This window comes from Pongo pygmaeus, chromosome 4 (genome assembly GCF_028885625.2).
Source record: "Pongo pygmaeus isolate AG05252 chromosome 4, NHGRI_mPonPyg2-v2.0_pri, whole genome shotgun sequence".
NCBI lineage: Eukaryota > Metazoa > Chordata > Mammalia > Primates > Hominidae > Pongo > Pongo pygmaeus.
In genome coordinates this window covers 13116006-13188094 of record NC_072377.2, presented here as the reverse complement: position 1 = coordinate 13188094, position 72089 = coordinate 13116006, and positions in this window count along the sequence as shown.

The following is a 72089-nucleotide window of genomic DNA, read 5'->3' as shown; positions in this document are numbered from 1 at the left end:
AAACTGTCCCCATGATTCAGTAACCTCCACGTGGACCTGCCCTTAACACATGGGGATTATTACAGTTCAAGATGAGATTTGGGTGAGGACTCAGCCAGACCATATGAAGGGGGCAGCTTTGAGGTGTGACATTCATGTTAGCTAGAGAATGAGTATCCCAGACTCACTAATAGGATGTGGCAAGGCAAAGACAGTACTCACCACAAACAACAAATACATTCTAAAAATAATTCAAGCACACTAAACTATTAAGTGAACTCTTTAAATAATGTAATAATAATTATTACCAAAATGTTATTCACCACTGATTGTTCTAGAAGGCATGGATTGTTTACTTTGTCATTTTTTATGCCAACATTCAATTAACTTGCATAAAGTTGGGCAGGCTGGGTATTTCATAACCCTAAAAGAAGTCATTCAAATTTTAAATGTTGCATATAGTCTATTTGTTTTGACATTTTCTCCCCAGTTGGAAATACAGTGGCTTGAGGCTACAGCACCTTTTCCCAATACCAATAAAAATGCCATATAGGTCAGTAGGGCCTCTACTTGTTAATATTTATTAAATGTCTCCTGGGCTATTGAATATATTTATTCTCTGATAGCCAGCAAGGTTATAGAGATTATGCTAGGGTTCCCAGAGAGGAACTCATCATAAAATGAGCTGTTTTCTTAAGGGAAAATCATTTAACTTTAATCTTATACGGTTTTAGAGTCTATCAGAACACTGTATAATTTTTATTTGCTATGCAATGAATTATCACAAATTTAGCAGATTAAAACACCCATTATTTATTATCGTACTATATTTCAGGTCGACAACCTAGGCTGGACTCAGGAGGGGTTTTTGAGGTTTTACGGGCTGCAGTCAAGATGGAAGCTAGGCTGGGAGTCTCATCTGATTCTTGCAGTCTTCTTCCATTACATTCAAGCTATGGGTAGAATTCAGTTCCTACAGCTTTAGGACCTCAACTCTTTGAACATGCTCTTCTCCCTAGGCAGCTCAATACATGATTGTATGTTTCACCTTTCTTAGAGGGCAGGAGGTCAGTCTGTCTGACACTGCACCCTTTTTCAAAGACCTCTCCTAATTAGGTCAAGCCTACCCAGGATAACCTCCATATTAGTTCATACCAAGTCAACTGGTTAGTAACCTAACCGTAGGAGTAATAACACATCATATTTACATGCCATACTCACACTCAAGGGGAGGGTGTATAAAAGAAGGCAGAAATCCTGGGGACCATCTCAGAATTCTGCCTACCACAAACAGCAAGCTCACAGACCTGGATGATTGTATTTATTATTGAAGTGAGAAGATGTGAGGTGACTGTCTTTTGAAGGTCCTTTGGAGAGAATAAATACCCTCTCACCAGTTGGTCAGCTCCAACAGCTGTTTATTTTATATTCCAAAGTTAAAAAGCGTATAATTTTAGGGTATTTATATCAACCTAATCAAATGGAGAAGGGGTGAGGCTCAAATTCTAGCTTGTGGTAATAACTCTGGGCAGCAGAATTCAGGATTCTGGTATTGAAATGGGAGGTTTTTTTTCTTTAACATGCAGTCATAAAATAAACCATATTTTCATAAATAGCAATATTCTAAGATGATCACAAAATTTAATCAGAACAAAAGCTGATATTTATTAATCTTATTTTAATGATGTAGTAAGTATGGATTTATGCTCTTCTTTTAAATTATTTTCATTTTTACTTGACATATAATAATTGCACATATTTATGGGGTACAATATGATGTTTCAATACATGTTTCAAATCAGAGTACTAAATATATTCATCACTTTGAACATTCATCAGTTTTGTGTGGTAAGAACATTCAAAATTGTCTCTTCTAGCTATTCTGAGATATACAATACCTTATTATTGACTACAGTCATCCTACTGTGCAATAGAACATCAGAATTTATTTTTACTTTCTAATTGTAGCTTTGTACTCACTGACAAGCCTCTTTCCATCCTTCTATTACCCTCTCCTCCCCAGTCTCTCATAACCACTATTCTATTGACTACTTCAATGAGATCAACATTTTTAGATTCCATATATGAGTGAGATAGTGCAGTATTTGTCTTTCCGCTCCTGACATATTTCACTTAACATCTTCCAGGTTCATCTATTTTGTCACAAATGACAGGATTCTCTTCTTTTTATGACTAAATAGTATCCCATTATACATGACATTTTCTTTATCAATTCAATCTTTGTTGAACATGTAGGCTGATTCATACCTTGGCTATTGTGAAGAGTGCTTCAATAAGCAAGTGCAGATATCTGTTTAGCATACTGATTTTATTTCCTTTGGATATATACCCATTTCCTTTGGATATATACCCATGAAATTGCTGAATCATGTAGTAGATGTATTTTAATTTTTGAGGAACTTCTATACTGTTTCTATAATGGCTGTATGAATTTACATTTCCACCAACAGCATGTGAGAGTTAATCTTTCTTTACATCTTCACCGACACTTGTTATCGTTTGTCTTTTTGATAATAGCTATTCCACCTGGAGTGAGATTGTGGCTATAACTGCATTTCCCTGATGTTTAGTGATAATATTGAGCATTTTTGAAATTCTTTTTTGGTCTTTTGTGTGTTTTCTTTTGAGAAATGTTTATTAAGGTTATTTTCCCATTTTTAATTGCATCATTTGTGGGGGTTTTGGTTATTTAGTTGTTTGTGTTCGTTATGTATTCTGAATATTCAGTCCACATCAGATGTATAATTTACTAATATTTTTCTCATTCTGGAGGTTCTCTCTTCGCTCTGTTGATTGTTTCCTTTGTTGTGAGTAAGCTTTCTAGTTTCATGTAATCTCATTTGTTTATTTATGCTTTTGTTCTCTGTGCTTTTGAGTATTTATACAAAAAGTTCTTACCCAGTTCAGTGTCATGAAGCATTTCCCCTGTTTTCTTCTAGCAGTTTCATAGTTACGGGTCTTAAATATAATATTTAATCAATTTAGAGTTGAACTTTGTATATGGTTAAAAATAGGGGTTAACTTTTATTCTTCTGCATACAGATACCTAATTTTCTGAACACCATTTATTGAAGATACTGTCCTTTTGCCAATGTGTGTTATTGATATTTTTGTTGAAAATCTGTTGGCTGTAGATGCATAGATTTATTTCTGAGCCCTCTATTGTGTCCTGTTGGTCTGTTTCCGTTTTGACACTAATACCATGCTGTTTTGGTAGCATGATGTCTCCAGCTTTTGTTGGCCAGGTAAAGTGGTATCTCCAGCTTTGCCTTCTCTCTCTCTCTCTTTTTTTTTTTTTTTTTCAAAATTGCTTTGGCTATTCAGTCTTTTGTGATTCCATAAAAATTTTTAAGATTTTGCTTTCTATTTTTAGGATTGTTTTCTCTGTGTCTGTGAAGAATATCATTGATATTTTCATGGAGATTATATTGAATTTGTAGATTGCTTTGGGTAGTATGGACATTTTAACAATATAATTCTTCTGATCCATGAATACAGAATATCTCTCCATTTATCTGTATTTTCTTCAATTACTTTTATCAACGTTTTATAGTTTTCATTGTAGTCATCTTTTACCTCCTTGGTTAAATCTACATCAAAGTTTTTTTTTTTAGTAGCTATTGTGAATTATATTGCTTATTGCTTTCTTTTTAAATATTTCACTATTAGCATGTAGAAATGTTACTAATTTTTATATCTTGTTGTTGCATTCTATAACTTTACTGAATTTGTTTATTAGTTCTGTTTTGGTGGAGTCTTTAGTGTGTTCTGTATATAAGATCATCTCATCTGCAAACAGGGGCTATTTGACTTCCTCTTTTCCAATTTGCCTTTCATTTTTTTTTTTATTGTTTAATTTCTCTGGCTACGACTTCCAGTACTGTGCTGTGTTACAATTGGTGAGAGTGGGTATCCTTGTCTTGTTCCAGTTCTTAGCAAAAACGGTTTCAGCTTTTTGTCATTTAGCATAATGCTAGCTGGCCTTTATTGTGTTGAGGTAAGTACTGTTTATACCTAATTTGTTGATAGTTTTTGTCATGAAAGGATACAGAGTTCTGTGAAATGCTTTTTCTGCCTCTATGGAAATGATGATATGGTTTCCCTCTGTCTTTCTGCTAATGTGATGTATAACATTTATTAATATGTATATTTTAAACCATCCTTTCATCCCTGTGATAAACCCCAGCTGACCATGGTGAAAGATCTTCTTAATGTGCTATTGAATTCTGTTTGGTGATATTTTGAGAATTTTTACATGTATGCTTATCAGGGATATCAACTTGTGGTTTTCTTTTTGTTGTATTTGGGTCCTTATGTGGTTTTGGTATCAGGGGGAAGATAGCCTTGTAGAATTTTTGGAACTATTACTTATTCTTCAATTTTCTGGAATAGTTTCAGAAGAATTGGTCTGAATTGTTCTTTAGAGGTTTGGTAGAGTTCAACAGTGAAGTCCTCCGTAGCTAGGCTTTTCTTTTATAGGAGAAATTTTACTATCGATTCAAATTCCTTACTTGTTATTTGGTCTGTTCAGATATTCTATTTCTTCATAATTCAATTTTGACAGATTGTATGTGTCCAGGAATTCATCTGTTTCTTCTAGGTTATTCCGTTTTTTGGGTATAACTTCACAATAGTCTCTCATGATCCTTTCTATGATATTGGTTGCAATTTCTCCTTTTATCTCTGATTTTATTTGTTTGAGTCTTATCTCTTTTTCTCCTAGTTAATATAACTACCGATTTGTCCATTTTACTTTTTTTAAACCTACTTTTAATTTCTTCAGCTGTAATCCAGGTAAGCAATGCCTGGGAGTGCCTCAGTGGTCTAAGTTGCAGGATTTTGTGTCTGCAGCAGTGCTGCCTTGCTGGAGGCAGGGTCTTCCTGCTGGTTTTTAGGCTGAATGTACATGCATGTGATGAGTTTCCAGTCCGGGGTCAACTTTCCTGCTGTGCAAGACTGCCTTCTTTGGGGAGGTAAGGTGCCATGTGGGCTCTGTTGCCAGAATCACTGCAGTTCAGCTAGGCCTAGGCTCAGAACATCTGCGTTCATGGTTCTTCAGCATGCATGAGTCTGGTAGAATAACAGTGGAGCCTTGAGGATGGAGAGCTGCAGTGGCTTTTGGCCCTCACAGCAGGCTGCATTCTATCAGTGGTTTCAGTTTCAAAATAAGGCCATGCCATAGCAGTTTGGGTCACGGTGGTGCAGAGTGCAAGATGTGGGCTCCTATCTTGTAGCAATGTAGCCCTATGAACTGCAGCCAGCTCACTAAACTGAGCTGAGGGCCTGTGGGATTCTCCTGTAGCAAAGGATGCAGATGTCTGCCACAGCAATGGGGAATTCTAGGGGCCTGATGCCTATACCTCTTCTGCAGGAGAAGCTCCTCCTGGCCCTGAGCCCAACCCAGCAGGGAAGATAAAGTGGCGGAGGCAGGATTCTTTCCCCTCCTCTCTATGCCGCCATCCTGGCTTTTCTTGCCTCACAGGGTCAACACTCCCTTGTCCTCTAGGACTTTCCTTCAGACAATCTAGTCGAAATGTAGTTGTTTATTCAATGGTGGTTTTTAAAATTTGTTTGTTTTTTGGTGGAAGGAAAAGAGCCAGATACCTCTTATCAGTCATGTTGCTGACATCACTCTTCTAATTGTATTTAAAATAAGTTCAAGTACCTAGATTATATTTAATAAAGATACATGATTCACAAATGGTCAAGTATACTAAGTAGTCAGGAAAAAATATATATGTAGAAATAGAGATACATTGATATACATATATAATATAGATATAGTGATTTATGTTTTGACTTTCTGGTACCTGTAATTTAATGCATTAAAAGTATTGACCTTTTAATATTGATGTCATTCCATTAGAGATGATTGCCTGAACAGGTTATAGTGAAGCTTTAAAAAATAATTTAGTTAAAAATTATTACAAAAATAAGTTAAATGTCTACATAGAGAAACTGCTTTCAAGGCCCACATTTGAGCTTTATTCTGAAGCATTTGCTTTAATACAAAATTAAACAAGTTCAGACCAACTAGAGCAAAAAAGTGTTGTTAGAATGATTTAATCAAATCATATATGGAATAATCTAATACAAAGTATTTTCATCTTTACATTGCAAGGTAACCAAGACATATTCTATTTAATTGCTAAATAGTTGGCATATTGTTTCTATACAATTTTTATTCATTTATAATTCATACCCCCTACAAATAGGGACAAAATTTGAGGTAGGTTTCAATGTCTTATAATCGAAGTCTGGAACACGGTCTGTAATAGCATATGATTTGTTTGTCCCACAATTGCATTGTTTTTAGGCAATTTTGTAACTAGTTAAGATCAAGTATTTTCAATTCAATATACATTTTTCTACTATATACACATACTATTTTCATACACTATATATACTATGCTATATATACACACTATATACATTCTAACATATATACATAAAACACTCTGTATATACACACATTATATACTATGCTATATATACATATACTACATTTGACTTTATATTTTTAATATACATTTTTTCTACAATATACATTTTTCTGCTATATTTTATATTTGTTTTTCCCCAGATTAAGACATATATTACTGACCCAGCAATTCCACAAGTTTTATTGAATTAATGTAATTTTAACATACTTCAAATGATACACATTTTAATAACATCTGTAATTCATTTGTTGCCTGCTGTGTTCAGATGTTTATTATATACATATTCTAATCTCAGAAAAATGTAACAGTGTCACATTTCAGAAATAAGAAAGTTGTATCTTAAAAAGATTAAATAATTTTATTTAGTTCTTTCACTTAGTAAGAAAAATGACCTGGGATGCAGATATCCTATCTCAGTAAATACCAATTAAATGCTTTGACAATTACTTAGAATATTTGTACAAATATATTGACAACCATTAAAATTATGTCTCTGAAAGAATATAGGACATATTTTACATCTAATTTTAAATTTGGATCCTATGTTGTTTCACACTACCTGTAATATCAACCAAATTGCATGTGATGTGTACGTACTCAACATTTATTCAACAAATATTTACAGGTTGTCTACTAATTCCAGATATTGTCCTAAGAGTTGGAGATACAGTTGCATATATATAGAAACACATATACACAGATGTAGAAGTAGAGACACAGGTGTTGTTCAGCAAAAGAATCTATCATCAGAATGAACAGAAAACCTATGGAATGGGAGAAAATTTTTGCAATCTATCCATCCAACAAAGGTCTAATACCCAGAACCTACAAGGAACATAAGCAAATCTCCAAAAATAAACCAAACAACCCCATCAAAAATCAGGCAAAGGACACGAACAGACACTTCTCAAAAGAAGGCATTTATGCTACCAACAAACATATGAAAAAAAGCTCAACATCACTGATCATTAGAGAAATGCAAATCAAAACCACAATGAGATATCATCTCACACCAGCCAGAATGGCAATTATTAAAAAGTCAAGAAACAGCAGATGTTGTCGAGGCTGTGGAGAAGTAGGAACAATTTTCCACTGTTAGTGGAAGTGTAAATTAGTTCAACCATTGTGGAAGACAGTGTGGTGATTCCTCAAGGATCTAGAAGCAGAAATACCATTTAATCCAGCAATCCCATTACTGGGTATACACCCAAAGGAATATAAATCATTCTATTGTAAAGATACATGCACGCGTACGTATATTGCTGCATTCTTCACAACAGCAAAGACATGGAATCAACCCAAAGGCCCATCAGTGATAGACTAGATAAAGAAAATGTGGCACATATACACCATGGAATACTCTGCAGCCATAAAAAGGAATGAGATAATCTCCTTTGCAGGGACATGGATGGAGCTGGAAACCATTATCCTCAGCGAACTAACACAGAAACAGACAACCAAATACCACATGTTCTCACTTATAAGTAGGAGCTGAACAATGGGAACACATGAACACTGGGAGGGAAACAACATGCACCAGGGCCTGTTGCGGGTGCAGGGGGAGGGAAAGCATCAGGATAAATAGCCAATGCATGCAGGGCTTAATACCTAGGTGATGGGTTGATGGGTGCAGCAAACCACCATGGCACACATTTACCTGTGTGACAAACTTGCATGTCCTGCACATGTATCTCAGAACTTAAAATAAAATAAAATATAGAAAAAAAAGAGATATAGGTGCTGTTAAGGCAGATGCAAAGGATATATACACACACTTTTATTTCTAAACTGAGCACATAACCTTACTCCTTACACTTGTTTCTTCTATAGGCGTTCCATTATTGATAAATAGTAACAGCCTTTCAGTTGCTTAGCTCAACTATATGAGTCACTTTGGCCTCATTTTTTTTCTCTTCAAACCTCACAATCTGTCTTTCATTTAAATTTCTTGGCAGCATAATACTTTCAAAATATGTTCAGAAATTCAACCACTTCTAATCAGCCAGTTGTCACTACCCTATTCAATGTTGCCACTATTTCTTACTTGAAAAATTTAAATAACTTTGTCACTGTCTTCCTGTTTTAACTCCACCACCCTTAACCTCATCCCCTGCCGATGCAGCTTGAATAATTCTATAAAATATACATCAGGTCTCTCAGTTCAGAACGTGTAGTGACCTTCCAGTTTACTCAGAGTGAAGTCCCTATTATTGTAGTAATCCCTGTCCTTCCCCTTTCTAGTGTAATCTTACCTCTCCTATCATTCCCTCATCTAATTCCAACCATTGTTGTCCCCTCATTTCTTTCCACTGACTTCTAAGCAGTACTGTTTTTCAGGGTCTTTGCACTGCAAGTCCCTTTGCCTGGAGAAGCCTTCCTCAGATATCTGTATGTAATGAATATTTCACTTCTCTCAAGTCTTTGCTCAAAAGAACCTTCTCAGTTATGCCAGTGCTCTCTGGGTTATTTAAATTTAAAATTATACTCCACACCTACTGCCCTTTCTGTTGCCTTTTTCCATTTCATCCTAGTACTTATAGCTGTGTAACATATTATATATTTTAAAGTTTTGGGTTTAGCGTATGTCTCTCCATTCCAGAATGTAAGCTACTTGAGGGCAGGGATGTTTTCTTTTTAATTCTGTTCAGTTTTCACAGCACTTCGAAGGATGCCACTCTCTAATTTAGCTATGAAAAAGTACTTATTGATTGATTGATTGATTGAAAAAACATATGGAAAGCTATAATTATAATGATATGTAATATTTTGTATTCATAAATGATTTCAAAGTTTTACATCAGTTGAAAATAAATATTGAATGTGTGAAAACTGAATAGAAAAGGAATGAAGTGAATAGTTTCTTTAAAACGCACAAATCATTCAGGAACTTTTTGTAATGTCAAACAATGTGACATTAAATGAGCTAGAAAAAAAAATCTACTCCAACAAAATTTGGGTTTACTACACCATATGGGATTTTTCATGTTAGAAATTTATTTTTAAAAAGTGTGAACATTTATTAAGCTATAAATACATCAATCTAAATCAGTGCTGATTGACATAAGTACCTCTCTTTTGAAATAAGCCAAACAATTTAAAATCTTTGCCTATGGAAAGCAAGCTACACATCTGCAGACTTTTTCCTATCTAAAATCATATTCTAAGTTAAAAAGTAATTGAATTAATTAAATCATTGCATCTTTATGAAATATATTTCCATTTACCCTAATTTTAAATATAACATGTTACCTACATGCTAATGAATCAAGCCTTTGCATTTGTATCTGTACTTGTCAGTGGATAATGAATGTGTACCCCGAGGTTGTCTGTAATAATAAATGCCCCTTATTTACAAACTATGTTGTCTCCAGAAACGTTAAACAGTCTTTAAGAATTGCATGTCACAGTGACCAGCTTTTCAATTATAAAGTCTCATTTTTACAAGATCATAACTCAAAGGAAGTACTTGCACCTGTCCGAACTGCCATACAGGTGACAGCTGATTAGCCTATTTCTAGTACAAGGTAGTTAATGTTCTTGTAAAACCCCCAATGTGACATGAGCCTACTCATGTCTATCAGGCAGTGCTTAAAGTAGACTGACAGATGATAGGCTGAGGGAGTGAGCTATTTTGAAGACGAGTGTTTGCTTAATATTTATTAGCCTTTATTCCTGAATTTAGACTGTGAAAAGGTGGACTAGAGGGTGTTTTAGCTCAGAAACAAGATATAACTTTTCAATGACAACACAAACTAGTTTAAGTAAAATGAGTGAGGATTCTGTAAAGTATCAATCCATGGACACTTCCGGAGTGGGTCAAGGGGTGGCCCCCCAAAAATATATGTCCACATCCTGGCCCTTGGAAAACTGTGAGTGTGAATTTCTATGAGAAAATGATCTTTGTAAATGCAATTAAGGGTCTTAAAATGAGATCTTTTGTATTATTTGAGTAAACCCTCAATCCAATGACAACTCTCCTTACAAGGGAAAGAAGACACAGACAATGAAGAGGAGGAGGCAGTGTGACTGCAGAGTTTTGAGGGATGCAGCCAGGGAAGTCCAGGAGTGCCGGGAGCCACCGGGAGCTGGGAGAAGTAGGCAGAATCCTCCCCTAGAGCCTTCAGAGGGAGCACAGCCCCACCAAAACCTTGATTTGGGGACTTAGGGTTTTCAGAACTCTGAGATAATAAATTTGTCATATTAAGCTACCTAGTGTGTACAATCTGTGGTGGCAGCCTTACGAAATAATACACTGTTCCAAAAACCCAGCTCTGCTTGAATTAAACAGGAAAGGGATTTTGTGATAAAAGATACAAGGAGCTCACTGAATAACTGAAATGGCTGGAGAACCACTCTGATAAATAAGCATTTATCCAGAGAGGCTAAGGAGCCACGTCTTCTGCTTGAATCACTACACAGAATGTTCCAGAGAGAAGGTGATCTAGCCAACATCCCACACACAGTCATCAACAGACACTGGACATAGCCTCTGGCACACTGACCATTGTGGCCCTCAGAAAATGCTGCAGCAGCTACTGCGTTTCTAGCTCAAATGTATAAGGTGAGGAATTCCTCCCAGGCAATATCAAACTAATAAAAAATGAGGTCACTGCTCTTAATCATAATATTGAGTCTTTTTAGAAACCATATGAATTAATCTATTTTTCCACATTATGATAAATCATAGCTAGGTAATAAGCCATTCAATTAAATCTCTGAGAATATTAACCCAGTAATTCTTGTAAGTGATGTCAGTTTGAAACCCTTTTTAGATCTGAAATTAAAACTAGTTCATTTGAAATGTGTAAATCTAGTTAAGACTGCTTTCTATATTGTCAAACATCATCATTTATTATAAAAAATGAAATGAAAAATAAACTCTGCTGAATTTGTCTATGTAGCAATCTCTAGAGAAAAATAGGAGAGTACATGCGTTGCATCATATTTTAAATTACATTACTATCCTATTAGTTATGGTTTTAGCTTATACTGGTATTTTTGAAAGAAAAGAAAAAAGACCTGAAGGCAAGACATGATTAAGACTGGGTACTTTATAATATGTCAAAAGTATATTGAGAAGACTCTCAATCACTGAAGAAATATATCAATTTTGCATTATAATTTATAAAAAATAATTTATTAAACTATGACAGGAAATTATGAAAAGTAAAGTAACATGTATAATTGGATTGATGCCATATTAACAATCAGAATATCTAAGATCTTGTCAGTTTCGTCATTACTATGTTTAGTCATAGGCCAATTGCAAAATCTTTTTGCGTATTTCAGGAAAAAGGGGAAATAATGTTCGTTTCCTAATATTCTTATAAGAATCACATACTACTCATGCATCCTTTCTTCCTATCTTCCTTCATTTTTTTCATGAACTATGTGTTGTATCACTGTAACTGCCATTGGAAATATGTGTATGAATAACTATCAATAATTATTCCAAGCTCATGGGGGCAGCCATGTAAAACATTGTAAAAACATTTGCAACAGAATGGAGATAAATTAGGATGTGCTTAGCTGGTCCAAAAAGCCAAAAGATACATAGATCCAAAGCATGAGAGGTTGAAATGTAAATTCTCTGTTTCTATAGACAATGCAGCCAAATGATTTTCAGACTTCCTATAATTGTATCAATAGAATTAATCATAGTCTTCCTTTTGAGAAAAATATAATGCAGAGTTAGGGTGGAGTTTTCATAATGCTTTATTATTGCACTCTTTCATCCTTAAAATATTAGGAGCAATGAGATAATGTTTCTCCATAAATTTTTATTCAAAACCTGTTCAGATGAATAACTAAGGCTGTCATCAGCAATGTGTGTGTTTGCCTCATGAGGAAGAGACCAAAACTTTACCAGAATAGATTTGTGCTGCTTTCCTGAGGTTAGGAGTCCAATAGCAACCACTACCTCTTCCTAGGACTATAAAACATGTCTTACTTAAAGACAATAAATGACTGAAAATAGGATAACCATTAAAGAAATTAATAAGGCCACTTTTTAGCCTAGGCCAATAATTCTATTTCTACTCTATTTCTTAGTTAAACTTTGGTGATATTATCCAATTTTTTACAGTAGATTTTGTACAATCAATTCAAATGGCAATATTAAGTATGCAAATTATATTATCAAATGCGCTTTTTGTCAGATTACTAGGAAAAAATTTAAGTTGGTAATAATAATTAAAATAATTAAAGTCCAATATTCCACCCTTTTAACTTTGGCTTTTCTTCAATCTCAGCCACAAACTTTCATGTAATGTAGGTGGAGCCATGCAATTTCGTTAGCTATATCTTCATGTTCTCCTACTGGCAGCTGTAAAATTCTTTTAGCACTTCTCAAGCTAAATTAATTCACTCTGCAGTCTGCCACATACCTGCTGTTTTTAAGAAACATTTTTCATTAGAATATGTAAGATTACCATGACACTGAACCCATTTAAGCAAAATTTTTAAAACCACCAGCAAAACATCAGCCTCTGAAGTAATTGTCTGAATGAAAATGATGTTTCTAGAACCCACTAAAGATTTCAATACAGATCTCTATTCCTAAATTGTCATGTGTATTAAAACAACTTATTTATGTTTAGAGGAAGGTGAACAAACAGAGAAAATACAGGTAAAAAGAAAAAAAAATTCTGCTTGTTATTCACTTCAGCAGTATTAGCCAAGAATCTACAAACTGGCAAAATAAATGAAGCTAAGAGTAATCTCCCACTATCTGAATAATTCTCTTTCTTCAAGTGACATTGAAGTCATGCCTATACCCAAATGATTTCTATGCACGGTAAGTGTGCCAGTGTTCAGGCATTACTTCAGTCTCTTTTCTTCCCTTGGAGAATGTCTGATGAAATATCCTGATTTCTGTTAACCACTTGAAAGCTTAGCTTCTGTCATTTCAGGACTGAATTGAGTGCAGGTCTGTCTAATGACATATCTTCCACTTGTGTCAGCATGTCACACATTTACGAGCATATTTCCAAGGAGAATGTATTCCCTTAAATTCTTTATTATTCTAACATCCTATTTCCAGGTATATCAAGCTACTTACCTTATATTGCCATAGTGAGATATACCAGGGAGTCTACTAAAAACTGTCCACTTTTCAATACCATTTCCAGTGTCTTTCTGCCCGGGATGCATGTTTCTATATGTTCAACACTTAGCCCAAAACTTGACAATGGCTTATCCTCCAATTCTTTTCCTCCCACATGTTACCCCAGATGTTAATTTAAATTCTTCCTCAGGATATATGAAAACCCTGTTTGGGGCCCACAATGCCTTTGTGTTTATTTTGTATTTGTTTCTAACTTAATCATAATGCTGTCATGATACCTAAAATGCTCAACACTGATCTTCATTTCATTCTCTCAAATCTTTCTAAAAGATTTTTTTCTTGTTTTGTTTTGTTTTGTTTTTTATAGAAACGAAGTTTTGCCACATTGGCCAGGCTGGTCTCAAACTCCTGACCTCAAGCAATCCACCCACCTCAGCCTCCCAAATTGCTGGGATTACAAGCGTGAGTCACTGCACTTGGCTCTTTCTAAAAGCTTTTAAGTGTTGTCTTTGGGGGGTAATCATTTTAAATTGCTTTAACCAATTTTCTTTTTGACTCCTTTATTGGAACTTCATAGACCCTAATCATCCCTCCAGATATATTGACACTAGTTATACCATCCAATTCTTTGTTCTGTATTTGATATCATTTAGGAACAAGTACATCAGATTTTCCTTTTATCATAGGTCTAAGTTGGCTTCCATAAGCTAGAAAATTATATTAGAAAAATGCATCTTATTTTATCCATGTAGTGTTTTTAATTTTTTTTAATTTCTTCTATTCTGAATATAGGACTAACACATTTTTAAAACCAAGCCAGTATCGCTCCATTTCTGTCAATAATATTGATTCCTAGTAAAAATATGTTTAAACATAAACATTTTCATTTCCTTTGTGACATTTGGCTATTTGTATTCCATTAATATGTTTTTCTCAACTCAATATAAATCCAAAAAGTTTGATCATTCAGGGTAAAAAAGAGTTATAGGATGACAGCAATAATGGTATGTGGGAGTAAAGAAAAGAGAGGTATCTGTGAGGAATTGATGCTTTTTGAGATTAAAGTGTGTTGAGTGTATTTAAATGTTGCAAAAGATCTGAATGATAAAGAATTGTGTGAGCCTACAGAAGTCATGATGTAATTAAAGGCCTAATATTCTCGAGAAGAAAGCATAGATGAAGGATTGGTAGCTGAGCAGTGGAACTCTTTGTAAAATGATAGAGGAGGAAATAAGAATGAGTGAAAATGAAGGATTCTTTTATGTTAACTAATTGGAATAAATTGGAATAAAGGAAGTACTTGTCCAATTATTTAGGTTTTTACCTGTGAAAGAGAGGGACAGAGAGAGTGAGGAAGAGAGAGAGAGAGGGTGTGAGGAACAGAGAGAGAGAGAGAAACAGAGGAGAGCAAAATCTACTGATGTCAGGAATGAAAAATGGAGCATCACTGCAGATAATTCCAATATTAATAGGATAATGAGAAAATATTATAAGCAACTTTGTGGCAAAACAAAAGCTGATAACATAAGAAAGTGGATAAATGTCCTAAAATCACAACTTGCCAAAACTGAGAATAGAAGAAATGAAAAATTTGAATAGCTCTCTATCTATTATTGAACTTTTATTAAGCCTTTATTTCAAAATATATTCCAGGCCCATAAAGCTTCCCTGGTGAACTCTACCAAACATTTGAGAAGGTAATAATGCCCATCTTTCAGAAATATTCTCAGTGATTCATAAAAGAAGAAAGAGTTCTAAATTCATGATGTGAGGCATTAAGTACTGCAGCACCAAAACCGTACGTATATATTTTAACAATGAAAGCCACAGCATATTGACACATAGTTTCATAACAAAATATTAGCAAACAAACTCAAAAAATACCGTGGAGAGAAATTTTTAAAATATTTAAATAAATACAAAGTATGGAATAATAATGGTAGGAAGATTCCTTATTACATAATTTGTCTTCAAATTTATATATGAACCAATACAATTCAATGGATAAGTGTTTCCAACAAATTGCTGATAAAACAAGTTTTTGGTATATATATTTATATATACAAAATAAACCTATCCTCTGACACAAACCATACACCTAGAATTAAAATTAAAAAAAAGAACTTATAGATAATGCAGGGCTAAATTTTCATGACATTAAAATGGGAAAAACTTTACTTGTAACAAAAAAGCATTAAGGATGCTAAGGAAGAGTAGTATAAGTGGGGAAGTGGAGATGGTTATCCCGTTACACCACACGTTCTCATTCATAAGTGGAAATTGAACAATGAGAACACTTGGACACAGGGCAGGGAATATCACACACTGGGGCCTGTCGTGGGGTGGGGAATGGGGGAGGGATAGCATTAGGATAAATACCTACTGTAAATGACGAGTTAATGAGTGCAGCAAACCGACATGGCACATGTATACATATGTAACAAACCTGCACATTGTGCACATGTACCCTAGAACCTAATGTATAACAAAAAAAAAGAAAGATGCAAGCATATGTTCATTGCAGCACTGTTCACAATAGCAAATACATGGAATCAACCTATATGCTGATCAATGGTAGACTGGATAAAGAAAATGTAGTACATATACACCATGGAATACTATGCAACAATAGCAAAGAATGAGATTATTTTTCTTACAGCAACATGGAAGGAGATGGAGGCCATTATCCTAAGTGAATAAAAAGGGAACAGAAAACCAAATACCACATGTTTTCACTTATAAGTGAAAGCTAAATACTGAGTACATATGTGTACTAGTTCATTCTCATGGTGCTATGAAAAAATACCTGAGACTGGGTAATTTATAAAGAAAAGAGGTTTAATTGACTCACAGTTCCCCAAGGCTTAGCAGCCCTCAGGAAATTATGGAAGAAAGCACCTATTTAGAGAGTGGCAGAAGAGAATGGCTGCAAGCAGGAGAAATGCCCGATACTTATAAAACCATCAGATCTCATTAGACTCACTCATTAACACAAGAACAGCATGGGGAAAACTATGCCCATGATTCAATTACCTCCACCTTGTCCCACCCTTGACACATGGGATTATGGGAAATACAATTCAAGGTTATATTTGGGTGGGGACACAGAGCCAAACCATATCAGTATGGACACAACAAAAGGAATAAGAGTCACTGGGGGACTATTTGACAGAGGAAGGTAGAAGAAGGGTGAGGATAGAAAAACTACCTATTGGGTAATATGCTTATTACCTGACTGATAAAATAATCTGTACAACAAGCCACTGCAACATGTAATTTATCTATCTATTTAAGAAACCTGAACATGGACCCCAAACCTAACACAGAAGTTAAAAAATAGTAAAAATAAAAATGTGTTGTTTATACTCACGTAATTGTGAATTCTCAAATTTCCTTCTGTTAATATTTTCAAACATAATTTAAATTTATAATTAAATTCAATTTGATCAAAGAACATACTTTGTATGATTTCAGTCATATTAAATGTATGATTTCTTTTATGTCAAGCCTATATTTTACTCTGAAGAATGTTCCACCTATGAATGACATGAATAAGTATTTTGCTACTGTTTGGTGATTTTTCTATGCATGCCTATCAAATCTAGTTGGTTATTAGTGTTATTTAAGTCTATTTCCCTGTTGATTATTTCTCCATCTATTGTTAAAAGTGGGGTATATTGTCTGTTCTCATGCACTATAAAGAAATACCTAAGACTGGGTAATTTATAAAGAGTAGAGATTTAATTGGATCATGATTCCACATGCCATACAGGCAGCATGATAACTTTGGGCTGCCCTCAGAAAACCTTCAATCATAGTGGAAGGTGAATGAGAAGTAGCTATGTCTTCCATGGTTGAAACAGGAGGAAGAGAGGGGGAGGTGCTACACACTTTCAATCAACCATATCTATTGAGAACTCACTTAATATCATGAGAACAGAACCAAGGAGTATGGTTTTAAACCATTCGAAACTGCCCTCATGACCTAATCACTTTCCACCAGGCCCACCTCCTGGTGGAAACCTCCAACACTGCGGATTACAATTGAACATGAAATTTGAGTAGGGACACAGATACAAACCACATTATTTCACGCCAGCCCCTCCCAAATCTCAAGTTCTTCTCACATTGCAAAATATAATCACATCTTCTCAACAGCCCCCTCAAAGTCTTAACTCATTCCAGCATTAACTCAAAAGTCCACCATCCAAAGTCTCATTTGAGACAAGGCAAGTCCCTTCCACCTAAGAGCCTGTAAAATAAAAAACAAGTTAGTTACTTCCAAGATACAATGTAAATATAGGTATTGGGTAAATACTACTATTCTGAAAGGGAAAAATTGGTGAAAAAAAAGGTGCTACAGGCTTCATGCAAGTCGGAAACCCAGCAGGGCAAGCATTAAATCTTAAAGCTACCAAATAATCTCTCTTGACTCCATGTTTCACATCCAGGGCACACTGATACAATGGATGGGCTTCCAAGCCCTTGCACAGCTTTGCCCTGAGACTTTCCAAGGTAACAGCCTCTGTGGCTACTTTCATTGGCTGGTGTTGAGTGCCTGTGGCTTTTCTAGGCTCACAGTCCAAGCTGCTGGTAGATCTATCATTCTCGGGTCTGGAGGATGGTGGCCCTCTTCCCACAGATCCATTAGGCAGTGCTCCAGTGGAAATTCTGTGTGGGGGCTCCAAATCCACATTTCCCCTCCACACTGCCCCAGTAAGAGTTCTCTATGAGAGCTCCACCCCTGTGGCAAGCTTCTGCCTTGACATCCAGGCTTTTCCATAGGCAGAGGATCCGAAGTCTCAACTCTTGCACTTTGTGTACTTGCAGGCTTAACAGCATGTGGAAGCTGTCAAGACTTATGGCTTGCATCCTCTGAAGTAGCAGCCCCAGCTGTACTTTGGATCCTGTTAGCCATGGATAGTGCTGGCATGACTGGGATGCAGGCATCAGTGTCCCAAGGCTGTGGAGGGTAGCAGAGGCCTAGGTCTGGCCCACCAAACCATATTTTCCTCCTAGGCCCTGGGCCTATGATGAGAGGGGCTGCTGTGGAGGTCTCTGAAATGCCTTAGAGGCCTCCCTGTTGTCTTGGATGTTAGCATTTGCCTTCCTTTTAGTTATGCAAATTTCTGCAGCATGCTGGAATTTCTTCCCCCATAATGGGTTTTTCTTTTGTACCACATGGCCAGGTTGCTGCAACTTTTTCAAACTTTTATGCTTTACTTCTCTTTCAAATATGAGTTTCAGTTTCAGGTCATTTACTTGTTCACATATATGAGCATAAGCTATTAGAAGCAGCCTAGTCATTTCTTGAACACATTGCTGCTTAGAAATTTCATCTGCCAGATACCTTAAATCATCATTCTCAAGTTCAAAGTTCCACAGATCCGTAGGGCAGGAGCACAATGCAGCCAATTGCTTTGCTAAGTAACAAAAGTGACTTTTGTTCCAGTTTCCAATAAGTTCCTCATTTCCACCAGAGACCTTGCTAGCCTAGTCTTTACTATCCATGTCACTACCATCATTTTGGTCATAACAAGTTAACAAGTTTCTAGGAAGTTCCAAATTTTTTCATTATCTTCCTGTCTACTTCTGAGTCCTCCACACTCTTCCATCCTCTGCCCATTATTGAGTTCCAAAGCTGCTTCCACACATTCAGGTATCTTTTAGCAATGCCCCACTCCTCGGTATTAATTTTCTGTTTTAGTTTGTTATCTCACTGCTGTTAAAAAAATATCTGAGACTGGATAATTTATAAAGAAAAGAAGAAGTTTAAATTGAGTCACAGTTCCACAGGCCATGCAGGAAGTATGACAGTTTCTGGGGAGTCCTTAGGAAACTTTCAATCATATTGGAAGGCAAAGAAGAATAAGGTATGTATGACATGGCCAGAGCAGGAGGAAGAAAGGGAGCAGGGAGGTGCTACATATTATTAAGCAACAAGATCTCTTGAGACCTCACTCAATATCCAGATAATAGCACCCAGGGGAATGGTTTTCAACCATTAGAAGCTGTCACATGATTCAGTCACCTCCCACAAGGCCCCTCCTCCAACATTTACGATTATACTTGAACATGAGATTTGGGTGAGGACACAGATCCAAACCACATTATCAGGTATTGGCATCTTCAACTTTTTTTTAATTGCATCTTTGGCACTTCAATTGTGTCAGTTGTTTATTTTATGTATTTTTGAGTTCTTTTGTTAACTGCAAACATGTCTATAGTTGGTATATCCTCCTGATATTTTTTATGTTTTATGAATATGAAATATTTATATTTTCCAATAGTAACATATTTTATATGAAAATATATTTCTTCTGATATTACTATAGCCAGTATAGCTTCTTTATGGATGTTGATTACATTGTATACTTTTCTATCTTTTTTACTTTACTAAATTAAAGACACTATGTATATGTCATTGAAACTAAAGTGTGTCTTTAGCAGACAGCAAATAGTTGAATCTTATTATTTTGCAACAAATTTGGTAATCTCTGCTTTTGTTTTGATTAACTAATTAACAATCATTGTTTCTATTCATAGGGTTAGTTTTATATCTGTTATTTTGACATATTTCTTATCTCATGCCATTTTCTTCATTTGTCCTCTATTACTTTATTTTATATTAATTTGATATATTTTAGTGTAACATTTTACTGTTCTTCATTTCTTAGTGGTTGCTCTAGGATTTACAATACATAATTTACCAGAATCCAAAATCAGATTTATACTGACTTCTTAGTAAATATGAAAATTGTATTCCTATATAGAAAATTGTATTCCTATATATACTCCACACTCTTTATGTGTTAATATTTTTATACACATTATACTATGTAGTTTTAAAAATCTGACAATGTGTTTTAATAACTGTTACTTTATGTACATATAGCATCATTAATAAGCATTATATATATTATATGCATATATATACACACACGCACTGTGTGTATATATATATATGTTTTAAAAAGCATTGAGAAGGAAAGGGAATAATTCTAAATGTATAGAGATTATCATATCAAATTTCTTATTTAACCTTGTGGTTCCCTTCATATATTTCTGTGTATTCAAGTTATCATCTGGTGTCATTTTCCAATTTCAATACAGTTTCATTCCTAGCCACCTCATGTAGCTATTGTCAAGTCTAATATATCACATTTCTATGTCACTCTCCAAACATTACAATGATGTACATATTGCTTTATCAAATGGCTTTTTAAATCATTAATAAAGGAGAATTAATATGCAATAATACTGTCTCATAAGAATACATAGGATTACACTTACTACCACTCTTTCTGAAGTGTTAGGGGTTAGGACTTCAATCTGTGAATTTGAGGGTGGGGGAAGTGACACCGAATCCCATCCATAATGCCCATATTAATCCAGGATCTCATAGAATGGAAGTCTCCTCTATGATTTGTACTGAGAGAGTGCACACATGGTTTTGCTCAGTATTTCAGATGGCCAGATGAGTGTATTTCATTTTAAGCCTGGTTTCCAAGGAGTTGACCCTTGGTTAGTATAGCTTAATTTTCAGTATTTATCTCGAGGTCCTCTTTTGTCCCTTGGGCTTCTGCCATATGTGAGTGGGTCTGTGTACAGCTTGGAGATTGGTATCACTTGTGCTCTATGCTTTCCTCTGATTACTTGAGTGTAGGTGCAGCCCAGCATATGTGCACGGTCTTCTTGATCCACACATTTGAGTTAGCTCCTAGGAGGGTTCTTAAAACTTTCCCTTTCCCAGTTCTATCTCTTAAACTTCTGGCTGATCTATTTTGTTTGTACTTTTATAAATAATATGCATTTAGGATGTTTCTAAAGTGATCTCAGCTCAAGGCTGTTGTACTGAGGTCAATTCAAGGAGGCAAACAAAAGTTTGAAATTTTCAGTAGGTCCTGCTAAAATATAGTACGTCAATTTGAATGCCCTCTTCCCCAGACCCTTCAAAGCAGTTTAAAGTAACAGCAACTTCTCAAATAAATTATCTGAAAAACAGCAAAGCACCATGTTATTCACATTGGAGTACTTACCCTTGATTTCACAGATCAGAAGTGTTGGCATCTCAAAGTCTGAACGTTTGCTGCCAGTTTCTATAGAAGACATACATTTTCTAGACCCTATTCTTGGTCTGTCTCATTGAATATCATGCATTGCATTTTAGCACCTAAGAAAACGAAAGGATATTATTTGAGAAACTGTGAAGTTTAGAGTATTTGATTTCTTACTCTAGTGAAACAACTTGGTGGGGACAAAGTCATATATTCAGAGCTCTAGAAGACCCAAGGCAGGAAAAGCCACAGTGGTATTTCTGTGGAGAAGGGTTGTTTAGTGACTATACTTTATGATATACAAAGATGAATGAAACTGTTCTTATTCCATCGAAATAAATTCTAATGTTATCTCTGGTTATAGAGCAATGAATATGCCAGTAGCCACTACTTATCACTGATCCCCAAATCTGATGACAAAATATAAAAACTTTCCAAAACTATATTATAGCTGTGAGTTTATATTAGACCAAACCAGTGCTCAGAAAGGCTTGCCAAATTACTTGTAGACGTTAATGTAAAATTCTTTCTGGTTTTTAGTTGGAGGGTCACCCCATGATTTCATGTTCTCACCCCTCAGACTTGGAGGCGATTCAATTAATTCAGCCCTTATGTGGAAGCCAAATTCTGTTAAAGAATGTCATATTTTCTCCCCTCTTCATATTAGACATTGCAATTTATATTGTGGAAAACTCTGAGTATCTTACCTGTTTTATATTTGGAGACCAAATAATTATTCTGAATGCATAGTTAATTTTTATGGCAACAAGAATAATACTGGCCATGTACTTGTTTTTAGCCAACATAATTCTTCTAATCGAATTCCGATTTATTTACCTATTAAAGGAACAAGAAACGTTTAGATCTTATTGAATGTATATATACACAGGTCCTACATGAGTCTCAATATTTGATGTTTCTGTTGCCTTGAGAAAATGGGGCTTTTCTTGCCCCCATTATTTTATTGCCAAATGTCAAATGACCAGCCACCTGCCATTTAGGTAACTGAAATGTGTGCATTGAGTTCTATGAGCACCATTTTTATTAGAAATACTGTAATATTAAATGAAGGTTGCTTTTCAACGAATAAATAAGTGTTTCCGTGCACTCTCTTCTAGACACTGATGGCTGGTTGTCTGTGGTCTAGCAATGATCAGCAGAGTGAAGCGAGAAAGCCAGCTCACTGTTAGAATGCCGTGGTGACAGCCAGATGTTTACTGTCCTCATGACTCCACTGTTTTTTGGGTTTTTTTGCTGTTTTGTTTTCTTTAAAGATAACCTTATAGGTTGCATGTAAATGGAGGACCAGCTCTCAAAGTCCCACCTGGTCATTTATGCCAAGGTCATTATAGACATTTCATTCATGTGGCAGTCCAAACTTCACTACAGGGAAAGTCTGTAATGGGCTTATGCTGTTGCTCCTTTGGCTGGCATCATAGGCAGGCAAGGGGACTATTCAAACTGAGATTCTTGAGAGCAAGTGGTGGACTATAAGTTTTGTGGTCATTACTGAACCCCATGATGCTGGAATTCAAACTCATGAATTGCTGCCTCCAACATGGACTCTGACCTTGAACTTGTAACTGACCTTGGCTAATGAAACATAAGCAAATATGTTATGAGTAAAAGCTTGGTAATACATTTCACCACTTACACATTGGAACTTTTTTTTATGCTGATGGGACTTAATTTTTTTTTTGTTTTTTTGAGACAGAATATCACTGTGCCATGCAAGCTGGAGTGCAGTGGCATGATCATGGCTCATGGCAGCCTCAACCTCCCAGTCTCAGATGATCCTCCCACCTCAGCCTGCCAAGTAAGTGGAACTATACAAGCATGCCACTATGCCTGGCTAATTTCTGCATTTTTTTTGTAGAGACAGACAGGGTTTCGCTATATTGCTCAGTCTGGTCTGGAACTCTGGGATCAAGGGACCGCCTGCCTCAGACTCCCAAAGTGCTGGGATTATAGGCATGAGCCACTGCACCAGACTAGATTTAAGTATTTTGAAAAGAAGCCCAAGGTGTCAAGATACTACAGGGAGGAACAGAGAAAGAAACAGAGAAAAAAAGAGAGAAGAGCATTGGGGGATGAGACAGAGAGAGAGAGAGAGAGAAATATCCCAGGCTTTCAGCCATCCTCATTAAGAAACAGGCTTATGAGTGAGGCCATCTTGCATGTCCGGCACAAGCCACTGTCTAACTGCACCGGCATAAAAGACACAAAGTGAGCCCAACAAAAGAATCAATCTCCTAAAAACCATAAGAAATGAGAATAGTAAAACTAATTTTATTTTTTTCCATTAAACTTTGGAGTGGTTTGTTACACAGAAACAGACAACTGTAATGAGTGTTGCTCTTGAAACTTCAAGGTGCATTTAAAGTACCTGGGTATGTTGATGAATTTTAAAATAGGACTCAGTGGTCTGGGGTCAGAGCCAGGGATTCTACATGTCCTGCTAACTCCCACTGGATGCCAGCGATAGTGCTCTGCAGCCCACACTTCGAGTCACACAGTTCTACAGAATCAACACTTTATTTTCCCTGATTTTTTTTCTCAAATCACTTCTAAGAATCTCTTTGAATTTAAACTTAAATAAATTCTCTTGTTTAAGGTTCTCTTTACCAAGGCAATGAGCATGGCAGATATGCCATTCCAGTAACATGTGCAGGCAAATATGCTATTGAGTCTGTGCATTTATGTAACCAATATTTTGAGGCCTGAAGGAATCAACTTTGGGGATATCTTTCCCTTGAATGGCTTTTTTTTTTTTTTTTTTTTGAGATGGAGTCTTGCTCTGTTGCCCATGCTGGAGCGCAGTGGTGCAATCCCAGCTCACTGCAAGCTCTGTGTCCTGAGTTCAAGCCATTCTCCTGCCTCAGCCTCTCGTGTAGCTGGGATTACAGGTGCGCACCACCACACCTGACTAATTTTTGCATTTTTAGTAGAGACGGGGCTTCACCATGTTGGCTGGTTGCAACCTCTTTACCTCAAGTGATCCACCCGCCTTGGCCTCCCAAAATGCTGGGATTACAGGTGTGATCCACTATGCCCGGCCTCCCTTGAATGTTCAAATATAATAGTTCCATCTCTAATACTTAATCACCTAGGAATGTCCTCAGAAAAGGTACATCCCTCTTATGTTATTTCTTACAATCTTTTCTGCTGTTTAATTCTGCTATGTGATTGGCTCCAACAAATTTGGAATCTTTTTATGCTACTTCACTCTACACTGGACAGTGCTTCTGCCGTTTTGCTTTCCTCCACATGCTGTTGTGCATGCAGGAAAACTCTTATTGAAGTTTCGGATGAACAGAATTCAGGGTACACTGCAATACAATCAACAACTTAAAACTGAAGGGTACACATTTGACTCACAGGTTTTGTTTGTTTGTTTTGTTGGCCCTTGCCTGCTTTAAGCCCTCAGTTACTGTCATCTTCATTCTTCTTTCCTGCATAAGACGTTCATTAGTCTCTATCCCAACATTTCTTTTACTTTTCTCAGAAGATTAATTTTACTTTCCACCGTTTGTACAAATCGGGATCTTGGTCTAAATGTGTTGATTCTAAACTTATGACTGTGTTCTCCTGAATCTGCTGTGGCTCAGCATTGAAAACAGTCCTGCATATAGTGATAATAAAGCTGTGCCAATAGAATGCTGCCTTGAAAATTTTCACTTTGTTAGAACTACTGAAAATGTGCATTTTTAGGAATACTAAGTGGACTGATTGCAGGGTTTAAGGTGCGAGAAATAGTCAAAGGAAAATATGCCTTCCTCTTCTATTTTGTTTCTAGACTCTGAATATCTTCCCAGACTATGACTTTTTCCTATGTCCAGAATTTCTGTCTCCCTTACAATAATTGATCACTTGAAATTTCTGTATTCATATCTCCCTTATTTTTCCAAATCATTATTCTGTGATAATATTGAGGAGTTTAATAAATTATCAGAGGAAGCGAGAATCATTGTATTCTAACTATTGCCTAATATTAAGCTTCATTTTTATTCCTAATAGCCAAATGAAAATTTTTAACCTGGTTTTGTTGACAGATTCTGCTACCTGTAACAGATACCTGATACATTAAAGGATGCTTTTGACAGTTCTCCTTCCAGGATGCAGCTTGCAAAGCCTCTTCTTGTTGATATGGTTGCTATTGCCATAACTGTTATCAGTCAGCCTAAACCCTATGCTTTTAGTGTGCCTGTAAAATCTATGTGCTTGTAAAACTATTCTAAGCATAATTTTTGACTTATTTTAGTTCATTATTCCAACAAAACTCTGATTTATATTATATTATTGTTCCCACTTTATGAAAGAAGAAACTGAGACACAAAGACTGTAAGTAATATTTTCAGTTAAAGTTTGGAAATATATAAGAGTGTGTACCTAAACACATGTAAACATATAGATATACATATAAAAATAGACATGGATTACACATATACACACATATAATACATATGTTATATAAATACTCTGTGTTTGAAAATCTGTATATCTAGATCTTATTCAGAATGTATAACAATTTAACTAGAAGCTTGGCTAAAAGGTACATTGCTCAAATATATAAAAATTAAATATTTAGGTATATTTATAATGTAGTTTCTGTCCCATTAACACATTAAAAATGATTTGAGGAACTGCAATTCTGCACAGTCACATATAATAATCATGTATAATCTTCATAAGAGGGGCTATGAAATGGTAAAAGTATGAAACCATGGCTTGTAAAGGCAGGCCATTTGTTTCAAATAAATTTTTTATGAAATTACTCTGAGTACAAAATTGGGGTTATTTGACATTACCTGAGGGTATATTTTTCCACCACAATTTCAGAGTTTAAATTATTTATTCTGTCATTAAAGCCAAGGCAGAAAAATAAATGGAAATTGTCATAAAAGACAGAATTTTTTATATTGGAAATGAGTAGAACTCATTCATAAACAATACTCACATAAAAGGAAATCATTCCAGGATGAAACATCATGCATCATGCAAAACCATTTTGGCAAAACAACTGGTACGTGGCATCATGACTATATGTACCCATTTTCCAATAATAGCCTCAGTTTCTAGTTCCTCTCCTTGTATTATTTTTAGAAGCATGCCTTTCCTTTCCTAGAAATGTCCAGGATTCGATGATAAAAGCAATTCTGTAAATATTGAACATTTACATCAACTTTGATCAAGTTTATAAATACATAAAATATAAATATGATCTTGATATCAGAAAATGACCATCTTAGTTATTTATCAAATGATAAAATAATAATATGGGACTCGGATAAGGAAATCATTAGAATCAGGATCAGGCAAGAAAAATAATCCTGAACTAAGAAAAAACCCAATAGCCTTTAAATATGTCTTTTTGGGAAGGTTGAGTTATTGAAACCTATGTTTGTTTTCCTGTACTAAGCATACTCTTTCATTTATTTAATTTTCTAACAGCTCTCTGATTTAGGTTATATCACTATTCTAATTTTATGGAAGAGAAAATTAAGACACAAATATTTTAGGTAATTTGCTTACATAGTCCAAATTTTTGAAATATATATGCGTGTGGCTATACATACACACATACAAACACATATATACACACTTACATATAAACATAGATATCTGTTACATATATACATACATATAATACATATAGACATAACAGATGTGTAATACATGTCTATGTTTATACATAAATGTATATATGAGTGTGTATGTGTGTATTGTGTATGTATATGTATTATATGTGTGTACACATATGCATTTAGGGCTGTATATGTGTTTTTATTGTGTATGTTTATATATGTGTGTATGTGTTTTTATTGTGTATGAAATATATATGTGTGTGGCCATACATACACACATACACACACGTATACACATTTACATATAAACATAGGTATCTGTTACATATATACATACATATAATACATATAGACATATAACAGATGTGTAATACATGTCTATGTTTATATGTAAATGTATATGAGTGTGTATGTGTGTATTGTGTATGTATATGTATTATATGTGTGTACACATATGCATTTAGGGCTGTGCAGTTTAAGGGAGGAAAGCTAGGTATTTGAAGGTGGATAGATACGAGCCTTTGATTCTGCCTTAGCTGTCTGTTCTTCAACAAAGTTTGTATTTTGCTTAGTCTTCAGCATTTAGTGCCATTTAAAACATAGTAACCTGACATATACCTGGTACATGGTAACCATTCAACAAATTTCAACTGATACTTTGTGTAATTTTCAAAGTGATACAAGGCTAATAAATAACATCCATTCAATGACCCTGACTTAATGATATTAAAAATCACATAATTTTGAAAATGTTCTGTAATAATAGAGAACTACATACGCTATCTTATTCATAGAAACTATTTAGTCATGGGCAATGGTGTGAAAAAGTAAGCTTCACTGACAAGGAGGACTGAGGGTAGAAGGAGAAGGGACAAGATATACTACCAAGAGTGAAGTGGCAAAAAATAAGACATTCAAAGGGAACTGTGAAAGCCTCAAATAAACAAACATTGTGGTATTAATTCGGCAGTTGGGTTTCATGTCTTGATTCCCCCAAAGACCATTCAGTTAATTACAATCTTATGTAATAATATAATATATGAACTTTAAAACCATTACTGCATTCTTATTTTTGCCTTAGTCTGTTTACAAACGTGTGTTCAAGATGCTGATTGGTCAAATTTTACATCAGGGTTTAATACACAAATGCTTCAGCTATTGAATGTTGAAACAAAACTTTAAAGTTATCAGACACTTGGAAAGTTTATTATTCCTTCAGAAACAATTCTTTTGGAGATATACATGTATTTCCTTTAAATATAGTTAAATTTTCATATATTACTATTTATCTTACCAATATTGGATTCCATGTATTCTAATTTATTATCCTCCAATGCAATTCACTTCTGTGTTTAAATCTAACAAGATATTTTTAAAATGTTATACCTGAGTTTACATTTGTATGTTAAAATGATCTCTTTAATATTTCAAAACTATGAGAATAAACAAATGACTAAAACAATCAGAAATAAATGAAAAAAATGATACAACTGATATCTCTGTATACTAATGTACATACTCTGAAGTGTCATTATCATTCTAGTCATCAGAGAACAATTATATATTTTAAAACAGATATATAAATCAAGTTGTGCAAATTATGTTTTTATCAGTAAAAAGAAAAATTTATTGTTATTAGAATTTACTTAGATTTTCTGAGATCAGACTATATAAGGGGAAAATTCCTAATAATGTAGTTATTTTCTTTATCACAGAATGTGCTTCATTTCCTTCATCAGTTAGAAAAAGGAGAGAGCATATAATTAAAGAGATGTTCTCACATCTTCCTTTTAAAATAATCTAAATAACATATTATCTGTGAGGCTATGTTTATGGTAAGTTTTGATCTGATTGCATTTTGTGACCCAAAATATAAAAATTAAATGTGTACTAATAGACATGTAGGACAATGAAATAAACTAATTTTACTGGTTTAATCAGTGAATCAATTGAGATAATTTAAGCTTAAAATAGAAAAGGTTAACACATTATAAATGACTTTTTGTAAAATAAGTCTTTCTTAGTCAACTATAGCATTCACGCAGGAAAATGCACAAATCATGAAATACACAATGTGTTTTCTCTCAATAAAGCCATTTGTGTAATAATCTCTGCATCCAGATGAAGACATTCTCAGTACCTTAAGAAGCCACCATAACTAAGTCTAAACTTTCCAAATGGTAATCACTCTCCTGCATCCTAAAGATATAATGTAGTTTTGTTTAATTTTGATTTTATAATACCATTTTGTGTCTAGCTTTTGTTTTTTTACTTTCTGTATGATGTTTGAAGACTCCTGCCTGTGTTTTAAGTTTCATATTTTTTCTGTGTAGTACTCCATTGTAACAATTTACCTTAAAATATTTACTTATATTAATCATTGTTTGTAGTTAGGAATTTTAATATATGACAGTACTATAAACTTGTATTTGGTACAAATGTGTACTCACTTCTTTTACTTAGATTGTAAAGGTTAGAATTTCTGGTTTGCAGTGTGTGCTTATGTTTAACTTCACTGCATATGCCAAATTATTCTCCTGTGTATCTGCACCAATTTTACTCTCAACAGTGGTTTATGAAATACCCAGTTGTTCCAAATCCTCATCAAAACTTGATTTTTATGAACATTTCTCTAAATCAACTAATTGAGGTATAATTTACTTAAAACAAAATGTACACATTTAAAGTATACCATTCAAAAAATTTTGTCAAATATATGTACCCAATTAGCCATTGGTCCAATAAATATTTATAATGTCTCCATCACCCATCAAATTCCCTCATGAGCTCTGCACTCATTCCCATCCCCAGTCCAAGTAACAAATAATTAGATTTCTAAAATCAGTTTTTGCCTGATATAAAATTTCATATAAATGAATTATACTGTATGTATTCCTTTATGTCTGCCTTATTTTGCTTAGAAGTGTTAATCTGTGTATGTAAAACATTCCTATTGATGAGTAAGATCCCATTTTATGGATGTACCATTTATCTATTCACCTATAAACACAAATTTGAGTTATTTTGAGTCCTAGACTATTATTTACAAAGAAAAAGACTCTATAAACAGTTGTATATAAATATTTGTATGTACATATGATTTCATTTGGGGGGAATATAGATAAAAGCATAATTAATTCCTGAGTTATGTTATAAATGCAGGTTTATTCAATAAACTACCAAGCTCTTTTACAAAGTGTTTGTACTTTTTGCACTTTCAGCAGGAATTTGTAAATTTCAGTTGCAGGAACTCTTTATCACCATGTGATAGAATCAGATTTCAAGTTTTAGCTACCTAGTGGATGTGAAAAGGTATTTCTTTGTGATTTTAACTTGCACTTCACTGAAGATATTGAGCATATTGAATATATTCCGTATGCATATTACTAATTCATATCTCCTTTTATAAAATTTATATTTCAACATTTTCCCCATTTTTAAATATATGTATTTTCTGGATACAAGTCTTTTGTCAGAAATTAGAATTAAATTTTTTTGGTAGTCTCTGGTTTGCATTTTCCTTTTCTTAATGTTTATATTGAGAAGTAGAATTTGCAATTTTCATACAATCCAATTCATTAGGATTTCTTTGAATTTATTGTCATAAATTCAAGACTGTCTTTCTTACCCCCTTCCGTTCCTGTGGCATTTTCAGAAAATGTACCTTATGAAAGGTCTGAAATGAAAGTTAAATAATTCAAAATATGGATTGTAAAGCAACTTAATGAGATCCAAAATAAAGTGGAAATCAACACAAAGAATGCAAAAGAAACCAGAATATAACAGAAAAGATAGATATTTTTAAAAAGAAAGAGTGTGTGGATAGTTTGTCATTTTAGTGTTCCTGTGGAGAGGATGATCGGTGAAGGCTTCTATTCAGCCATCTTTCTTTGCTTCTTTGCTCCACTTATTCAATTTTCCCCACAAGTTTGCAAAGAACCTAGAAACGCACAAACCTGTGCCATCCCAAAATGACTGAAATACTCCAGGATTTCTTTAGTATACTTTAACTTTCTAGCAATTGTAGGTTACACAGTCATCCTGCTGCTTTTGAGATATCCATTGCTTAGGATTATAGCAGTAAATGCTGGAAATTAGAGATAAGTCCTAACCCTACATGTGATGAAACACCCTGGCATGATACCAAGTAATTGAAAAAAAAAAATTTCTTTGAGATGATCATACCTCTACTTTCCAAGCACTACATATCAGAATGCATGAAAAGATAGGCCATCATTTTACACATAGAATCACAATGGCTCCATGTAGCTCAAGAAATGGATTCTAAATTAATATCAAGGATCATTCACTGTTTTCCTGCATTGGCAGCCATTATTTTTATATACATCATAGTTATTCACTGGAGCTAGGAGTAGAACCCTAATCTTCACTGTCATAATATATGTAAAATCTTTTGAATTAGAAGTAGTTAAAACTTAACTTTGGTATAATAACATTTGCAGCAATATTTTCATCCATAGTGATCCCATGGTTATTGTGAAACATTGACTTAGGTCATTTAAGAAGATCACAAAGGAACATATATCGAGGCATTTGGTGTACATGCTTACCTAGATTAGGAGCCTCTGCCACCCCCTCTCTTTTGATGTGAACAATTTGATATAGCAGCTCTCTCCTCTTCACACCTGCACAAATCTCCTGGCATTTGGAGCATCCATTCATCTAGATTAGGAATTTAGGTTGCCCCTCTTTTCCCATGCAAATAACTTGGGCAGCAGAGGTTTCTTCATTTTACACCCAGGTATATCTCTGGATCCTTGGTGGCCAACTGCTAAACCACTCCTCGGAACTCGTGTCTCTGCCTGCCATTGTTAGACATTTTAGCTGAGCCTGCAAAGTCTGGCTCTGTCCAGCTTGTTCCTCCAATCTAGGGCTGAGCATGGAGTTTAGATAATTGTGTGCTCCACAGAGCAGTCCATTGCCTGCCTGAGGTAAAAGAGAGCTCCTCATAGTAAACAAAGATCAAACATCTAACCATTGGTGTCAGCCACAGCCAGCTCTTATCCATTATTGCCACCTACTAGATGGGAGGATGAAGTGCACAATTCAGTAGAAAATCTACTGACAAAATTGCCCAGAACTAAGTAGAAGATAAGCTTCCTGAGACCTCTGCTATCTCAGTACCACAGGAGTTAGTGAGCCTGCTTACATACCCAGTAGATAGCACCTATGACCAGCATTTGAGAGCCACCATAAAAAGGGGATCTATAACCAAGAAACATGCAGAGTCTTTACCACTGAAAGCACCCAGAACCAAAGCCCAAGGATTCTACACAACATTTATTATAGTCACATTCTCAAGGTGAGGGAAATCTCATCCAAATAAAAGTAAATTTAAAAATACCAACAAGATAGTTTATCCAGATGAGAAGAAATCAGACAAACAATTCTGGAAGTATAAGCAAACATATTTTTGTGATACCCCCAAAGGCTCACTCACTCTACAATGTATCCTAACTGAAAAGAAAGTTCTGAAATGACAGTTAAATAATTCAAAGTATGAATTGTAAATCAACTCAATGAGATCCAAAATAAAGTGTAAAAGCAACACAATGCAAAAAATTCAGAATATAAAAGAAGAGACAAATATTTAAAAAAAAGAAAGAGAACTTCAGGAAATGAAAAATTTGCTAAAGAAATATCAAAATATAGTTGAAAGCTTTAACAATAGGATAGAGCAATCAGAAGAAAGAATTTAAGAGTGTGAAGAGTGGTCTTTTGAATTAACTTAGTCAGACAAAACTTAAGCTATTAGAAATATGAGATTATGTAAAGTGACAAAACTTATGAATAATAGGCATTTCTGATGGAGAAGGGCAAAAAGTAAAAAAGCTTAGAAAACATATTTGAGGAAATTTTTCAGGAAAATTTTCCTGGTCTTCCCAGATTTGTAGGCATCCAGATACAAGAAGCTCAGAGACCACCTTAAGGGTACTTTAGAACATGCACATCACCAAAACACATAGTCATCATTCTGTCCAAGCAAATGTAAAGGAAAAGATATTAAGAGCAGTTAGAGAGAAATGTCAAATCAGCTCTAAAGTAAATCCAATCAGACTAACAGAGGACAACTCAGCAGAAACATTACAAGCCAGAAGACATTGAGGTAATATTTCCAGTCTTCTTAAAGAAAAATAAAGTTCCAATGAAGAATTTTTGCTAAACTAAATTTTAGAAATGAAAGAGATATGAAGTCTTTCCTAGACAAGCAAACACTAATAGAATTTGTCAACACTAGACAGGTCCTAAAAGAAATGCTCAAAGGATTTCTAAACACGGAAATAAAAGATGATACTCATCATCATAAAAACACATGAATGTGTAAAACTTGCAGGTCTTAAGAGAAGCAGTTTCACTACATATATTGTAAAGCAACTTGATAATATTTAACATTATAACAGGAACAAAACCGCACATATCGATACTAATCTTGAACATAAATGGACTAAATGCTTCACTTTAAAGATAGAGGCTGGCAGAGTGGATAAAAGAACAAGCTCCCATTATGTAATGCATAGAAGAAACATACCTAACTGGTAAAGACATTTACAGACTCAAAATTAAGGGTTTGAAAAAGATATGCCATGCAAGTTGAAACCTAATATGAGCAGGAGTAGCTATACTTATATCAGATAATATAGAGTTAAGACAACAACAGTTAAAAAATGACAAAGGGAGTAATTGTATAATGATAAAGGGATCACCCCAACAAGAAAATACAACAGTTCTCAATATATATGCACCCAACACAAGAGCACCCAGATTCACAAAACAAATACGACTTGACCTAACAAAAGACATAGGTAGTAATACAACAATAGTGGGAAACTTCAACACCCTTCTGAGAGCACTAAACAGATCATGGAGTTCAAGAATCAATGTAGAAACTCTGCACTTAGATTGAGCCCTAGAAAAAATAAACCTAATAGAAATTTATAGAGCACTCTACAATCACATACTATACATTTCTCTCATCTGTCGTCCATGGAACATTTTTAATAATTGACCATATTGTAGGCCAGAAGGCAAGTCTCAATAAATTTTAAAAATTGAAATCATATCAAATATTTTCTCAGGCCACAGTGGAATAAACTATAAGTCAATACCAACAGGAAGCCACAAAACTACACAAATACATGTAAATTAATAACCTGCCCCTGAATGATTATTTGGATAATGATTAAATTAAGGCAGGAATTTTTAAAGATTTCAAAACAAATGAAAATGGAGACTTGTTTTTCCTGAATCTACAGGATACAGCAAAGGTAGTGCTAAGAGGGAAGTTTATAGTTTTAAATATCTACATCAAAAATAAAGGAAGATCTCAAATTAAAAACCTAATGTTGCATCTCAAGGAACTGGAGAAAGAAGAACAAAAAACACCAAAAGCTAGCAGAAGAAAAGGAATAACAAAAATCAGAGCAAAACTAAATGAAATTGAGACCAGAAAAACAATACAAAAATTAATTTAAAAATTTACTGTTTTGGAAAAATAAAATTGATAGACCAGTAGCTAGTTAACTAAGAAAACAAGGGAAATGATTCAAATACACACAACTAGAAATGAAAAGGTGTGATACCATATAATACAAAAGATCATCAGAGACCATGAGCGTCTTTACACAGAAGGACTAGAAACCTAGAGGAAATGGATGCATTCCTGGAAATATACAATCTCCTAAGTTTGAAATAGGAAAAAATAGAAAACCCCAATAGACCAACAATGAGTAGTGAAACAGAATCAGTAAGAAAAAAACTCTGCCAACGAAAAAAGTCCAGAACCAGATAGATTCACAGCCAAATTTTATGAGACATACAAGAATACAAATCCTACTAAAACTCTTCCAAAAAATCCAAGAGGAGGAAATCCTCTCTAACTCATAAAGAAGCCAGCACCACCCTGATACCAAAGCCAGGCAAGGACATAACAAAAAAAAATTACAGACCAAATTCCCTGATGAATATAGATGCAAAACTCAATAAAATATGAGCAAACTGAATCCAACATCCCATCAAGAAAGATAACACACCATTATCGAGTGAAATTTATTCCAGGCATGTAAGGATGGTTCACCATATGCAAATCAATAAATGTGATACACCACCCAAACAGAATGAAAATAAAAAATCATATGATCATATTAATAGGCATGGGAAAAGCATTTGATAAAATTCAGCATCACTTCATGATAAGAAACCCTTAAACTAGGCATAGAAGAAACAAACTTCAAAGTAGTAAATGCCATATATGACAAACCCACAGTCCAAATCATACTGAGCATAGAAAAGTTAAAAGCATTCTTCCTAAAAACAGGAACAAGACAAGAATGCCCACTTTTATCATTGCTAATCGACATATGACTGGAAGTCTTAACTAGAGCAGTGAGGGTAGGAAGAATCAATATCATGAAAATGGCCATCCTTCCCAAGGTAATTTACAGATTCAATGCCATCCCCATCAAGCTACCAATGACTTTCTTCACAGAATTGGAAAAAACTACTTTAAAGTTCATATGGAACCAAAAAAGAGCCCGCATCGCCAAGTCAATCCTAAGCCAAAAGAACAAAGCTGGAGGCATCACACTACCTGACTTCAAACTATACTACAAGGCTACAGTAACCAAAACAGCATGGTACTGGTACCAAAACAGAGATATAGATCAATGGAACAGAACAGAGCCATCAGAAATAATGCCACATATCTACAAGTATCTGATCTTTGACAAACCTGACAAAAACAAGCAATGGGGAAAGGATTCCCTATTTAATAAATGGTGCTGGGAAAACTGGCTAGCCATATGTAGAAGGCTGAAACTGGATCCCTTCCTTACACCTTATACAAAAATCAATTCAAGATGGATTAAAGACTTAAATGTTAGACCTAAAACCATAAAAACTCTAGAAGAAAACCTAGGCATTACCATTCAGGACATAGGCATGGGCAAGGACTTCATGTCTAAAACACCAAAAGCAATGGCAACAAAAGCCAAAATTGACAAATGGGATCTAATTAAACTGAAGAGCTTCTGCACAGCAAAAGAAACTACCATCAGAGTGAACAGGCAACCTACAAAATGGGAGAAAATTTTCGCAACCTACTCATCTGACAAAGGGCTAATATCCAGAATCTACAATGAACTCCAACAAATTTACAAGAAAAAAACAAACAACCCCATCAAAAAGTGGGTGAAGGACATGAACAGACACTTCTCAAAAGAAGACATTTATGCAGCCAAAAAACACATGAAAAAATGCTCACCATCACTGGCCATCAGAGAAATGCAAATCAAAACCACAATGAGATACCATCTCACACCAGTTAGAATGGCAATCATTAAAAAGTCAGGAAACAACAGGTGCTGGAGAGGATGTGGAGAAATAGGAACACTTTGACACTGTTGGTGGGACTGTAAACTAGTTCAACCCTTGTGGAAGTCGGTGTGGCGATTCCTCAGGGATCTAGAACTAGAAATTCCATTCGACCCAGCCATCCCATTACTGGGTATATACCCAAAGGACTATAAATCATGCTGCTATAAAGACACATGCACACGTATGTTTATTGCGGCATTATTCACAATAGCAAAGACTTGGAACCAACCCAAATGTCCAACAATGATAGACTGGATTAAGAAAATGTGGCACATATACACCATGGAATACTATGCAGCCATAAAAAATGATGAGTTCATGTCCTTTGTAGGGACATGGATGAAATTGGAAATCATCATTCTCAGTAAACTATCGCAAGAACAAAAAACCAAACACCGCATATTCTCACTCATAGGTGGGAATTGAACAATGAGAACACATGGACACAGGAAGGGGAACATCACACTTCGGGGACTGTTGTGGGGTGGGGGGAGGGGGGAGGGATAGCATTGGGAGATATACCTAATGCTAGATGACAAGTTGGTGGGTGCAGCGCACCAGCATGGTACATGTATACATATGTAACTTACCTGCACATTGCGCACATGTACCATAAAACCTAAAGTATAATAATAATAATAATAATAATAATAATAATAATAAAAAGAAAAAAGAAAAAAAAAAGAGAGTAACTTGTAATAGTATAATGGAGAAAATAATCATTTATAGACAATTAGTAGGTCCTATATTTTGGATAATTATTTCATTCATTCAGTAAATATTTGTAAACTTCTTCCTGCTAATAGAATAGAAAAATACACACACACACACACACACACACTTTGTAGTATGTAATTTTTTAAAATCTTGTATAGATCATACCTTTCTACTTATTAAAGTTGATAAAGTAAACCAAAAAAAAAAAAAAAAACAAAAAAAACAAAAAAAAACTAGAGCAGTGAGGGAAGAGAAAGAAATAAAGGCATCCAAATTGGAAAAGAGGAAGTCAAATTAACCCTGTTCAACTGATGATATGATCTTATACCTAGGAAACTCTGAAGACTTATTCAAAGGAATCCTAGATTTGATCCATGACTTCGTTAAAGTTTCAGGATACAAAATGAGTGTACAAAAGTTGATAGCATTTCTATAGATCAGCAATGTCCAGGCTAAGAGCGAAATGAAGAACACAGTGCCACTTAAAATAACCACAAAGAAAATAAATTATCTAGGAATACAGGTAACCGAGGGGGCAAAAGATCTCTGCACAGGGAAATACAAAATTCTGAAGAAAGAAATCATAGATGACACAAACACATGTAAAAATATATCTTGCTCATGAACTGAAAGAATCAATATCATTAAAATGACCAGACTGCCCAAAGCAACCTACAGATTCAGTGCAATTCCAATCACATTACCAGTATCATTCTTCACAGAATTAGTAAAAATAATCCTAAACTTGACTTGGAACAAAAAGCAAGCACGAATACCCAAAGCAATCTTAAGCAAAAAGAATAAAGCTGGAGGCATCACGTTACCTGGCTTCAAATCATACCACAACCGTATAGTGATCAAAACAGCATGTTACTTGTATAAAAACAGACACGTAGATTAATGGAACAGCATAGAGAAACTGAAATAAAGCCACATACCTACCACGAATTGATCTTTGACAAAGCTAACCAAGATATACACTGGAAAAAGAACACCCCGTTCAGTAAATGGTGCTGAGAAAATTGCAGAGCGATATGCAGAAGAATAAAACTGGACTCCTATCTCTCACCTTATACAAAAATTAACTCAAGATGGATTAGGGACTTAAATAGAAGACATGAAACTATAACATTTTTGAACAAAATACAAAAATTTCTTCTGGACATTGGCTGAGGTAAAGAATTTATAATTAAGTCCTCAAAAGTAAATGCAACAAAAACAAAGCATAGAGAGTTCTCAAAGAACTAAAAATAGAACTACCCTTCGACACAGCAATCCCACTACTGGGTGTCTACCCAAAGGAAGAGAAATCATTTTATCAAAAAGTCACCTTCACTTGTATGTTTATCATAGTGCTATTCACAACAGCAAAGTTATGAGATCAACCTAAGTGTCCATCAACAGATGTTTGGCTAAAAAATTGTGACATAAACATACCATTAGATACTACACATCCATAAAAAAGAATGAAATCATGTCTTTTGCAGCAATGTGCATGAAACTAGAGTACATTAACATGAGTGCAATAACCCAAACAGAAAGTTTTTTAACAGAAAGTAAAAACTGCATGTTTTGGTGGCTACACACAGACATACAGAATATGTATTATGTCTATTATTTAATAGACACTGGAGACTGTAAAGCGTGGGAGTGTAGGAGTGAGGTGAGGGATGAAGTACTACCTATTGAGTACAATGTTAATAAGGTGATGAGTACACTAAAAGCCCAGATTCCTTCACTGTGCAATATATCCATGTAACAAAACTTTGCTTGTACCCCTAAGTCCATGAAAAATTTTAAAAATTTGAAAATAATACGTCAAGTAATTAGCATTCAGGATTACCAATACTACTCACAGTAGCAACCTAGTGATGTGTTACAGTAACACTCTGATTTATCTTAATGGATATTGAATTTCCAATCACAAAGATGTTTCCAATACAATATTACAATTCTTACTAGGAATAATTGGCCGTTAATCAACTATCTATATAACCACTTTTTTCGTTTAAAAAAAATCCACTAGTTTTTATTGTTAATAAATATAAAGAGGATACACTGTTAATTTTGCCAGAGAGCATAAAATCAACTTTATATACACAAGAGTGCTTCCACAATATTTAATATTTAAATATTAATTCAGAAAAATATTTTGAGAGCCTCCACAACACTCTTCAGAATTTTTGTAAAAATAATGAAATAGAATACAAGCATGGTTTCCATTTGCTCTCTTTTTGAATTCACGAATGCAGGAAAAGTGATAATAGAAACAAAAAAAACAAACATTAAATCTCAACTACAGTCAAGAGAAGAGGTTTAGTGGCTCAAAATGCAGTAATGTTCTATCAAAATATTTTAAAGTAAAGCAGTCCAGTTTTATCAGTTATTTAATTCATTCACAACCTGATCTAAAGACATTTCAAAATGTATTATGTTTCTATTTGTTACCACTTTCTTTCAAATTACAAAGTATCTAAGCACTTTGGGAGGCCGAGGTGGGTGGGTCACCTGAGGTCAGGAGTTCGAGACCTGCCTGGCCAATATGGTGAAACCCCATCTCTACTAAAAATACAAAAATTATCTGGGCGTGGGGGCGCACGCCTGTAATTCCAGCTACTCAGGAGGCTGAGACAGGAGAATCACTTGAACCTGGGAGGTGGAGGTTGCAGTGAGCTGAGATCACGTCAGTGCTCTCTAGCCTGGGAGACAGAGTGAGACTCCATCTCAAAAAAAAAAAAAAAAAAAAAAAAAGTATCTAAGCACAACCACAAGATCATATACCTGGCTCCATTTTACATTAAAATTTATGTTTCCATGATAATTTCAAAATGAATAGATATCCAGGCTCTATTCTTGGTAGATTATCATCTACATAATAAGTTAATGTTCTTAAGAAGAGTTTAAAGAGGTAAATTAAGAACTCTCAGCATACCACAAAAAAATGCTGTGGGATTCTGATTTAAAGTTATCAATTTTATGTTTCATATGTACACATGTGGTCAGAAATCATGTAAATTATGATTGCCATTCATACACTTCAGCATCTTTTCTGTGAAATAAAGATGTTATATCCAGATATATCACTTATTGCAGGTTTACAAAAGAAATAAAACAGAAAATTCAATGTCCTTTCGCGTGCGTGTGTGTGTGTGTGTGTGTGTGTATAGAACCCTTGCATTCCCCAGGAGTAGATCAAATATATTTATTACTCTGATAGTTGTATGTAAAATTAACTTTGGCTATTACAAATTTCATTGTCCATATATATTTAGCAACATTAAAATATCTGTTGCACTCCACAATTATTCTTATAATGATATATATTATTTAATTTAATTTCCTACAGTGATACAAAACAGAGTTTAATAAGAGCACATTTCTTCGCTATAGGAAAAATTTAAATAGGGAATGGAGAAGTTAAAACTCTATTTACATTTCCTGTGACTCTGCCATTTAATTGTGTTTGTTTTTTTTTCAGACCCATGTTTTGAAATTAGTCAGAATATTGCTTTACCTAAACTACATTTTTAAAATAACATCTGACATCTTTATTTTACTATATTAAATTCTGACAATTCATGGAAATAAAACAATAAGCCAATTATTGACTGGCGTGTGGTTGAAGTACTTTCAAGGAACTAAGGACATAAAGAAAATTTTCATTTCACAAGAAGTACTCAACTGTTCTAATAACAAAATCATTTTCTCTGACATGAATTTGGCCATAAATAAGCATGTACCAAAAAGCTGACCGTAAGTATTTTCTAGAAATTTCTAGAAAAATCTTTATTTCTCTCAAGAAAGTAAGTTGTGGCAGGGTGCGGTGGCTCACACCTGTAATTCCAACATTTTTGGAGGCCGAGATGGGAGGATCACCTGAGGTCAGGAGTTTGAGAAAAGAAACCCTGTCCCTACAAAAAATACAAAATTAGCTGGTCGTGGTGGCACATGCCTGTAATCCCAGCTACTTGGGAGGCTGAGGCAGGAGAATCACTTGAACTCAGGAGGCAGAGGCTGCAGTGAGCCAGTATCACGCCATTGTACTCCGGCCTGGGCAAGAAGAGTGAAACTCCGTCTCAAAAGAAAAAAAAAGTAAGTTGGGAAATCAGACATCCGTTTCTTGCTAAATATAATGACAGAAGTTGCACTGGTTTTTATCTTAGAATGATCTTGGTACTGTGGTTGATATTCCAACAAAGGGCAGTTTGAATAATTAAATAATAGAGAAAGTAATAGATCTGGAGTAAGTTCTGACATTCTGGAACAATTAACAATGATCAAACGTAAAAATCAATTCCCAAAGTGAAAAGTGTAGCAACCACTCTCCTAGGAAGTATAGACTGACTCAACTTTAATTCTGTCAAAACAGATATATGTATCTGCAATATCCTTACACAGAGATCCTTGTATTATACTCTAAATTATTCATTTTCATTAGAAAAACATTTTCCCTAACACAAAAATGGTGGTGTTTTGCTTTTTTTTTTTTTTTTTTTTTGACGGAGTCTGGCTCTGTCGCCCGGGCTGGAGTGCAGTGGCGCGATCTCTGCTCACTGCAAGCTCGGCCTCCCGGGTTCACGCCATTCTCCCACCTCAGCCTCCCAAGTAGCTGGGACTACAGGCGCTCGCCGCCATGCTAGGCTAATTTTTTCGTATGTTTAGTAGAGACGGGGTTTCACCGTGTTAGCCAGGATAGTCTGGATCTCCTGACCTCGTGATCCGCCCACCTCGGCCTCCCGAAGTGCTGGGATTACAGGCCGCCGGTGTTTTGCTTTTTATTAAACAAATGGAGATTCAGTACGAAAGAGAGTAAAAATCCGTTGAATATTTTTACTTTCTAGGGTACTGTAGCTAACAATTGTTTTCTTGTATTATCTAGACAATAATACTTAAGTTGTTATCAACCCTGATTTTCCAATGAGGCAAATAAATTTTTCCCAAACATTTATCACAACATTAGCATTAATGCAGATGTACAGTATATTTTAATTTCAATCTGATTTGAATGAAATAGCTTCCATCAATGATCAAGATCTCACCTTCTTCTGCGCGTGGCAGTGAGGATTCCATAGTTGGTGATTCTGTGCTCTATATTCTTATATTTCAGGGTTATTTTCAAATGGATAGCTATTAGTGAATTTCTATTAAACTGTATGCAAGTCTGTAATTTCAGCTGTTTTGTTAGCATTAAAATATTTTCTAGAATAAAACAATATAATTAATACAAGAGTATTCATGATGTAAAAAATCAGAAAATGAAATTCTGCACATTATTTAGGAGACTTTTTGGTCATGACAAAAATTATCATAAATAGAAAATTATTCAACTATATACATTTTACATTGTTTATTGTATAGTTAGGGGTGTGACATTCAATACTAATTAGCTGTATTATGATAGAAACCTGCAATAGAATATTATGTAGCCATTGAAAAGATGAAGCAGGTCCATATTTATTGTCACGAATTTCTGTCCATGTCATATTATTGAATAAAAATGCAGGTTATGTTAATAAATGGTATATTAAATATGTAAACATTTAAAATATATAAAACCATTGAATATTGTTAAAGGTGGCAGCCTTAGATGATGCGATATATTGTTTTTACTTTTATCTTTATGCATATTTATATACATATATGTTTATACATATTTATAAACATATGGGATATATAATGAGAGAGAGACAGAGAGAGGATTCGTCTATTTTACATCAGGACTTCGTCTATTTCACATCTATTTTCTGTAAATAGTGATTCCTAACATTTCTTCCTCACTGATCTCTTTGAAGATTTTGAAAATGACATAGTTTACTCCTTGAGAATTTTTAAAAATAGTGTACTGCCTAAGAAATTAGACATAATTGTTGGCAACAATGACAGCTGATGTAAAAATAAATATGTCAGTCTATCTAATGGAGGGCTTTGATCATTACAGCATCAGAGTCATTAATGTGTTCATTTATCCAGCAAAAATAACTGACTGCAGAATATGTGTCAGAAACTATTAGAATTAGTAATATAGTGGCAGACAAGGTGAAGTGCATAACCTCATAAAGTATTTTACTGGTAAGTAGACAATACAAATAAATAAATGACAGCCTATTGTAATGGAGATTACTGGCAAGAGGTATCAATAAAAAATAAATGTGCTTGATAAGAGATTGAGAAAAAATAAGAGGTTGATAATAATGGAGGAATTTTTTTGTGGAGCTAGTTATAAAAGGAATCTGTGATTATGTGAAAATTGAGCAGACCTATATAAAATAACAGGATGAATTGAAATATTTACCTACTGGTTATATTGAGATATATGCCAATATGTAAGTATTTCAATTCATCCTTTTGATTTCTAACTTCAATTTTTGTGAAAAAAAAATTCCTATTTTGTGCATCCCTGAACATGGCATATGCTAATTCTTTCCTGAAGATGGCAAATATTTTATTTGCTAAAATAAAAACTTCCCCTACAGGAAAGAAAAAAAAATCTCTCTGTTCCATGAAGACATGGAATGTCTACAATGCTGAGTCACGATGTCCTACTGACCTGTCTGTACATTTGTTTTGTTTTTGTTTTTGCCTTATGCAATGTATCATGATGCTTAGAAGTGGAATAGGTGTGTTTATTTCTCATTTTTAATACTTACAAATGTTACTCCTCATATTTTTAAAGAACACCAGCTCCTTTGAAGTACCACAGTTTCAATTAGTAGTTGCTGGCTCATGTCCCAATTACTACAGATGTATTAAAAACTTTTGCTCCCTGGCCAGGTGCAGCAACTCATCCCTATAAATCTGTCACTTTGGGAGGCTGAGGTGGGAGGATGCTTGAGGACAGGAGTTAAGGCCAGCCTGGGCAACATAGTGAGATGCTGTCTCTACAATAATAATAATAACAATAAGCAAGGCATGGTGGCATGTATCTGTAGTCCCAGGTACTTGGGAGGCTGAGGCAGAAGGATCACTTGATCCCAGGAGTCTAAGGTTTCTGTGAACTACCATCATGCCACTGCACTGAAGCCTGGGTGATAACGCAAGGCCTTGTCTCCAAAGTTGCTCCCAACTTACTGAATTTCTATCCATTAAGGCTTTACGATTAATTTTGGTGAATTGAACAGGCACATATATAATTTAACCAACAGCTTGTCTCTCTATCCCTTGACCTCCACTTCCTGGTGTTTTTTTCATCATCCCGTATCAACCGTCTATTTCCTTGGGCATGATATACCACCTACAAAAATCTCAATTGGAAAAGCCCATTCTTTTGGCATTAACTCCTAACTTTACAAATTTATTCACGCAGACACACTTTAGCATGCATCAAAATTACTTAGAGGACTTTTGAAGACAGAGATTTTTGGGCTTTGCCATTAGGGCACTGATTCAGTTGATCTAAGATGGGAGCTTAGAATTTTTTTCTCTAAAAGTCCCTAGATAATGCTAATACTGCTGGTCCATAGATTAAATTTTGAGCCATTGCTCTACAAACACAAGATCACTCACTTCAGATATACACAACACTCCTCCTCCTATAATGCCTGGAATAACCTGACTCCTACTTAATGCAATTATCTGTCTTCACGTAAACCACACAAGGTGATCGGTGAAGCTGTACTGTTCAGTCTCAATTCAAATTTTTTCTAATTGACTCACTCTCCCACTCTCCAAAATGTTGGCTGTTTTCCCTTTCTCAGCTTCTTTTATGAATATACTAGATTGCTTTTGTAAAACAAAAATAGTGATTGCCAAGCTTTGAACCCTAGGAGTACTATAGTTGCCAAGGAAAATTTCAACCACAAAAAATAAGTACAGGAATTTGAAAATTACAGAGCTCTTGAATAAAAAGATGAAAGTATAATAGACCCCAAAAGCATGAATATTTTTCTTACTGAAGACCACTTGAAATATAATATAAGGTACTCTGAAGAAAATAAAATAACTTTCAAAATCTAGAAAATTGTTTTAAATTAGAAAAAAGGAGGGAATCAAGAAATGGGTTTCTAGTGTAAAATTTGACTGCATTTGATTCTATGCAATAATTATTAATATTCAAGTAAATATTTTAATACATTTTAAATACACCAGTGATATTTAATGATTTTTTAAGAACTGATGAGTATAGAGAATAAGCAAGGTTTTCACAATAACCATGATATGAAAAAAACCTAAATGTCCATCAATGGATGAATGAATTAAAAAAATGTATATATATATAATGGAATACTATTTAGCCATAAAAAGAAGAAAATACTGTCATTTGTGACAACATGAACCTGGAGGGCATTACGTTAAATGAAAGAAGCCAGGTACAGAAAGACAAACACTGCATGATCTCACTCTTGTGTGGAATAAAAAAAGTTGTTCTCATAGAAATCGAAAGTAGGATGGTGGTTGCCAAAGGCTGTGGCAGTTGGGAAGGAAAGATTGAAGAGATATCACTCAAAGGATGCAAAATTTTAGTTAGATAGGAAAAATAAATTCAAGAGATCTATTGTACTACATGGTGACTATAGTTAATGAAAATATATTGCATCAGTAAATTCTTAAAAAACGGGGAGAGAAAGAGTCAAAATCTTGGAATTCAAACTAAGTAGATCACAACATGTTCTTAATTAGTAGTGGTATTAAAACTTCAAATGTTTTAATTGTCATTACACTACAATTATATATTTAGATCTTGTTAATATGCTAATGTGTAACTTTGTTATACACCAGATTTGAGGCCCTTCAGATATACGTGAAATGATATAAAAGGTAGTTACTGGTATTAAGAAGGTCATTAAAATAGACATTTTATTTAAATATTTGTTTCAAAAGTCATGTATGAGCATTTGCTTTGATGGCTAGAAGGTTTCAGAGTGTAGAAAACAAAGTTGTTTATTTGTTATCACCTTGCTCTGTTTTTATCTTATTTTTTAAAGCACATTGAAATCATATATAATCAAGGGTGCTGATTTACATTTTTAAAAAGTGAATCAAAATCAGCAATTATTGATAATTAACTATGTGATTTATATAAAATATTGTGTGGTTCTGCAGTTAGTCACAAATATATGTATTCTTCTAACAATGACTTTTGTTGAAGTATGACTATCTGGCATATCGATACAAAAATGAGTGCTCTCCTCATTACAGCTCACAGAAGAAAACAACTCTTTATCTTCTAATTTTCTCTGTAAAGATAAATATGGCAAATTTGTTTACTGAGTATAAAAATATATTGGCAAATATATTTACTTAAAATATTTACCAACCCTATACCAAATACAGATTCATACATTGTATGTTGAGGGTTTCATCAAACTCTAACTTGTTTGACAAACATGATAGATTTTTCCATCATATGACATTAATATCACAGAAAAACAATCACATCATAAGACAAAATAAGTTTTCCAAAAATATGGTTTTGCTTTTTCTCTAAGATAATTTCTCATTACTTTTCATCTCATTTGATGATTCTCCCAGGATAACTGACTTTTTTTACTTAACACAAAGAAACTTTGAATTTTAGCCCTATATTTGTTTCACTCTTGTTTAGCTACCAAACTGAATGCTTATAATGAAAAGTATAATTCAACTCTGTCTTAGAAAAAATGAATAAATTGATGGGAGAAAAACTGAGTGTTACATAAAAATGTTAGATTGCTTCCATAAAATCCACTCTCATTACAGACTTCTCACAAATGCTAGGGTAACTTTTTAAATAAATTTAATTTTTTTATACATTCCCAGTATTTGTACATTTTTCCTGCTTCTCCAACATTCCTCTAGTAGCATGTTCAGTTGAGGCATTTTGTCACCTTGTAATCCTGATCATTTTTATAGCATATTATAATTCATTAAAAAGCTAGTAATAATGAAAACTTAACATGTTATATAATGTAAAATAATGACTACCCCCCAAAAATTCTTTCAATTAAGTTTTTATATATCCTGAACCCAGAAAAATTAACATGGGAAACATGGGTCAACAATTAAAATATGATATACTTAGAATTGATTTTCAAAATGTTAATCCTTTATTGGCAATAAGATACATAGCAAAATATGGAAATTTAACAAATTCAAATAAAATTCCAACAATTTGAACACTATGAAGGAAGCCCCTTATTAAATAAATTTGTGGAGATTAACCGAAAAACACCATTTATCTAGAGCTTTGGTGAACTTGAAGAAGGTCATGTTTAGTAAGAATATAATGAGATTTCTATTTGAAAATTTCAATCTTTTTTCTCAAATTTGTAAACTGCATAGAAGTAGAAATACCAAATAGCTTGAAGACTGTTTGCTAGAGCCCCAGTGAACCTCAGTGCATAGCCATGTTGGACCCTGAATTTGAACCCCTGGCAATTCAACTAATAAGATATCTAGTTAAATTTGCTGAGCTTCTTATTTGCTTTGCCCAGAAAGTGCAGATTTTAGAAGGAACTAGTCCCTATTCTAAATAAATTTAAATACTGACAGGAAAATAGATCTAGAGGAACCACATCTTCGGAAACCCTGGTGTTTGCAGGTTGATAGACATATGCCATTCATATCTCTGAGGTAATATGTGCAAGGGCAAAATTTGAAGAGGCTCTGTCACTTTGAGGGAATAATGAGATAAGATGTTGAGTAGGATAAGAAAGAAATTTACAGAGTAAAGTTTGAAGAGAAAGGGAATTGGATTAGAAATTTGGGGCAACATAAACGAATTAAGACTTTTATTTGTGAGCAGTAATAGTAGAGGTTTTTAAAAGTGCCGGATTACCTTTTTTTCTGCAAGTTAATTGCAGCTTCTCATCATTGCCATCAGTGGTAGTATACTTAACCTAAGAAACAACAACCCTATCCTGTAGACCAGGAACACGCAACAGTTGAAGTTGTTCTAAGCGTATTTATAAACTGAGTTAGAAGTTCTTTCTTACATGTAGTGCTTGTGTGCTAGGATACGCACACATGGATAAATATGAGAAATATGACACTGATACTTTTCAATTCAGCATGGCTTATTTCTGTAACACTATTTTATTTCACTGGTTTGGATTACTGTTTCTGAATGTTTTTCATCTTCCCAGCAGTTATCTGAAAATAAATGGAGGTGGTGTATTTTGTTTTGTTCTTGTTATCAGCATCCAGAATAAGAAGTTTAAATAACCCTTGGGAGGATAGAGGGAGATTTACAATAAGTACAAAGCTGACTTATGCCAAGAAAATATAGGTAAAACTTTTCTTGCCTTTCCTTAAAATATTATAGCTAAAAGTTCCTTTCTATTAATTTTGATAGATTAATAGACCTATTTCCATTCTCCATTCTGAATAACAAATTGAATTTTCACAATGAATTTGTGTCGTGACCATTCCAGACTTGGCATTTTGGGAAAACATATGCTTGTAAAGCGGTTTGGCTGAAAGTCAAATGTAAGCTTTTCTGAGTCATTAGAGCCCGGGTATCTGTTCTGACACATAAAGTGCTTATGGGAAAATCATTTGAAATAAACATTCCAGCAACTGTGGGAAGATCAAATGAATCTCCTCTGATGACCCATCCCAGGAGCAAATCAGTTGCAACTTGGTAGTGCCTGCAAAGCATCAAGAGGAAACCACAGAGCTAAAAGAAACCAAGAAAAACAGCACTTTTAATCCAAAAATGAAGTCCAAACTATTCACAATAGCAAAATCATTTGTGCATGAAGTGTTAAATTATACATTTTGAAAAAAGTGTCATGATGTGTAAAAAGTATTGATTTGTGTGTTTGTTCACTTGCCAAGTAAAAACAGGCAAAGTTGTACATATTCAAATTTGTGGACATTTCATTCTTAAATATCAACCTCTCGAAGGCTACCAATAGATTATAATTCCAAATTTCACATTACTGTATATAAAATATTTTGTTGTTTTAGTCATAAATGTCTAAAACTGTAACTTTAAAACTATTTTATAATTATCATTTTTAGTTGTATATATATTAATTACTAAATTCATTCACTACTACATTTCTCTGAGTAAAAGCACCATCAACAATTCTTAATTGAAAAGTTTCTCATTTGTTAGAATGGAGAGATGACTTTAAATCAAAGGAGATACAGTGTGTTGTTTAAAATATTTGGGTTAGATAAATATTGTTCAAATTCTTAGAATAATAAAAGGACAGAAAGCACTAAGTACACATTGAAATTTTTTAAATCGCATAGAGACAGAGGTAGCTACTCAAACTCAAAACTCATGAAACTCACGTGAGTATTCAATTAAACACATGAATTGTACCAAATATAGACTGCAAGACCACTGTACTTTATGATTACATTATGAAGATTGAGGACGTGTTGGGAATTGTTATTTTAGATGAGATCATTTGAAAGAGAAACATTCAAAACTGTAATGAAGATGAAGAGTATGGAAGATCTCTCTGCTTCAGGTGTAGATAATGATGGAGAAAATGGGAAAATTCATCTCAAAATTGTTGAGGATTTCGAAACTTATTTTGCAAGTAGACTGGTTTAATTTGACCCAGCAAAGATGCCTGCGAGCCTAGAAACACATGAATTATCAGAGTCCAAACTCTTTAATCAATAAACTCTCCCTGTCACATTATACAAACCATTCTCAGAGAAATTTCATATCAGGCATGCTTTCTTTTGATACAGAACCAGGATAAGACCCTTAGTGAAATAACAGGGGAAGTATAAAATGACAAATATTGGGAAAATGACAGCCAAACAAAGCAGGTGTCTACTGTGTCCTAGTCACCTCCGTGTCTACCGTATTTTCTCATTGTAAGAACTCTACTAAGTAGGTATCGTTATCACCTTCATAGAGTCTCATAAGGATTGGAAATGCAACAGACTGTCCTGACATTTTAGTGTCTTAGTGGTGGATTTAAAATATCCTTGAAAATTATTTGACATATTTCCCATTGAAAATCCCCTACCCATGGGGATCTGCGTGGATTTGAATCTGACATAAAGAATACAGTGTGGGAACAATAACACAATGAATGTCAATTCAGAAGAGATGATGCTATTTCTGTCTGGATTATTTGGATATTTGATCGAGAAGAAGCCAAATCCCACGTAAGTAAGAGGACTGCTTCACCCTGTGTGAGAGCCCGTGTATAATCTCTCTCTGACCTCAGCCCAAGCCGAGCTCCCAGCTGAGGGTCCGCATCAATGAAGCCATTTCATGAAGTCGTCTTGATTATTCAACCCAGTCTGAATTGCAGATGGCTAGATACAGCTGACGTGTGACTGTACCACGTGAGAGATCCCAAGTGAGAACTGCCCAGGCAAGTTATTTCCTAGTTTCTGACCAAGTTCTAAGATGCCACTTAAGGTTCTCTCCCCTCAACCTGGAGTGCATTCCCTGTCTATTCTCCTCTCATTAAGTGTGTGCAAGACCTGTGAATAGAATAGGATATTCACTCCCTTGATTGTGCCATGTGCTATAAGACAAAGGCAATGAGGTAGTCATTTCTGTGATTGTTTTGTTTTATAAAATTCTGTGGTAGCATGCTGGAGAGAGATTTTCCCTGCTGGCTTGGACAATGGAAGTTTCCTTGAGGAATGCTAAGAAAACACCAAGCTATTTCATGCCCAGATTCCTTACCCACAAAAACTATGTGATGACAAATGGCAGTTGTTTTAAGCTCCTACATTTGTGGTAATTGATTGCACTATAATAAAAATGAATATGGTGATTCACAAAAGTAAGAAAAAGATAAAACACACTGTTTCAGGCTTCTAGGTTGTTGGAGTCATTGGTTACAACCATTAGTAAAAGGTACCTACTGATGGGCGATTTGTTACGCAGCAGTAGTAACAAGAATATTTGGTTTCTGTTAGATTTTTCATCTATTCAGAAAGGTAGAACATAGGTCATTCACTAAACCCCAAAACACTAGGTCAAAGAAATAACTTGGAGTAATGCTATATGATTTAGACTGATCAGGGAAATACACCATAATGGTTATCCCCAAATAGTTTCTTGAGACAGGAGAAAAATGCAAGTTACACATTCACACAGAAAAAAATAAATAAAAATAGGTTGTTGAAAATATCTTCTGTTAGTTTATGACAGAGAAGAAATTCAGGGACTTAAGCCTTCTAGTAATATTAACTACAAAGTGCCCCTTGCACCGCTCTGCACATGACATCAGTCTCTATTAAGACATGGAGTACAAAGGTTCTGTAGATTTGCTGTTCTAGAAAGAGTTAGAACAGCTTTCCCGGTCTCCCCTCTCTGACATCATCTCATCACTCTTTTTCTGCACCTGTCCTGATAGGCTACTTCTACAGCTTCTTCTATGGTGGTTAGGGAAGGCTTGTTTTTATCGTTACTACCCCAAAAGTGTATTTGGTTATTAAGCAAAAGCAAAATGAAGCAATTCATGATTCATGAGTCACATATGTTATCTCAGTGGTTAAAACAGATAGGGTCTTTAAGGTATTTAAAAAGACATTTAAGCTGAACTACTAGTAATGTATCACAGTTCATTTTCTTAAAGTAACACTGATTATCCTGCTTTTCTGATGGCATTTCTCATGAATTCAATGACACTTTTGTAACTAACTGATCAACAAATGATGAAGTATTTCTAAGAAAAAGCTATTTCTTGTTTGACATTTGCAATCTGTGTGAAAATGTTTTTCAGTCATTCATGAGATTCCTTGAGATGCTTCTTTTTTGTCCGTATCAGAATTTTAAAATCATGAAAATCATACCATATTTATTAATGTTTGACATTATTTTTATATTACCACACCAGAAAACAAAAATCTAAGTCTTTTCAACTATTTAATGGCTGATATTTATCTATTTTTTGCTTTGTTTTGGATTTATTTGGCTTGCTATTCTACGAGTGTATCTCAGTAACAATCAATATATTCCAGAAAAAAAGTCTTTTAAGCTAGGCATATAGATACTAAAACGAACGGTTAACACATCAGATTTACTTAAATGACTGGTTTTACTTGTGTTTGTATCAAAAACATTTTCATTTCTTTTACAACTATACCTATTAGCAATGCTATGATATTTACATTCAAATGATTAAATATATGGCGGAATAAGTGTTTGATGAACTCTTCCAATATTAAAGGAAAGGAAAAATAAAATGCAAAAATAATGAATTCTATGACATGAGCAGTTCCCAACATGATAAGTGTAAAATAACCCACTTTTTTCTTGCAGTAAAATATGAAATGCAAGAAATGAGAGAGAGTTCTACAAAAATCTACTCTGATTTTTTTAAAAAAAGAGCATGTGATTCAAAAACCAATACTTTAGTAACTTTTATAAATAAATTATTAGTAGGTTTTTTCTTATAATGTATCAAAGAGGACTGCAGTGACACTAAATTTAATTTTCACCTCCTTTTCTAATTGTCTTGATTAACAGACTATACCATGAACATCAACAGTCTTGCTCCATAAATTGTCAGATAGGAAATTTGTAATAATGCTTAACTCTTGCAGTTAGGCATAAGGGGTAAATGTATTAAACTTTTAGATAAAAACCAATTCTCAGAAATAAAATGAATAAAAAATGGTTGGAAAACTATCATAAAATGCCAATCTCTTTTTTTATGTGTATTATGGCACCATCCAAAGTTATGCAGTGATCAAATGTATATGATCAAATACACTACTTACATATTATTAATAGTTCTTATGCATTAAAAACATATAAAATAAATATTGAGAATGCAAGAGCACTGTTCCCCAGTAAGACTGGAAACAGCTATTAACATATCATATGTTCTGGTCTGCTGTCCCCAACTAAAAGTCAATTCAAAACCAAGCTATAAAATTTTGTTATCGCTCTCTTTAATGGTTGCTAATGGTACCACAGTATTCATCCTTAACTAATTACAATCTAACATGAACTAATATATAACACTTCACCCAACTTGTAAAAAGCTATGCTTCCCCTTACATTTAGTGTTTATCTTTGTCATATTTTTATATCTACATATAAAATGCAATTTTTATACTGTAAGACATCAGTTGTCTTGAAAAGAAATTATGAAAAGAAAAACAGCATTATATATTTACTATTTCTGATACTCTATTTATTCTTGTTGATCTGAATTCTCATTTGGCATCAATTTCTCTTCTCACTGAAGTACATAAGCATTATTTTGTAATAAGAATTTTCTGGTAATATATACTTTTTTATGAAAATTTTTTTACAATATCATTTTTAGGGGAAATTTTGCTAACTAGATAATTTTGGAGTTCTGGTTAATAATCTTTGTTTGTTTCCAGTCCATTAAAATGTCATTGTATTGTCTTCTGGCTTTACCATTTCACTGTCGTATATATTATTTTTCCCTGTAGGTAGTGTTGTATCTTTTTGCCTCTATCTACTTCAAGGTTTTCCTTGTTATTTTTGATTTTCAGCAATTTAGCTTTGAAGAGCCTAGCAGTACTATTTGTTGGTTGATTAAATTTGCATTTATCCAGCTTAGGGATTATTTGGCTTTCTGGGTGTTTGGGTAATGTTTTTCATAAAAGTTGGAAATATTTTGGCCACTATATCTTCAAATGTGTTTTCTTCCCATTTTGTTTTACATATCCTTCTGAAACTCCAATGAAAACTCATATTAGTTAATAGTTGTTCAGAGTCCAATGATATTGTGCTGATTTTTATTCAATGTGTTTTCTATTTTTTTAGTTATATAATTTCTATTGACCTATCTTTAATTAAGTTATTTTTTTCTGCAGTGTCCAATCTGCTTTTCTGTGCTATTCAATTTCCTTTCAAATATCATTCATATTTGATTATTTTTACCTAAAATAATAATTATACCTAAAAATATAATTTTTTAGGTTCTATATCATATTTGGTTATTTTTCAGAATATTATCACTTAAATTGCATAATAGTTTAAACCTGGTAAAATTATTTTTTTGTAAAATACTTAGCATATTTATGAATTATTTTGAAATCTTTGATCATTCCAATAGCTGTGTCAGCTGTGGGTCTGCTTCTAATGACTACTTTTGCTAGGTTATGGTAGAAAAACTTAGACTCTTTTCTGCTAGTTTATACTAGGTTTTTCCTGCTTCTACATAATTTTCATGCTCATATTCAGAACATGATGCATACAAGGATAATCAAATTGTAAGTATATATTTTTAGTTTATTCTTTTCCAGAGACTACAAGCTCTTTTATGTGATGATTTATTGCTGATCATTCAGAATCCTCCCAAAATCAAGTTGAGCTGAGATGGAAAAACTACTTCAGTCCACTCCCTAATTTTTCATGTCATTACTATGTGGCTGCATCCTTTGATGCTATTTTAGGTTAGAGAAGATAGATTATGGTTCCACATACTTTTGGTTCAATTTCTATTAAAATCCAGAAAGACCTCGTCAATATACCAAGAACACATGCGATACTGTGAATGTTCTTTGCTTAGCAATTCTTTCTTTACTGTCCTTTATCAGAAAACTTCCTGATAATGAGATGAGGTTGCCAGGCTCAGTGATTTGTTTATAAATGTTTATTTCTTTCAACCTCTGATTTATCTCTCCACCCCTCACTGCCATCAGAGTCTCATTCTCTTTCTTTTTGTCTTGCATAGAAAAAAGTAGAAAATACTTTTTCTACCTGCTCTCTGTCTGGAGCTCAGATGTAGCAAGAAAACTTCTTATTCTCCTGTCACTGTAGAGAGCTTATCTTTCTCTTTGGAATTCAATTAATTTGGGGTGTATTTCATGCACCAATTTTTAGAGCCACCATATATGTGTATGTATATATAATGTTACCTACTTTTTTGTCATTATCATGGGATAAAGAACTTCTACATCTTTACACACCAGAATCAAATGTCTGTCCAATATATTGTGTAACATAAGACAAATGAGATACTATGCTTAGTACAAGGGTGCCACTTATTTCCTCTGTAAACTCAGCACTTTTTCTTGAATATTTTCTACACATATTAACTATTAAATATTATCTCAGGTTTTGGAATTCTCTTTCAGTAAGTAAATGTCTATCAGTTGGTAAGGTTTCCTCAATTATCTCATAAACTAAAAAATATATAACATTTGAGTGAACACATATAAAACCAGTGTTTTCCTAAAATGTATCAAAAATTCAAATATTTCCAGTCGGTCCAAATAGCAAATAACAATCAATTAAAAGCCCTTGTAAAATAGAGAAGATATATATCCTAAGGGATTTTTATAGTATTAAATTCTACTCTCTGTACTGGTATCATAAGAACTCATGAGTAACTTCTAACTATAGTTTTATAAACATATGTTTGAAATTTTTTCAGTAAAGTAAGAAAAAGACAAATAATAAAATGAGAAAATATCTGTAATGATCACTTCAAAACTGAGTATCTAAATAATAAATACATGAAAGTATATTAAAATACAAACACATGAACACATACATGTAAATATATGTATATACAACTTACACAAAAATGTTTTTGATTTTTAAAATTATGATATATGAGTCTTTACAAAAAGATAAAGCACATTTTTATTAATAAAGTTACACTCATTTATATGTGAATTTTAATTCTTAACAAATATTCTTATTATTGGTTCAAATTTTCATTATTTTAAAAGGGATATTTCAATTCATAAGATTAAATTTCTAGTATGCATACAGTCATGGCATTAAAAATGTGCACCTTGTGGGTTTTGTCTAAAAGTACCATGATTTTAATACATTTGAAAAGGTGGAAAGTATGATATATGAGCTCACTGGATAAACCTTAATTTTTCTTACATTAGGGCTTTGCCAAGTGAAACTACTCCTTTCAAGTCAGGTGGAGGGAAACAGAGGAACAAAGCCCATTAAATTCTTATTTTATTTATTTATTTTTTTGGAGACAGAGTCTTGCTCTGTCGCCCAGGCTGGAGTGCAGTGGCATGATCTTGGCTCTCTGCAATCTCCGACTCCTGGGTTCAAGCAGTTCTCCTGTCTCAGCCTCCCCAGTAGCTACGACTACAGGCACATGCCACCAGGCTCGGCTAATTTTTGTATTTATTTTTAGTAGAGACGGGGTTTCACCATATTGATCAGGGTGGTCTTAAACTCCTAACCTCAGGTAATCCACCCACCTCGGCCTCCCAAAGTCCTGGGATTACAGGTGTGAGCCACCACACCTGGCCAATGCACATTAAATTATAACAAAGCATTACCTGTGCAAATCCCTGAGCCAACTGCATTTTATGCACCAAAGACTTTGACCTATGGCAGCTTAGTGCTATTTCTCTTGTCAAAAACACCGCTGCTTGTCTGAGGTAGCCCTGAAAAATACATGGCCTGGTGTTCTGTAACTAATTTTGAATAAGAAATGTTTTTATTCTAAAGGAAAGCAATTCTAGTTGATTTCCTTTTTTTTAAAGAAAAAATGGAGAAATACATAATTTAAGATGATTAGGATGTTTAATTGTGTGTCTATAAATATTTGAGAGGAAAACTTCTTCCCACCTGCACATACAAACACACATAAATAGACACAATATGTAAAGGACTTGTTACACTTCTTGCCATCTTCATACTATTATTAATGTCTCCAGGACATTTTTTTCAAAGTGTCAAAGTTTGTCTTGATTTTATGGCTTTAACATGTGTTCTATCTGCCACCTTTCATTACTGTCATTTGGATGTTGCAATCATAATTGCTTTTGAAGCACCTTTTCCTATGAAATCTGTGATATAAAAATAACTTGTATTAACCTAAATTGTATTCTCTTTTCTATTACCATTTCTAGCCAAGTCTCCAATAGAGATAAGCAACTTTTAAAACTCACTGAAAGCAGTGTTTTAAAAACACAGCTTGTTGTCCCTCCAAACTGCTGCTATAGTATATTAAATAACTAAACTCATTCTCACATAGTTGAACTTTAAATGTTGGATGGAACCATCATTTTTTTTTTCCTGGAGGGAAATCCTTTTTTTCTCCTTTTTTGTTTTGTAATGATTACTGCCCATCTTTGCACAATTAATGAGGTTTTACTCTGTGGCTCTTATGTGTATTGATCTAAAAATCTTTAATTATTTTCTGTTAAGAACAACTAAACAGATATTACTTTTTCTCTTTCTTCCATGTTTTCTCACCCTACATCTAGTCCTGAATAACAATTCAAGAGAAAAGGGTGATTCTAAAATGTAAAATGGGTTAGAAATTACCTTTTTTCTAATATTAAGAACTGTGTATTATGACTAGATCAAACATAAAATTAGGATCTAGAATCAGATACTCAATTGGTTCTATTTAACTTCTGATCACAAAATATTTTCCTTGTGTGCTCCCATAGACCATATTTTTGCATTTTGATGATTTTTCAGTAATGAGAGTATAAATATCTTATAAATTTATTATAAAATTGGAAAAATCGAATTTTAGTATTTTTTATTTTTCATTGCACTCAATTGGTAGAATGGAGGCGGGGGCTAAAACTAAATACAATCCATTTTCATTGGGGTATATTAGAAGGATTAAAAAAATGCCAAAATCTCTTTATAACCGTGATCAGGTAGTACTTTCTTCTTTATCTTGTGTACAACCCTCTCTGTCATTGCCTTTTTCATAGAGCACCCTCGACATAAGTAACTCCATCTTAGAAAAATACTCCATCTTACATTTCAAAAGACATTATGCCAGCGTGGCCAGATGTTTGCCTAATCAATTGAGACCACACTCAACCAGGTAAAGACATAACTATGCACACTCTTTACCATCACTCCTCCCAAGAGGACTCTGTGGATATAAGAAGAGCAGTTTTTTCCAATTCTGTGAAGAAAGTCATTGGTAACTTGATGGGGATGGCATTGAATCTGTAAATTACCTTGGGAAGGATGGCCATTTTCATGATATTGATTCTTCCTACCCATGAGCATGGAATGTTCTTCCATTTGCTTGTATCCTCTTTTATTTCCTTGAGCAGTGGTTTGTAGTTCTCCTTGAAGAGGTCCTTCACATCCCTTGTAAGTTGGATTCCTAGGTATTTTATTCTCTTTGAAGCAATTGTGAATGGGAGTTCACTCATGATTTGGCTCTCTGTTTGTCTGTTATTGATGTATAAGAATGCTTGTGATTTTTGCACATTGATTTTGTATCCTGAGACTTTGCTGAAGTTGCTTATCAGCTTAAGGAGATTTTGGGCTGAGACAATGGGGTTTTCTAGATATACTATCATGTCATCTGCAAACAGGGACAATTTGACTTCCTCTTTTCCTAATTGAATACCCTTGATTTCCTTCTCCTGCCTAATTGCCTTGGCCAGAACTTCCAACACTATGTTGAATAGAAGTGGCGAGAGAGGGCATCCCTGTCTTGTGCCAGTTTTCAAAGGGAATGCTTCCAGTTTTTGCCCATTCAGTATGATATTGGCTGTGGGTTTGTCATAAATAGCTCTTATTATTTTGAGATACGTCCCATCAATACCTAATTTATTGAGAGTTTTTAGCATGAAGGGTTGTTGAATTTTGTCAAAGGCCTTTTCTGCATCTATTGAGATAATCATGTGGTTTTTGTCTTTGGTTCTGTTTATATGCTGGATTACAGTTATTGATTTGCGTATATTGAACCAGCCTTGCATCCCAGGGATGAAGCCCACTTGATCATGGTGGATAAGCTTTTTGATGTGCTGCTGGATTCTGTTTGCCAGTAGTTTATTGAGGATTTTTGCATCAATGTTCATCAAGGATATTGGTCTAAAATTCTCTTTTTTTGTTGTGTCTCTGCCAGGCTTTGGTATCAGAATGATGCTGGCCTCATAAAATGAGTTAGGGAGGATTCCCTCTTTTTCTATTGATTGGAATAGTTTCAGAAGGAATGGTACCAGCTCCTCCCTGTACCTCTGGAAGAATTCGGCTGTGAACCCATATGGTCCTGGACTTTTTTTGGTTGGTAAGCTATTGATTATTGCCATAATTTCAGCTCCTGTTATTGGTCTATTCAGAGATTCAACTTTTTCCTGGTTTAGTCTTGGGAGAGTGTATGTGTCCAGGAATTTATCCATTTCTTCTAGATTTTCTAGTTTATTTGCGTAGAGGTGTTTGTAATATTCTCTGATGGTAGTTTGTATTTCTGTGGGATCGGTGGTGATATCCCCTTTATCATTTTTTATTGCATCTATTTGATTCTTCTCTCTTTTTTTATTAATCTTGCTAGCAGTCTATCAATTTTGTTGATCCTTTCAAAAAACCAGCTCCTGGATTCATTTATTTTTTGAAGGGTTTTTTGTGTCTCTATTTCCTTCAGTTCTGCTCTGATTTTAGTTATTTCTTGCCTTCTGCTAGCTTTTGAATGTGTTTGCTCTTGCTTTTCTAGTTCTTTTAATTGTGATGTTAGGGTGTCAATTTTGGATCTTTCCTGCTTTCTCTTGTGGGCATTTAGTGCTATAAATTTCCCTCTACACACTGCTTTGAATGCATCCCAGAGATTCTGGTATGTTGTGTCTTGGTTCTTGTTGGTTTCAAAGAACATCTTTATTTCTGCCTTCATTTCGTTATGTACCCAGTAGTCATTCAGGAGCAGGTTGTTCAGTTTCCACATAGTTGAGCGGTTTTGAGTGAGATTCTTAATCCTGAGTTCTAGCTTGATTGCACTGTGATCTGAGAGATAGTTTGTTATAATTTCTGTTCTTTTACATTTATTGAGGAGAGCTTTACTTCCAAGTATATGGTCAATTTTGGAATAGGTGTGGTGTGGTGCTGAGAATTGGAAAAAACTACTTTAAAGTTCATATGGAACCAAAAAAGAGCCCGCATCGCCAAGTCAATCCTAAGCCAAAAGAATGAAGCTGGAGGCATCACACTACCTGACTTCAAACTATACTACAAGGCTACAGTAACCAAAACAGCATGGTAGTGGTACCAAAACAGAGATATAGATCAATGGAACAGAACAGAGCCGTCAGAAATAATGCCACATATCTACAACTATCTGATCTTTGACAAACCTGACAAAAACAAGAAATGGGGAAAGGATTCCCTATTTAATAAATGGTGCTGGGAAAACTGGCTAGCCATATGGAGAAAGCTGAAACTGGATCCCTTCCTTACACCTTATACAAAAATCAATTCAAGATGGATTAAAGAATTAAATGTTAGACCTAAAACCATAAAAACCCTAGAAGAAAACCTAGGCATTACCATTCAGGACATAGGCATGGGCAAGGACTTCATGTCGAAAACACCAAAAGCAATGGCAACAAAAGCCAAAATTGACAAATGGGATCTAATTAAACTAAAGAGCTTCTGCACAGCAAAGGAAACTACCATCAGAGTGAACAGGCAACCTACAAAATGGGAGAAAATTTTTGCAACCTACTTATCTGACAAAGGGCTAATATCCAGAATCTACAATGAACTCAAACAAATTTACAAGAAAAAAACAAACAACCCCATCAAAAAGTGGGCGAAGGACATGAACAGACACTTCTCAAAAGAAGACATTTATGCAGCCAAAAAACACATGAAAAAATGCTCACCATCACTGGCCATCAGAGAAATGCAAATCAAAACCACAATGAGATACCATCTCACACCAGTTAGAATGGCAATCATTAAAAAGTCAGGAAACAACAGGTGCTGGAGAGGATGTGGAGAAATAGGAACACTTTGACACTGTTGGTGGGACTGTAAACTAGTTCAACCCTTGTGGAAGTCAGTGTGGCGATTCCTCCGGGATCTAGAACTAGAAATTCCATTTGACCCAGCCATCCCATTACTTGGTATATACCCAAAGGACTATAAATCATGCTGCTATAAAGACACATGCACACGTATGTTTATTGCAGCATTATTCACAATAGCAAAGACTTGGAACCAACCCAAATGTCCAACAATCATAGACTGGATTAAGAAAACGTGGCACATATACACCATGGAATACTATGCAGCCGTAAAAAATGATGAGTTCATGTCCTTTGTAGGGACATGGATGAAATTGGAAATCATCATTCTCAGTAAACTATCGCAAGAACAAAAAACCAAACACCGCATATTCTCACTCATAGGTGGGAATTGAACAATGAGAACACATAGACACAGGAAGGGGAACATCACACTTCGGGGACTGTTGTGGGGTAAGGGGAGGGGGGAGGGATAGCATTGGGAGATATACCTAATGCTAGATGATGAGTTGGTGGGTGCAGCGCACCAGCATGGCACATGTATACATATGTAACTTACCTGCACATTGCGCACATGTACCATAGAGCCTAAAGTATAATAATAATAATAATAATAATAATAATAATAACAACAATAAAGAGAAAAAAAAAAAACAAGAGCAGGACTTCACCCACTGAGCTGGCTGTATTGATAGACCCTGTCTTGCTGTCACTTGTGGTCTGCACCTGGCATCTGCCCAAAGGCTTGGCTCAAATCAAAGTCTCTTCCTTGCAAAATTTTGACATCTGTCTGGATCAAGCCAGGATACTCTCCTTTTCCATGTCACTCTCCTTGGGCTGGTTCATTAACTCCTTTTTGCGATCCCTTTTCTCTTGATATTAAATGTTACTTTGTTTGATGTGGAACGTTTAATCTATAACATTTACATATGGAATAAGTATTCTCATATGTATGGTTTGCAATACCGATTGACCTGTGGATTGGCTTCAGCCTGTGTGCCCATGACTGACTATGGTGTGAACAGGTAGCATTAAGGAGAACTGCCTACATGGGAAGTTCATATAACTCATGGCTTCTGTGATTGAAATAGCACCAGTAAAAGTCTGACTTTGTGAAAAGTTACAAACATGCATGGACCTGGTTATGCCTGACCTTTTGCCACTCACTATACCTTCCTTATATTGGAGATACTTCATGCCAAGTTTTGACTAATCACAGTACCAACTGGAGAGGTCAAAGCATTACATGGATCATAGGCCTTTCTGTTTTCTTTATCATTCTTTACATTTATTTTTTAAATCTGTTTCTTTGACTGTTTATTATTGTATTAATTAGAGTTCTGAAAAGAAAGAGAACAGATAGGATATATGTTTTCAGTTATTCTCATGTGCATGTGTGTGTGTGTGCACGCAAAATTTAAGGCCTCCCCAGTTAGTTCATGTACCATAGGTTCCACATTTCCAGACATTATAAAATTACAGTATTTTTGAGACAAAATGCATAAAGGAGACATTTTAATGGAATGCCTATATATGTTGTACTAGAGATGTGGTTCACATGAGTTAAAATGTTTGCTTCAAAACAATGAAACTTGTACTACTAATAATGAAAATATGGGCAGGCACAGTGGCTCACGCTTGTAATCCCAGCACTTTGGGAGGCTGAGGCTGGCAGATCACCTGAGGTCAGGAGTTTGAGACCAGCCTGGCCAACATGGTAAAACCCCGTTTCTACTAAAAATACAAAAATTAACTGAGCATGTATGTGGTGGGCACTTGTAATCCCAGCTACTCGGGAGGCTGAGGTAGGAGAATCACTTGAACCTGGGAGGCAGAGGTTGCAGTGAGCCGAGATTGTGCCATTACACTCCAGCCTGGGCAACAAAGAAAGACTCCTTTGCAAAAAAAAAAAAAAAAAGACAAGAATGACAAGGATTAAATTTCATACATATTAGTGAGTATAGATTTCTTTATTAATAAAAAGATTGTTTTTTATACTATCATGTAAATGTCATAAGAAATAAATCAAAATCACCTTTGTATGCATTATAAACATACACAAATATGTACGTTTGTATGTATGTGTTCATGTGTCTGTGTTTGAATATATATATTGCCATCTTTATGTCATTTTTAAATTTTTCAGGCTATTGTTTTCATCGTGTCAAACTTTATCTTGTAGTTAACAGGTGTTCTGTCTGCCAACTTATATTACCGTTATTTGAAAGCTGCTATCATAATTGTTTTTAAAACACCTTTTCCTATGAAATCTGTGATGTAAGAATAAATTGTATTTACTTCAAACTTATTCAACCCTATTTTCTTTTTTCTATTAACATTACAAACTGCTAAATCTCTTAGAATTAAAAGAGATTTATTATAGGAAATTAGATTCTGAGATTATGTAGGCTGAGAGGTCCCACCATGTGCCATCTGCAAGCGGGAGACCCAGGAAGGTCAGGGCTGTATGTAGTTTGAAATTCTGGGAGCCAGAGAGTTGATGGTGGAGATTCCAGTTTGAGACAGAAGGTTTGAGAATCAGGAAGACTGAGGGCAAAAGGTCAATATTTTTGCTCAACAGCTATTAGGAGTAACATCACAGAGGGGTGTACACTTTCTGCGATATTGGGAGTAATATCCTCTCCCCCGCAGATATCGGGAAGTTATATTAATTATGAATATTAATAAATATAATAATTAATAGTAATCGTCGATATTAATAATTACAGTAGAGACAATAAAACTTAGTACGGATTAAAAATATTAACGATTCCTATTAATAATTAATAGCAATATCACTATTAATAAAATAATGATATCAACAATTAATGTTACTTCAATGAATCAAGTGATGTTGGTAATAAAATAATATTAAGATTAATAACTAATATTAAAAATGACATTAGTAATAATTAATTTTAATCATGCATAATCATATCTTGAAAATAATCATTAATGATTAATAACGTTATACTATTAATACCATTGATAATTATTAATAAGACTGATGTTTAATAATTCATAATATTATTACTCCTAATACCGCAGGGGGTGTACACCTGTGATATTGTTCCTAATATCCAGGGATGGAGAGCATGATATTAGTTTTCATATCGCAGTAGGTGTACACTCACCCTGTGACACCGATCCTAATATCCAGCGTGTAGAGTATGACATGACTGCCAACATAGCAATGAATGTACAGCCACCCGGTGATATTGCTCCTAATATTCACGGAAGAAGCGTATGATATTACTCCCAATATCGCAGGGAGTGTACACCTCTTCTGCGATTTTGTTCCTAGTATCCCGAGGGGGAGAGGATGATAATAATTCCAGCATCGCAGGCTGTGTTCACCCATCCTGTGAAATTGTTATTAATATCCTGAAAGGGAGGGGATGATATTACTCACCATAGTAGAGCAGGAGGTGCACACCCACCCTGTGATACTCTTCCTAATATTCAGAGGCCGAGAGGTTGATATTACTCCCAATATCGCAGGAAGTGTACACCCCCGTGTGAGATGGTCCTTCATAATATTCCAAGGCGGAGGGGGTGATATGACTACATATATGGCAGAAAAGGTACACCCCCCAGGGATATAGTTCCCATGATCCTGGAGGGAAGAGGATGATATTACTTTCAATATCACAGAAGGTGGACACGCCCCCACTGATACTGTTTCTAATTGCAACGTGGGAGAGGAGGGTATGACACGTGATATCGCAGGGAGCAGAAACACCCCTGTGATACTGTTCTTAATACTGAGGGAGGAAGAGGATGATATTACTCCCAATACAGACGAGTGTACACCCTCTGTACACCGAGGGTGTACACCCGTCTGTGAAATAGTTCATAATTTCCAGAGGGGGAGATGATATTACTCACAATATGGTAAACAGGCTGAGTCCACTGCAGGTCCTAAGAGCCGGGGGGAGAGAGGGGCTGGCTCTTACTCCCCGCATCGTGGGGGGTGCCTCACCCCCCTGCCATGGGGGTCCTAGGAGCCGGGGGGGGGAGAGGGGCTGGCTCTTACTCCCCGCATCGTGGGGGGTGCCTCACCCCCCTGCCATGGGGGTCCTAGGAGCCGGGGCGGGGGGAGAGGGGCTGGCTCTTACTCCCCGCATGGCAGGAGGTGAGTACAACCCCTGCGATATTGGGAATAATATCGTCCACTCCCCCTGAATACAAGAAACAATATCACAGGAGGATGTACACCACCTGCAATATTGGAAGTAACATCATTTTCTCCCCCTCGGGATATTCGGAACAATATCACAGTGGGTGAGTACAGCCCCGGCGACACTGCCGCTAGTAACTTCCTCTCCCTCCCAGGATATAGGGAACAATGTCAAAAGGGGGTGTACACCCCCTGCGATATTGGGGGTAATATCCTCCTCTCCCCCGCTGCCCTTTAGGACCAATGTCACAGAAGGGGTGTACACACCCTGCTATATTGGGAGCGATATCATCCTCTCCGTCCCTGGATATTAGGAACAATATCCCTAGGGAGTGTACACCTCCTGCAATATTCAGACTAATATCATCCTGTCGCCCCCTGTATATTAGGATCAGTATCAGGGGTGGTGTGCACCCCCGGCGAATTTGGAAGAAATACCATCCTCTCCACCTTTGGATGTTAGGGACAGTACCACGGGGGAGGTCTCCGCCCCCTGGGATACTTGTTGTCATATCATCTGCTCCCACCCAGGATATTAGGTACAAGATGACCGAAGGGATGTACACCCACTGCGGTATTTTCCATAATGTCATCCTCTACTCCCTGGCTATTAGGAGTAACATCATAGAGGGGTGTACACTTTCTGCGATATTGGGAGTAATATATTCTCCCCCACGGATATCGGGAACAGTTATACTAATTATTAATATTAATAAATATAATAACAATTTGTAGTAATCATTTCCAGGTCTCGCTTCCTCCCGACTTCAGAAATGGATAAGAGTTGTTTGTTTCACATCCTCACCAGCTCTAGGAAGTAAACAGGCTTTTGTCTTTGCTCATCTTCTGTATGTGTAGTAGTATTTCATTGATGTTTTAATTTACATTTTCCTGTTCGTAATGTGGCTGGACACTCTTTCACTAGTTTATAGGCAGCTTGGATTTCCTTCTTAGCAAAGTGTCTGTTCAAATAAAATCTCTGGCTCATTTTTAAACAAATTGTCTACTCCCTGTTACTAAATTGTGAAAATCCATATATTTTGTTTATGATTGTCTTGTCAGCAATGTATGTAAAAATTTGTTCTTAATTTCTGGGAGTTTTTTGCCATCACCTCATTATCTCTAGTCTCAGTGTGTGAGCAATCTTTCTCTTACCAAGTAAGTACTTCCATGTAATCTTTGAATCTTCACCATTTTTAATTACTCAGTAAAATTTTCTCTTTAAGTTATCCATTATCTCAATGTAATAATTCTCACTTTTACTGGATTATTTCATCGGTTTTCAACTATGCTAAAGTATCAAGATTATCTTTGCTCTTCTATTGAACAAAATAGAATATGTGGCCATGTTGCATTTGAAATGATTCTGGTCCATTTATTTAGAAGTCAGATTGTGGCTAAAGTACTTATCTGGTGTTGCCCCTTTTTCAACTATTTAGTTATATCATTTTTGTTCTTGGCCTAACCTGAAAGTAATAAATAGGACCTAAAAGATAGTCTTATCTTATTCCAAGAGACCTTAAAGAGGTGGAATTTCATAAGAAAGAAAATGATACATTTATTATGAAAGTACTCCTCCTTCCCCACCCCAGGGTAAGAATTCAAGGTTTAGGGATCTAGGATCCATCTTGTTTGCTTATTTATTTTAGTATAGTGGAGAATTATTATCGGGTGCCTATTATTTGCAGGGTGCAGCATGCTTGAACTTTCTGGATGCTAAAATAAGTAACACACTATCATTCTGACTAAAGAGAATGCAGTTTAGAGAATGAAGAAACTTTCTAGTGGAATTGGTGGGCTGCAAAATTATAGGGCTCTGCACCAAAAGATAGAGAAATAGGGAAAATAAGGAATCTTGGAAATCAGTGAAAATTTGTGGACGTGAGAACATCTGATCATAGTCTAAATTGTTGAATGGAAGAGTTCAGTTGAGTAAGGAGAGCAGAGCTATTTTGGGTAGAAAATACAAATAGGCTAGGTGCAGGAAGCAAGAGTATGCCTGGCAGGCGTGTGTCTTAGATTTTGTATTGTAGAGTAATAGTTCTCAAATTTGAGAGTACTTCAGAATCACTTGAAGTGATGTAAAACAAAGATTGCTGGGCTCTACTCTGAGTTTTTTTGCTTGGTAGCTCTGGAGTAAGGTTTCAGAATGTCATCTCAAGCAATTTCTCCGGTAATGCTGGTCCTGCATATCTAAGGACTTTATTTGAGAACCATTGCTATTCAAAGTTTTCATTTCCTTCGGCTCAATCTGGCATTTGTGTGAAATATGAATTTGAAGAGGACAAGGGAGAGGGTCACAAGTTGTCAAGAGAGAGTCAGTTGAAAAGAGCCTGACATACAGTCAATAAGGTCCATAGTCCATTTATGATACTATAAAAATAACATAGGGTGGTATCTTATCAAGAATAAAAACTTATTTCTCATACTTTTGGAGGCTGGGAGGCCCAAGATCAAGCCACTAGCACATTCAGGGTCTGGTAAGGGGCCAATTTCTGGTTCATAGATGGCATCGTCTCCCTGTGTCCCTACATGGTAGAAATGGCTAGCTAATGGTATCTCATTTGTAAGGGCACTGATCCCATTTATTAAGGATCTGCCCTTATGAACTACTAGCATCCCCGAAATTTCATATCTAATACTGTTACCTTGCAGGATAGGATTTCAACATATACATTTGGGAGAGCAAAAACATTCTGACCACAACAATAGCTATAGAGATGTGAAATAGATCGAGAATGGTTAGAGAATGTAAGACAAGTCCACTGTGATTTGTGAGAAACAAGGATGAAAGAAAAATCTAGTATAACTTCAAAGCTTCTGAATTTTATGTGTCTATGATTGATTATACCATGTCCAGAAAAATGGAATAAAGGCATAGAAGTCAATTTCAGAGAGAAGATGATGAGTTCAAATATACATGTATTAATATAGTAAAGTGTGAAGATATTCCCAATACAAATGTCCCTCAGGCAGTTGCATATTAAAATCTAAAGTTCAAGGACATTATAGGACAGAAATATACATTTGGGTGTGATCAGCAAAGGTAGTAGTTAATAATGACCAGAAATAAGTGAAAAGAAACAAAGAATTATAATAGAAGGGGAAAACTGAGGTAGATAGACAGAGAAAGGTTTGAAAATTAGTCCTTTTCACAAAGCCAAATGAGTAAGCAATTCCAAACAGAGGCAAGTAGTTTCAAAATTTGGCAATACAGTAGTCATTGCTGAAATGGTTCAAAAAAATTCTGAGAAATGAAGGGGCAGAATTGAGACAGAATTTGCAATTAAGGATATAACAGGTATTGGTGGAATTTACTCTTTATGAACTATGACTTAATGAAAGCAGAAAATAGGACAGAGATACTCTCAAAAGAAATAGAACTGTGATTTACATACTATGTAATCTCTTTATATATTTTGTAAATATAAATATCTGGTATGGTAATTGTTCAAATAACTGTCAGTAAAGGAGTATTGAACATCAGGTTAAACATTCTAAATTTGATATTGCATGCACTACTCCATTTGCTGAAATTTGCATGCAACAGACTTGAAACAATTAGCCTTCTGAGAAACTGTAGTGCATATGTTGTAAACGCCAAACACCAAGGTAATTTCAATACAATCTGCAATAGATTACTCTTAGATTTCATCCAATTAAGTTAGAACTAAATTGGTTTTGTTTTTTTCTTTGATATTCTTTTGGAGTAAGGCTATGTGAATTTTGATGATGTTCTATACATATCTACTCCACCTCCCAGAAGCTGATACATCAATATGTCTTTGCTTATCTTAATACACACACACACACACATACACACACACACACAAACACACTCCATCATGCCAATTTGTTCATGCTGACTTACTTCACTTAAGGAAATTGAAAAAGGTGAGAGGGATACCCGAAAGAGGTAGACCTAAATTATATTTATTTTTGTATGTATATTTTCAGTGGCTGTATTTAAGCAAAATTAGCTATTTGCGCAACTTGATTTCTTTGTGTGGCATTCATATTTACTTTTATTGTTGCCCAAATCCTCAAGATGCTAAAAGACTTAACTAATTTTTAAGAGTCCAATCTGCACTCATGTTTTACTGCCACCAGGTGTTATAGATGCAGGAGTTGTGCTAACTCTCTCCAAATTACCTCAGAGAATCTGGAATTTGTTTGGCACAGGTGCACAGAGATGATAACATTAAGGAAAAAAAAAGCACCTAAAACCAAACGCAACTGGTGTACAAATCAATAAGAAAAGTGAGAGATATATAAATTACCCAGCCTATCAAATCACAAAGTATAATTAGCATGTCAATTTAATAACAATTATTTTCTAATGAAATATATTTTATTAATTTAAAGGACTTCGAATACTATCATTTATAATATATTTTTATTTGCCAATACAAAAATATTATTGAGGTAACTGAATAATTAAATAGCAGTTCAGTAAAGGATAATTATATTTCTAAATTGTATGTAATCAATCAATGTGCTTTGTGTTAAATTTGAAGAAATTCATTTAAAGTGTCTCTTCTCTTCAGTGGGTAAAGAACAAATGTGGAGCAAAATTGTGTCTTGGAATTACATTTAAAACAAGCTAATATTACCACCCCCCATTAACAAGGTCTGACATAGGAGACCTTTCAACCGACCATTTCCTGTACTTTAATAAAAGAAGACGTTGAGTCTTTACCCTTGGCTGAATAATTCTTATGGTATTTAGTGTCTCAAGACATTACAGAGAGATTATTTTAATGATAAAAGTAGTTGACTTCAAGGAATTTAGATTTTATAAGAATTTATGAACATTTTATTTGAGGCAATCTCAAGGAAAATAAAACCTGAAGTGCCTTATATTATATTCAGTTGAATAATGAAAAACCCAAACCAAATATTCACTCATTACTCATTGGGACTATTAAACCTTTATTACTTCCTTACACTTTGAACCCAATTTCACCCAATACTCCGTTACAGCGACTTTAAATACCACTCCTTGTGCATGACACTAGGGTTTCAATTAAAATAGAAAAGATACTTTTGTCTTTTTATGACATTTTCAGTCTAGTGAGGAAAGATGGAAAAGAAAATGGGTAATCATCAAACAGTGTGATGAGCTCGAGGTTAGGGATAATCGGAGGATGGGGGGCTTAGCACAATAGATTAAAAAAAAGCAGGGGCCTATCCCATTCCAAGGGCTAAATGGCTCTCTGAACACAAGAACAAGCTACCTTCTGCTTTATTCCAATATTGTGGCCAGAAGGTAAAAAAATAAGGGCTCAAATGTGTGGCTTAATAGGTCCATTTAGGAAGAGAAACAAGGTTAGGTCCGCTGGATGGTCCCCTGCAGTCTGGGGAACTTCCAAGGAGAAGACAGACTACATGGAACATATGCACTCAGTGCTAATGGAGAAAAATGGTCCTTTGAGACATACTTGTTCCTGCTGCAGATGAAAAAATAGATCCAGACATTTGAGGAGGCTTCCCAAGCTTTCAGCAGAAGATAAGAGCAAGACTCTCATTATGATCCTTTTATTTCAAACACATTGCTTTTATTACAATTCATTGTCCTGCCCTCACATTTCTGATTAGCTCAAGAAGAAAGAACTTCCAACTGTATAATGTATTTTAGTTTGTTAAATTAATTCTAGCCAAGGAAAAATAGTTTTTATTTCTTATCATCCTAAGGAAATATGCTATACCAATAATAACACAAATGATCATACAAGCATTACTATTACATGAATTCCGTGAGAAGGAGGATATTGTACTGTAGTATCATTCTAAGCACTTTTTCATACATTGGATGAAAATAAAATGAAACAGGAAATTTTTAATATAAAACCAATGTCAATAACCCAATTAGAATATTACTTTATTCAAAATAAGATCATAAGTATTCAGAATGTGCAAGGTACTATTTACATGGTTTGCACAAATGTGTTTATGCCTAAATTATGAATTTTTCTTTTTTGTCTCTTACTTTGTCAAATGTCTTAACAACAGGACCTGTTTGATATGTCTGTTCTTGAAGTCTTAGAAATATGTTACATTATTCATTTTGTTGTCATAACACTTTTTTACTCTTCTTTCCATATAACAAGAAGACAAGTAAAAAAGGGTCTTCAATTTATCACAAACACAGACTTTTCTTTATATTTTTTTCTGACATAGGTTTTAGAAAATGTTTTCTTAGAAAAGCAAATGTGGATGAAATAAACCTATTGAGTTATTAAAATTACTGAAAGCAGCATAATTACAAAATGAAGCTGACTGTTTATCTGACATTTTTCCCCCTTGAGGTACCTATAAAACAAGAATAAATACCAAATGTATGAGTGCAGGGCTGGGGAAGTAGGCAGAGATTGATTTCCACAAGTTCGTTTAATTTTACTTACATTTTGGTAGCCTCGATGCAGATTGGCACCTGTGATCTCTGTGAAATTGTGGCTGCCTATTAAGTGACTGAAGTTTCATTGAATGCATACGCACTCAGAAAGCAAACGCAAGGGCTATACAAAGCCTAGGTAATTATGAATTATGAGCTATACAGAGATGGAGGTGAGGGTTAATTTAAGTGTTCTCTGAAGCCCCTGTTGATATTCAATCTTGACTATTCTTTTAGATAGAATTAAAGGCATTTAATGATATTTGAGAAAAATATGAAAATACAAACCTGTCACACAACAATTTCTGAAAGTTATGGTACTCCTATCTTATATAACAGAAGGAGATTCACTTTAGGATTCTAATACATATTCTGTTCTAATTGTTGTTCATATAAATTACTATTTAGTGCATGTATCCTAACCCGTGTGCTTATAACATTTGCCAAGAACAATGAGCACATATTGAGGTCTAATCCTTGAAGCCAGTTGTCGTTGCCAAATTCCTATTGGATTAAGTGATCTCCTTGGGCTGAGTTACATTCACTACATAGGAAATTTGATTTATCTAAGCCATAATGTAATTCTGAGGAGATTTATAAACAGCTGTTTACTCTTTTTCTGTGTAACTTGAACACAAGAAAGCATCTAAATATTG